Here is a 67,249-nt window from a genome sequence, read left to right on the forward strand (position 1 = left end):
CAGGGCCGGACCCCAAGGGCTCCAGACCCCTCTGACGCTGAGTCCTAGGAGGGAGCCTGTGGGAGGGGCAGGATTAACGGTTCGGCTTCCCTGCCCCAGCCCAGGCCCCTGGGAAATAAATGGGCCCTTTGGATCCCAGAAGTTGCAGCTGGGGGTCCACCCCTCTCACTCCTCTGAGAACACAACCAAGGTGCCCAGAGGGGGCGGGACTTGTCCAAGGTCACGCAGAGCGCTCACACCACGCCCAGACCCCTAGTCCAGTGCACTCCCCCTTGTGCTACGCTGCCCCGTGGCCACCATGCGACCACCATCCAAGTGGCATCTAAGTCCACCCTCGCCGTGCCCTGGGGATAATCTCATCTCGTTGTCCCCCAAGTCTGGGCCTGGGTAACTGGCGTGAGCAGGCAGGACGGTGGGTGGCATGGGATGGATGGCATTGGCTGTGAGCAGGGGGTCAGGCGTGTGCAGCGGGAGGGAAAAAGAAGCTCGGATGGCTACGTGGAGGGCGGCGAGGGGAGGGAGGAAAGGCAGGGAGGCCGAGGTTGGGGCAGGGCAGGGGCTGGGGCAGAGGGCTCACCTTGGTTTTGCGGCTGGACTCGGAGCTCAGTCCGTGCGGGGAGCTATAGAGCTCCTTGGACACCACGCACAGGAACTCTGCCTGGTCCTCGCTGCCGTAGTTGTAGGAGGAGCCGATGCTCACCAGCTGGAGGGGCGGAGCATGGGGAGAAAACGATAGGACGGGGTTGAGGGGACGGGGTGGGCGGACACCGGCACTTGTCAGCTGTGCCCTGACCTTGCTGTCCCACTCAGGCCCATCCCTGGGTTTCCGGAGGACGCCTCTGGCGCAAAGTCAGAGTCCTCTCCCCCTCCGCCCCCGCCTATGGCTCTGGGCTATTCCAGGGCCAGGCCCCCGACGTGGCTTGGCTGGACCTGGTCCTTAGAGGAGGAGGGTTAGCACCGCTGTTCCTCTCCCATATCTAGCAGGCAACGTCCTAAAAGCAGGCAGAGGCCTGTAACGGGCAGGCTGTCTCCCTCTGTCCCAGATGTGGCTGAGGCGGCCCCAGAACCAGGCTGCAGGATGGGGTTGGCATGACCTGGTGGAGCTCCACAGAATATTCTGTTCACTGTTGGAAGCAGAGGTAGAACAGGTCGCCCATTCCTTACGCCAGCGGTCCCTGACATGCCCGCTCAGCCTTTGAGAGCCCATGCAGTTGCCACAGACTCCCTCAGGCTTTCAAGAGTGGCCCCGCCTTTGTTCTGGGGTCCCTAAAATAACCACACCTGCAGGGCCCCTTCCGACTGATAAAGGTCCTGCACACGATGGGTCTCGTTCGGCCCCCAGGAACCCTCATCCTGCAGACAGAGAGGAAAACTCAGCCCCTCCGGCAGACGAGGTTTGGAGAGGTGGTGAAGTCCCACAGCCAGGAAGAATCTGAATGTGAATGGGTTCAAATTCAGGATTTGAATCTGGGACCCCGAGTCCTCTCAGGGGTCCTATAGACTTTGCTTCTATAAATTCACAGGATGCTAGCTGGCTCCAATGTTTAGAGGCCTACTCTGCGCTAGGGACTTTATCCATGGCCTTTCTAATCTACACAACAGTCCTGCAAAGGAAGCACTACTGGTCCATGTCACAGATTAGGAAACTGAGGCCCAGAGACATACGCCTTGCTCAAGTTCACACAGCATGTCAGTGGCCAGGTCTAGATATGAATCCAGGCTTCCGGCTCCTGGACTGGACTAGTTCCTCCATCCTGCCCGGCCATCCTGGGAAGCCTGGCCTTCTTCAACCTCCAGGTGCAAGGGAGCTTGTGAGGATAAAGAGTAACCCAACCCTTCCCCTTCTCTAAGGGCAAATTTGACCTTGGGTTAACTTGTTGGCTCTGATCCTCTGGAAACCTCAGAGAGGTGTGACGTCAGCTGCATTACTAGGGCAACACCGTTTATGATAAAAATCTCTCCTGCTGGTAAACTGCATAGGTACTGGGAGGAAGTACAGGTCACCATAAATACCTCATGGGAAGCCGCTGCTCTGGGCTGCCCTGAATGTGGCAACGCTTGGAACTGGGCATGTCCCTTGCGGGGACCTGGAATCTATGCCTATGGAATTGTTGCACAAGGTGTGGCCCCAAGAGGACCTCCGCTCTCCTATGTGGATCTTGTCTCCTCGCACCAGAGCTGTCGCTTGGGGGCCAGAGACTCACACACTACGGTGTAGACCACTACCTGGTTGCTGGGAGGACTCCCATTAAAGATGATTCCCAGGAGCTGCCCTGCGGCCACCGGGGCTTCCCTCCTCTCTCCTTCCTGGTCAGTCTGCTGCCAAGTGTGGCCTTTCTGAATCTTGTTTAGTCTGTCTTAAGACCCCGGGTGGGGGCTGCAGTGGGCACCCCAAGGCTGGGGCTGCGGGAAGGGAGGGGCCTGCTTTGCCTGGGGGTGTGGCCCAGCCCACCTGCTCGAAGCGCCAGCCGTCGGACATGGTGGAGACCATCTGCGTGAGCTCCTCCTCCTGGCACTGCAGCACGCGGTACACGTGCTTGGGTGGGACCTGCAGGCAGAGGGGGGACGTGGAGGGCACCTGTGGGAGTGCCAGGCACCCCGGGGGCGGGAAGAGCACCTGTCCTCCCCCCACCATCTACCCCCAAGAAGGACAGAAGTGGGGGAGGGGAGATGGGAGCCATGTTCTGAGTACCTACTATGTGCCAGGCACTCGACGTGCATGTTCTCACTTAATCCCTCCAAAAACCCTAGGAGTTATGGGATGTTCATGGAAGTTCAGAGAGGGTCAGTTACTTGCCCAAGGTCACCCAGCTAAAGAGTAGCAGAGCCAGAATTGGAACACAGGTGATACAAGTGGGAAAGGAGAAGGGGCTTAGGGGACATCCTGGGGCACTAATTGAGGCAGGTCCTCCAGGGGACGCGGGGCACCCTCTCTTCAATCTCCTGGGGCTGGGAGACGGTGCCTCACTACCCATTTCCCACCCTCCACGTCTCCCCCAAGGTGGGCAGAGAATCTCTCCAGCTCCTCCTACAGCCTGGCCACTTAGGCCTAGGGTCCAAGCTCAGAAACACCAGCTCCAGAAGCTTGTGCCGTGACCTCCAGGGGACCACCTGAGCCCATGAAGTGGACGATGTAATAATCCCACATTGCCTCCCACAGGGCCCCCTGTACCTCCACAGTGACCCCATTTTGCCTGGGAGGAAGGGAAGGGTGGGCAGTTCTCAGCACCTCTATATTCCACAAGAGGAAATCAAGGTCCAGAGAGGGGTGTGATCGGCTCAAGGTCACACAGCAAACAGAGCCGAGGCAGGGAAACAACCCCGAGTCCGTCTCCCACTCTGGGGCTTTGCTGAACAGTTTGGGAGCTGGACAACCACTCCTCCCCTTATAGGAGAGCTTGGCCTCGCCAAGGAAAACTGGCTCTGCCTCTCCCAACCTTCCTCCTGACACCCCTCCCCCGTCCCCGCCACCCCCTGCCCTGGCCAGGGATGCCGCCCCACCGCCCTGCAGCCCCCCGACCTGTGTGACGGTATAATCCTTCTCCTCCATCCGGTCTTTGATGATCCGGATCAGCGGGCCGATGTTGTAGAACTCCGCTTCCTCCAGGACCCCTGGCACAGACAGAGCAGCACCCCACCCCCGTCACTCCCACTGCCCCCGTGCCCCGTTCTCACCTTGTCCCCTCCCCCTCCACCCCCTGCTCCAGTCACACAAGGGTGATGAGCCTCTGAGTTGGGGTCAGGCAAGAGGGAACACTTCCTTCCTTGGGTCCCACACTCCCTGTAGTAGGGGTGAGAGGCTGCCATTCAGGGGCACTATATCCCTGCTGTGCTGAGCACAGGACCCAGGAGTGGCTGCCAGCCCTCTAGTCTGGGGTTGTCCAGAGGCAGTGGGCCCGTTGGGACTGGACCCTATGCCACAGTGAGAAGGGGCTTGGGTGGCTCCCGATTACATGTTCCCATTTGTGAAGCACACGCTAAGTGCCAGGCACCGTGCCAGGTATGTCACACTCTTCACTGCAGTTAATTCTCAGCACAAGAAGTAGGTACTTTCATCACCCCCACTGAACAAACAGGGAAACTGAGGACCAGGCAAAGCAGCAGCTGTGCAGGGCCACACGCCTGGCACTCGGCAGAGCTGGGATTCACACTCCAGTTCCTCTGCCTCCTAAACGCATAATCTTCGTGCACGTGCACCTCTCCAATCCCTACACGTCACAGTTTGCAAAGCCCCTCCCGTGCTCACCACAAGCCCCAGGGTCATAGAGGAAGCAGGCGTTATTGTCCCCATACTGTTAAGGAGACCGAGAGTCTTAGAGACTGAGCGAGTGCCCTCTCCAGTGAAGGGGACAACCCTCGGCCTTAGGACTCCCCTAAGCTCCTGCAGGGCAGAGACACTTCCTGTCCTTTCCATGACTGGACTCTGGGCTCCCCGGGGACAGGGCCCATGTCTGATGTCCCCGGCGCCCACACCCACCTAATACAGAGGACACAGTGAGCGAGTGCTACTGCCAGGATGCCCCCCGTGGAGCCCTGCAGATGACAGACAACTAACTCTGCATCACGGGTCCTCAGTGCCAGGCACTGTGCTAAGTGACGCACTTGCATTAGCTCCTTTTATCCTCACAGCAGCTCAGCAAGGTGGGTGCTGTTGTCATCCCATTCCGCAGATGCAGGCATGGAGGCACAGAGGGATAAGTGACTTTCCAGGTGTCACACAACTAGTCAGTTTCCCCCTGGATCCCCTGGCCCCTTGGATCGGGGCTCTAGCCCTGTCTAAAGGTGCTGGGAGTGCCAGGGCTTGACAAACCCAGAACCTGTAAACAGGTGTTGGCCGTGACGCTGGAGTGTTTACCTGCCCTCCCCATGGGACCTACTCCTGGGCCCAGGCCACGCCCATGGTACCTGCTGCCCCAGGGGCTGCCGGGAAAGCTGTGGGGCTCCGCAGAGCCGATGCCCACAGCGGGCTCTGATTTTGAAGCTGTGGCCTTCTGGGGAGCCACCTGGCTTCTCGATCACTGTGTCCCACAGGGGTCAGGAGGGAAGACCGTGGGCCCGAGTGAGGAGGGAGGGGCTGTGCTAGACACCTCCAGGGTACAAGCCCCGGGACTCATGACATCTGGTTTTCCCAGAACATGTCCCTAATGTAGATCACCGCCCCTCCTTTATATACACAAGTGGAGACTCAGAAAGGAGAAGTGACATGTCCAAGCTGGCCTGGCTGGGTCAGGTGACCCAGAGCCACACCCTGTGCCCTACGGAAAAGGGCTTGGCACCCCTTGCTCCTGGCAGGGGCTCTGCCAACAAGCCTTTCTCCCAGGCAGGCATCCGGTCTTTCTCCCCACTGTCTGTTGGGCCCAGAAGTGGGCATCTACGGGGCCTCAGCCAGCCAGGCCTGGGAGGGACCAAAGCCCTGCTGGAGAGCAGGCTCCGCCCACCCCTGCCTTCACCCACAACTGTGCTGCAGGGGCTGCCGGATCTGGGCAAGGAGTCACCCACTCGACACACCTGCGGACCCACGTGAGCCCTCACCAGCATCTGAGATACCCCATCACCCAGACAAAGAGAGCCACACCTCTCCCCATGGCCATCTCCACCCACAACTGGCTTCCCAGAAGGCCAGGGGAAAGGGCATCCCTGCCCAGCCTCACTGGCTCCCTCTATCCTCTGCTTCCGTGTTTCTGTCACCTCCCCAGCAGCACCCAGTGGAAGCTTGGGCCAGTCACCTTGGCACAGTCCCTAGGCTCAGCCTGGACACAGGCTTTGGGAGTCAGTCCTGCCAGGAATGAGAAGAAGCAGGAAACATGGAAGAAAGCAGATGTCCCCTGAGGACAGCCGAAATGGCTCTGCGCCTCCACAGGAGGCCCCGGCAGACTGCAGAGGGCAGGGCTAGGGTATGGGCCCCGGCCTCCCCGGGACCAACTCACCCTCCTCAGCCATGTCCTTGTCCAGCACCAGCTTGCCATGCCGGAGGAAGTTGAGGATGGGCCCGAAGTAGGTGGGGTCACGGTCGATGAGGTAGGCCCCGGTCTCATCCTACAAAGGTGAGGGGCACAGGCAGTGAGAGAAGAGTGAGCCCCGCTCCCCTGCCTGACCTCTCACTTCAGTCCCCGTAAAGGATCTGAGGGAGGGCGGGAGGGGGCGGAGTGTCTGCTCTTCCCCGGAACAGAGTGTCCTGATGGAGTAAAAAGGCTTTGGGGTCAGATACACCTAGGTTCAAATCCTGCCCCGGCCTTTTTCTGACTGTGTGACCTTGGGCCAGTGGTTTGGCCTCTCGGAGCCACCCTCTTCTTTCCCATAACTGGAGAGCATGTGAGTATCCAGTGAGGTCTGAATGGCACCTGACCCAGCGTAGGGCTCAGGGATTGTCCCTCTTGGAGGTTATCCCCTGAAGCCAGCCCTACACTGTCTCCACCAGATCCCCTGGCATTCTGGGGATGTTTACAAGTTTCCAAAAGAGCCACTATCTCATTGGATACCCTCAGCCTGCAGGGAGGCAGAGCAGGCATCAATACAACTCTACAGAGAGGAAACGGAGACATCACCAGGTGAGGGGACTTGCCCAAGGTCACAGCATCAGAGGGTCAGGAAACAGGAGAGAGGGGGCTTTAGAGGTCATCGCCAGGCCAGCCCTCTGGGGTTACAGACAGAAGGCTGAGCAGGATAGGGTTTGACCCAAGGTCGTGCAGGAGGTTTGCAGCAGAGCCGAGATGGGAACCCAGAAATGGTGCCCCAGGCCAGCGCTCCTACCTGATGAAGCCCAGCTGAGAAGGCACCCCGGGATTTCTCCACCCAGCTCCCTGTACTCCAAGGCTACCCATACCCCAAAGGGCGGGGAGGCGGGGAAAAGCAGACTCAGTAACTCCTTCCGTGGTGCAGGAGTCCAGTTTGGGCAGAAGAGAATGCCCTAGGTGTCTGTCTCTTCCCACCGCCCCAAAGGAGGGGGAGAGTCCCCATCCATCAGCCTCCTGGGTTGGGAGCCCAGATCAGCGCTCAAAAACTCCAAATGGGCGCAGCCCGGCGTTGTCCTGTTGCCACGGCAATGGGCACATCCCTCACTCTCCGATTCATTTCCTTCTCCCCTCCTCCGGCCAGTTCTTCCCGCCTCCAGCTCTTCGGAAATAAACCCAGCCGGGTTTCCAGCCCCGCGGGCGGGCCAGGCTGGACAACCAGATTCCGGCGACCTAAGGATCCCCGACCGCCGCCCACCCCGCGGGCCTCACCCGGTCAGACTGCAGCTCTTCCCCCTGGCACAGGCGGCTGAGGAAGGACTTCTGCTCGCGGCACAGCGTTTGCCGGGTGGTCAGGAACACCGTGCCCCCCACGTTGAGCCTCACCCACTTGCTCCAGCCGCCCGCCCCCGCCGGCGGCGCTGCCTCGCGGGCCTCCATCCTCATCGCTCTTCCCAGCGTCTGCATCCTGCCTGCAAGGCGGCTGGAGGCGGGCATGTACCGCGCGCCGGGCATGCCGGGAGTTGTAGTCCGCGCCGCCCCGCGGGAGTGTGGCCAGGGGTGAGGGTCAGCCGACGCCCTCTATCCCGCCTTCTCCAGCCCCGCCCTACTTTGCCCTTCCCGGGAGGCCTACGAACGGGAGTTCAGTAAAGTTCTTTGGCCAAGTTACTCTGTGTTTGGGAAGGTCAAGTTCGAGGTCACTGGGAAAATAGTGATACCCCAAATCAGCGATCCTCCCATTTGATCGCCACATTGTTTTCCCTTTGTCCAGTTTGGGTTATCAAACAGCTGACAGGAAAAGGAACTTCTCCCTCCCCAAATCCCTATAGCATTTACCTGTATCTGTTTTCTAATATTCTTTCATTCTGCCTTTGGGGGTGGGGGGGTGAGGAGAGCTGGGTTCCTTCCCCACATAAATTCTTTGCGGACCCCACCGTCGGGCTTAACAGTTGGCCCAGCACCTTCTATATTCCAGATGCTTTATGCATCTATTATATTGGGTTGGCCAAACAGTTCGTTCGGGTTTTTCTGTAGCATCTTACGGTAAACCCAAACGAACTGTTTGGCCAAGCCAATATTACTCATTGGTGCTCTTAGCGGCACTGTGAGGTCGCTGTTACTGTATCCACTTTACAGACGAGGACGCAGAAGTGAAGTGACCTGCTGGACTCACACAGCTGGTGAGTGGCAGGCTGGCATGAACCCAGGTGGGTTCCAACTGCATTTCCACCACCAAGGCCCCTTTCCTGCTCCTTGGGAAAGATTTCTCGGGAGGAAGGGTCAGGAGGGTGCTGGATGAATGTTTGGAGAACTGGGTTTTCATCCTGGCTTTTGTAGGGTGAAGTGCTGGGAGAGGTCTCAGTTTACCCATCTGTAATTCAGGAGGGGGAAGAGGGATTGGTTCTGTGGGTGCCCTTCTGAGCCAGATAACTCAGAGGTGGGACTGCTATCGCGGGCCCTGCAGGATGTGGGAAGGGAGCAGTTCCTCATGTGGTTTGGGACCAGGGAGGGACAAACGCTGAAGGGAAGCTGTCCTCCTTAACCTCCTTTCCTTCTCACTGTTTCGGTCCTGGTCCTGGATTAAGGGGGGAGGGTCTGAGGCTCCCTTCAGTGGTCTCAGTGTCACACACTGGGCAGCCTGGCCCTGCATGGCAGTGGCGGGGTGGGGGGGGGCGGGTTCTGTTACCCCTTGGGCTCTGCTTTCTCCGTAAACCTTTACCCTCGGCAGGGAATGGGTCACAGCTGCTGGACTTCTGCTCCTGGGGACTCGTGTTCTCTTAAACACAAATCCAAGTATGATCTTGAGCAATTTCCTCCCTGGACCTCGGCTTTCTCTTTTGCAAAGTGGGAATTAGAATAGTTGCTACTGGAGAACATTGTTGTTAAGATTAAATTATGTCGGTAAAACACCTGGCATAGCCCATGGCTTTTAGTATACTGAATAAATGAATGAGTGAATGAATGAAATGGGTTATAGGATATGAACTGACCTTGGAAGGTCAGCAGGACTCCTGGCACTTGGTGAGTCCTCAAGCACTGTCGGCTGAAACCAAACCAGAGCAGGGAATATTTCTTTTCCACTTAAGGGGTGTAGGCAGGGAGTGATGTGGTCAGATACGTAACTTGGATCACTCTGGGGGCTGCAGAGGGGATGGTTCGAAGCCCCAAGAGACCAGCCAGGAGGTCGCCTGGGTGAGAAGTGGGGAAGCCCCAACCAAGGTGCTGTCAACTGGGCCAGACAGGAGGGGGCGGCTTCCGTGGATACTTGGGAGGCGGAAGTGAAGGTTGAAGGGACTGGGAAGGAGGGAGGAGGAGGAAGGAGGAGGGGCCACACGGACAGCCCTGGCTTCTGGCTTGAACCAACAGTGTTTCCCTGAAGCAGGAGAGGCAGATATGGGGAGTGATCAGCATTGAGGAGGTTGGTTTGGAGCCTGTATTTGCAGTGCCTGTGGGCCAAGCAAAAATTGTCCTTGCAGGTGTGATACGCAGGAAAGCAGCATGGACTGGAGAGGACAGGTGGGGCTGGCCCCAGCCTAGGGTGGGGAGGAACCTAGGAAGGCCCTCTCGGGGGGTGGCTCCAATGGATGAAGAGGATGGGGCAAAGTCTGGAGAGCAAGGAACAAGAGCCATACCCCAGAGATCAAGAAGGGGCAGTTTGAATGAACAAGTTCATATGAGGAGTGAAAGTTGAGAAGACGGAAGTGTAGCATCATGGAGCCGCGGGAACCCAGGGCTTGCCTGACCCCGCCTGTTGCTGCAGATGTGACAAAGCCGGGGCTGGGAGGCCTAGAAAACTTGCACGGCGTTACTCAGCGGATGTGGAGCAGACCCCAGGTTTCTCGGGCCAGCCCTCGCCCCCCTGGGGCTGCCTCTCCTGGCGAGGAGCATGGACCACGCAGCACACTTGGACAGCATGGAGCTTTTAAGCTAAGGAGGCATGTCATCCGTGTGGCACTTGGGGAAGTTTAATCTGGCGTTGGTGCACAGTCGTGTTGGGGCGAGAACCTGGGTCCGGGAGGGAGAAATGGGGGTGACCTGCCCAGAGCCCCCTCCTCCTCCCTGCTCATATCCTGTTTTCTTGTGTTTCCCCCACTGCACAGTGATCATTCTGAGGACAGACACCATCCCTGGGCTGCTGTATCCCAGGTGTCACTGGTCCTGGCTTAGGAGGGGCGAATGGAACAAAAACTCCCCAATGCTGGGAGTGTTTATAGGACAGGGATCGGTCTTCTTCCTTCACACTGGCTTCCGCTGTATTTTATTTCACTGCTTCAGTGCTTCCTATGTGCCAGATGCTATTCTAAGCGCATCACCCCATGTAACAGGTGTGCTCAGGGAGACAGGTGATAGCAGGAGCTACCATTTACTCATCTAACATGCCAGAGACCGTGTCCCAGGCATTCTGTAACAGCGACAGCAGCTGTCACTGATCAGGGTTTACTCTGGACCGGGCCAAGCCGGTGCATAATTCTCACAACAGCCCCATGCACTTGATCCTGTTCCCACCTCCATCTTACGGAAGATGAGGCTGAGGCTCCAACACCATGGGCCTCCCTAAGTGATGCTGGGAACGGCTACCAAGGGCAGAGCCGGCCTGCGAGCCTGTCTCATTGCCTCTGAAGTCCAAGACAACATGGAGTCTCGATGCACCCTTGCACAGGCGTTCTTAACCTCGCCAGGTACAGATGAGGAAACTGCACTCACATGGGTGGTCCAGTGCAGACCCGCTTAGCCCAGTGCCAGGGCTCATCACCGTCGTGGGCTGGGGTCCTGAAAGTGTCGGGGAGGCTAGGCCAGCACTTTTGGTCCCAGAGTGGAGGGGAAGGCTTTTGATGATCCAGTCTTACCCACTTCCTTCCTCAGAAACCCCCAGCTATCCCTAGACACCAGCATCCCCTCAGTAAGCATCTGAACTATTCCCACCTGAAGAAACACCCTCCCTGCCACCAATCATCTTTCAGTGCCATGACTGTCTGTTGAGCACCGACTAGATGACAGACATCGAAACACAGAGATGAAGGTGCCAGGGGCGGTCCCTGCCCTAGACGGGGCTTCGGTTTGGGGGAGGTGAGTCTGAGAGGTTTTGACAAAACATGGAATCCCAGACTGTTCTGCTTGTAATCACAGACTGGTACTCTTCATAGTTTTATGCATGTATTCTCCATTTAGAGGATAAAACCAAACATCCCTTACACACTTTCTCTGGAGATTGGTTACCCTGGAGGACAGCCGAACTTCAAATGCCGGCTGGTTGCACTGCCCCCTGCTGTCCCATTCTGGGAAGAGCAGCTCTCGGGTGTTTTTTTTTAACATGGCTCTGAAGAGGGCTTCAAAGTGGGATGGGACAGAGAGGAGCACAATACTCCCAGGTAAGGATGCCAGCCCAGGCTTTGCAGTTTGCTAGCTGGGTGATCTTGGGAAAGTTACTTAACGTCTCTGAACCTCAGTTCCCCATATCTCAATTGGGAATAATAGTACCTGGCTCATGCTGTTGTTGTGAGGATTCAATCAGCTAACACGGGAAGCCACGTGAAGACCACTCAGCACACTGTCCGGGCAAAGCCTCAGTGCATCCTGGCTTTCGTGAAGCCAATCCTGCCACTCCGTCTATGGTCGTTTGGGCCAAAGATCAGAGACTGAGCCAAAGGATGTCCCTTAAGATCCATTTCCCATCGGCCAGGGATGAACCAGCCCAACAAACACTTCCCTGCTGGGGTCGGAGGGAGAGGCAGAGAGAAAGGCCACCCCGAATGACCCAGCTTCCAGAGCAGAGCGGCTGCCATTTCCTCACGCTAAACCCCCAAGACCTAAACGGACATGGGAAACTCTCTACTGCCAGATAGAGCTGAAGGAACAGAAAATGCATGCTGAAGTTCTCACCTGAGCACATCACTGTGTCCTATTTTGAACCTTCTCATCTTCTAATCAGCGTCCCCCACATCTGAGGGTTTTGTTCACATCTGCTGTCAGTTCCACGACTAAGATGTCATTCGTCCCTGCTGGGTTTTTTGGATTCGGTACTCCTCTTCCCCACGTTCAGAATGTCAGAACATTCTGATTAGTCTCAACTCTTCCTTTTTAGTGTGTGGTTTTTCTTTTACATCAAATCCACTCCTATCACTGCCTTGGCTGACAGTTCTGCCTCTTATCTGGGAGTGGAGGTGGTTGGTTCTGAGTCGGCACCTTTTCAGGTCACCTGAGCAGAAGAACAAGCATATCCAGTGAAAAAGAGTGTGTCCTGACCAGCCAGAAGTACTCAAACGTGCTTTCAGAGGCCCGTGGTCCAGAGTTTGCATCTCTGCTCCATGGTTCCCTGGCTGTGAGACCTCGCTAATTAGTTACGTAACCTCTTCAACTCTCACTTTACACCATTTGCAATATTTACATCATAACATTATTCATACTTCTTAGTGTTATTACGTGCAGTAAATGTTAGCTATTATGACTGAGCACCTACCATGTGCCACACTTGGGCTAGAAGTATTCCAGCCCAGATGGGTATTATTATACCCATTTTACAGAAGGGGCTCAGAGATAACTGGGCCACAAACTTGAATATCTATAAGATAACAAGTATGCTACAATGCATTTACCTGGAACTTCCTCTAATTTGTCAACAAATATTCACAGAGCCTGCCCCAAGCGCTCGATTTTAGCGTTTCCAAAATGAAGATGCAGACCCTACTCCCCTTGAAGAGCCCCTACTGTGGGCCTGTAATGTCTGCAGACTCCAGGGGGCGCCATTCGCATCGCGGAAGGGCAGCCAAGGGTCTGGAAGGAGGTGTGCCTTTCTCCAGTTTGCACAAAAGTGCAGCTGGGTTTGAACGTGCCGCTTTTCCCAGCCCGGGGCCCGGCTGGATGCCCTCAGCCTGCGCGCTGCTCTCTTCCACCAGCAGGCGGGGCCTCAGTGGGCTCCCGGCCGGTCTTGACCCTGCGGGACTGTGGCCGGCGATTCGGCTTCACCGGCAGGGGGCGCACCAGTCTGCCCGGGTCCTTGGGGGCCCTAGCACTGTTAACTATTATTCTGTATTTTGATGCTGAAAGTCTAAGAGTTGGTCAATAGGAACTCGTCTAAGCTGGCTCCTGTATCCTTTTTTAAAAACACTTTCTTAAATAAAGTGCTTCACCTTTTTAAAAAATTGTGGTAAAATACACTTAACATAAAACTGACCATTGAAGTGGTCCAGATTATGCCACTGTGGCAGAAAAATTATTTTGAGCTGAAGGCATTTGAGAGTAGGCTTTTTTCCTGAACTACTTTATCAGCCTAAAAGCAGAGACTCCCCAAAATCTCAAAAGAACTTGTTGTAAATCCCCTCTCCAGGAGCAACCAGGGAAAATTGACTCTTATCCTTGGAGACTGCAAGTCCAAACCACCCCTAAACAGACATTGTCTCAAAAGTAAGGACCCATTTATCTTTCCTAAAAGTAATTTGTTTTCCCTTCCCTTTCCCTTACTAAAATAGTATTTAAGCCCCAAATTCCCTTCTTGAGTCATACTTCTTTGTGAACTCCCAGATGTACGTCTGTGATTAAAATCTGTCTTCTTTCAGGAATTCCCTGGTGGTCCAGAGGTTAGGATTTGGCACTATCACTGCCAGGGCCTGGGTTTAATCCCTGGTCTGGGAAGTAAGATCCTGCAAACCACAAAGCAAAAAAAAAAAAAACAAAAAACAAAAAGCAAAAAAACAACTAAAACTCTCTTCTCTTCTCTCTGTCTTGGCCCCTAAAACACAAACCTGAGAGGGTAGAGGACGAGTTTTTCCTTGGTACCATCTTCACCATTTTGAAGGGTATAGTTCAGTGGCATTAAGTATATCCACATTATAGCCATATCATCACCACCATCCCTTTTCATCTCGAAAAACTTAAATCTGTATCCATTAAACTAGTGGTTCCCAACCTTTTTGGCACCAGGGACTGGTTTCCTGGAAGACAATTTTGCCACTGACGGGGTGGGGTGGGGTTGGTGGGTTGGTTCAGGCGGTGACTTGAGCGATGGAGAGCGACGGGGAGCAGCAGATGAAGCTTCACTGGCCCGTCCACCGCTCACCTCCTGCTGTGCCGCCCAGTTCCTAACTGCGGCCCAGGGGTTGGCGACCCCTGCACTAAACAATAACTTCCCCTCTCCCTTTTCTGTATCCTTTTGACACCTGCCCTTCACTTTTGCTGTGCCAGAACTTCCTTAGCTTCTGGGCAGCAAAACGATCCAGGCTCACATTGAACTTTCGCCACCCTAGCACCTCCCGTTCCTTTCGATGCTAACCGTATTTAGAGCCAAGGTAAGTTCTAGCTAGGCTCTTTGCTTCCAGGCCCTCTCATGGAATAGTTCCGGTTAGGAAACATGTGCGCATGCGTGCCCGCGTGCGCACATGTCTATTCGTAGCTCTGTCTCAGAAATCCTGAGTTCACACTGATACCTCCAATTCCAATCAGGCACCACGATTTCATTCTAGCCTTCAGCCTTTCCGTATTTGTTTTCCTCTCTCCAATACGGAAAATGTCAGTTCCCCGTATCTGCAATATATTTACTTATTTGCTCAGTTGTAATAGTTTCATAACTGGTAACCCATAACGCTGTGAAAAACAAACTTACTAACAAGAGTTCAATATTTATTTTCAGGTTTTTTTTTCTCCTGTCTTTTGACTGAGAGGATATATATATTCGAAATAGCCAAAATACCACATTCAGGGAATTCCCTGACGCTCCAGTGGTTAGGTTTCAGTGCTTTCACTGCAGTGGTTCGTGTTCAATCCCTGGTTGGGGAACTAAGGTCCCACAAGCCGCGTGGCACGGCCAAAAAAAAAAAGCCATGTTCAAGAGTTACTTGGATGGGTGGGGGGAGTTACTGGGTTAGTTCTCTTCCCCTATTCAGTGTGGTTATATTATCCATGTGAAGTAGAGGTAGGTTTACTTGTTCTATTGGTATTAACATTTTATTCCACCCATCCTTGTTAATCTAATAAATTTTTGAGTACGCAAAACATAACATAGTTCTCAAGGTCAAAACAATGCAAGAGGGCTTCCCTGGTGGCGCAGTGGTTGAGAGTCCGCCTGCCGATGCAGGGGACGCAGGTTCGTGCCCCGGCCTGGGAAGATCCCACATGCCGTGGAGCGGCTGGGCCCGTGAGCCATGGCCGCTGAGCCTGCGCGTCCGGAGCCTGTGCTCCACAACGGGAGAGGCCACAACAGTGAGAGGCCCGCGTACCGCAAAAAAAAAAAAAAAAAAAAAAAAAACAATGCAAGAAATCATATACAGAAAAGTAGAAGGTGTCCCCCCCATCTGTGCCACACTGTTCCCACCCATCCCCATAGGTAGTCAGTCTCATTAAATAGGGTTTCTGGTTTATTCTTCCTGTATTCTTTTTGCAGGAATTACAGATACACGCATATTTTCTTATTGCCCCTTCTTTCTTACACAAAAAGTAGCATCTTTTCCACTGCCGTTTTGCACTTAACAATACAGCCTAGAAATCAGGCCGCATCATTTTGTAGAGATCTTCCTCACTCTTCTCACATCTGTACAGCTCTCCATTGTGTGGATGTACCAGAGTTTATTCAACCATTCTCCTATACACGTATATTTAGGTTGTTTCCAATATTTTACAATGACAAATACTGTACTGCTGTAACAAGTAACCCAATTCTGCATAAGTGTTTTCCTATTGTTGGAGGTGTATCTTCAGGGAAAATTCCTGGAAGTGGGATGGCTGGTTCACAAGGTAAAGGCATATGCAGTTTCATTTAGTACCTATGTGATTTTTCAAGCCTTTCATGGTTCAGAAATGGGGAAAAGCCGCAAGAGGCAGGAGTGAAAGGGAGTGGAGGCTGACAGGGGAAGAAGGTGAGAACAAAGAGTGGACAGGAACCAGCCTCCCTAGGGGGCTGCACCATTGCACTGGCTCCCAGAAGCCTCCCTGGTACCCAGCTCACCTAGGAACTTCTGGAAGCCCCTCCCACCTCATTCTGGGCCACAAAATTCTGCAGTTTATCACATGCTTGCGCCTAATTATTGTGCATGGTTTTTAGCACTCAGTGATTGCCTCCATCCTTGCATTCTTCTCTACCAACTGCTACTATGTTCTTTAAAGAGAGGCAGTACATCTTTAAAAAAATATATTTATTTGGCTGTGCCGGGTCTTAGTTACAGCACACAAGATCCTCTTTGTGGTCTGCGGGATATTTAGTTGCGGCATGAGGGCTCTTAGTTGTGGCATGCAGGATCTAGTCCCCCGACCAGGGATCAAACCTGGCCCCCCTGCATTGGGAGCGCGGAGTCTTAACCACTGGATTTATTTGGCTGTGCCGGGTCTTAGTTACAGCACACAAGATCTTCATTGTGGTCTGTGGGATCTTTAGTTGCGGCATGAGGGCTCTTAGTTGTGGCATGCAGGATCTAGTCCCCTGACCAGGGATCGAACCTGGTCCCCCTGCATTGGGAGCATGGAGTCTTAACCACTGGACCGCCAGGGAAGTACATCTTTTATAGAGTCCTGGAGAAACGTATCAGAGTGACATGTAGCCTGGCAAGCCAGTTAGGCTCTGGTTCCATTATTCCTCGCCTGTGAGCAGAGGTGTGAGCATGTGTGCATGTGTGAGTGTGCTTGTACGGGGCTTCTGAAACTCCCCACCCAGACAGAACCCCCACTCCCGCATCTAGGACCCCCTCCCCAGTTCTGTCTCACAATGATGAAATCATTCCATCCAGAATTCCAATCCCAGCCCTACCCTTCCTGGGACCTCAAGTCACCTGACCTCTCTAAGCCACCATCTTCCTTACCTGTAAAATAGGGGATATAATAACACCCATTTCTCAGGGTTGTTGGATTAAGTGGGTACAGAACACTTAGCATCCTCCCTGGACGTGGAAAGTGCTAGGTAAAGAGGGATTATTAGGGTCTTTCTTAGCCTGGCCGGGATATTTATGTATATGTCAAACAGGGACTTCCCTGGAGGTCCAGTGGTTAAGAATCTGTGCTTCCACTGCAGGGGGCACAGGGAACTAAGATCCCACATGCCATGCAGCGAGGTCAAAATATAAATAAATGAATATGTATACGTCAAACATCTGTGAAGCCCTGACCTGTCACTGTGCTGGGCCAGGAAGAGAACCATGAATAAAATATGTTACTCTCAAGGCGTCTAGGCCAGCACAGGGAGGCAGGAGCGACCTGAGGACAGAATCTTAGCAATGAATAATGCATGTATGTAGGGCTTACTGTTCAGGCTCTGTTCTCAGTGCTTGTATGAATCTGATCCTGTAAGGTGGGTACTGGATTATTCCATTACAGATGAGGAAATCAAAGCACACTCACAGCCAGGGAGCTGGAGGTCCAGATCCCTCCAGAGGCTGTGCTTTGAACCCTATCCCCTGCTGCTTCTCTGCATGGAGTGAGGCGGAATGGTCCAGGGGATTCAGAAAGGGGCTACTGGCCTGTGCAGAGCTGCTTCTCAGACCCAGAACAACCGGCTCCACCCTCTCCTGTTCCATTTCATCTCTGATACCCCTCGCCACACCTGCCATGGTCTGTCTGTCCGCTCCCCTCCACTAGGACAATTCCCCCCTCAGAGTCTGTCCTTATCCTCCATGCCCCAGATCCTGGTACAGGGCCTGTCCCTGTGGGTGTGTGCTGGAATTAACAATTGGACAGGTTGCATCTATGTGTCTTGGGCACGGGGCCGGGGGGCGGGGTGGCGGTGACTCGGATCAAGGCAGTGGGAATAGAGGTGGAAATCACGGGCCTGGGTGTTGACTGGCTGTGGGGAAGGGAGACCAAATCTGGAGAACTGGCTGCCGGGTCTGGGCACAGGTGACCCCTGTGTGGTGGCCATGCACACTGAGACAGGGGACATGGATAGAGGACCAGGGTGAGGGGCCCAGCAGGCTGCTGGAAGCCCTGGTTCAACACAGCGGTTTAAGGCCTAGAATAGGGGGCATTATACCAGGGGAGTGGGCCCACCTAGAAGCAGGTGGAGACTCTGCAGAACACAGATAGTAACTGGGAAGGACAGTTGGCAAGGATGATGTGGAGTTGCAAGGATTCGAGGACTGGAAAGTCACAGCAATGGGGGCCATTTAGCTTAGGGGCAAACTGCGGCCACAATAAAGTGATGAAACAGAGCTACAGAGAGTTCGGGTAACCTCAGTACACTGTGTCCCACCCTCTGTTAAATTTGGGGGTGCTTAAAATTATAAAGCTTCAGTTAACCTGAAAATTTCATCTTCTCCTGAATGACTCATTCTCCATGTGTTAAGGATAATAAGCTCCGTGCTGCTTATATAATGACTAGCTGGGGTTATTTCCAGTAGGAATGACCTACAATAGAAAACGCCTTAGAGCTTTCCCTTATCTGACATCACACCCACCCTGGGTGTGACAGGGCAGTTTGCTCCCATTTTCCAGATGAGATGACTGAGGCCCCGACTGGAAGGAGGCCTTGAGCAGTGCCAGGACCAAATAAGTGCATTGCTCTGTTGTTCAGCCCACTATGTGGGGTGGGGGCTTCTTCGGGCCGTGATCCCTGGAGGCAGCGAGCCAGGGAGTGGACACAATCCAGTGCAGCTGGTGAGACAAGGCCGGCAATCTTCTGTTCCTGACACCGAGGGGGTGCTCAGCAAATATTTGCCAAGTAGACAAAAATTTCATCATCCCCGTTGTCCGATGTTGCAAGTTCCTGCCTGGAACACATGGGGCGGGTGGGACAGGTGCTGGCAGAGGCCTGGACTCTGCAGGGAGTGGTTAAATAATTATTTTGGGAGTTCAGACATGCAGGAGGCAGGGCAGGGCTCAGGGTGGCCCTGGGTCTCTCCTAGCCAACTCCTGCAAAGTTAAGCCAAGCACAGCTCCGAGAAACCTAGAAAGGCACGTCTCCATCTCCCTTCTCCCGCTTCTGAACCTGTCCAGATCCATGGAGAACCTTCCCAGGAGGAAAAAGCCCCAGCTCAAATCAGCTGGGGTTCCTTGCTAGAGGGGTAGGGATGGTGGGTCTGGGGAGCGGGGTGGGAGCCTAACCAAATCTCCTTGCTTCAATCTCATGACTCAGCTCAAGGTGTCTCCTTGTGGAGGCTGGGAGACACCTGGCCACCTTCCATGAGCTTGCCATGTGTGTTTCCAAACCCTGAGTTCCACTCCCTTCTCCCTTTGATACTGAAATTGGGAAAACCAACTCAGGTTTTCCTAACCCACTGGAGAGGCTCCTACCCTGAGAATTCGAACTCCAGTTAGGCTCCTCTCTCAAAATAGCTGTGTGCCCTTAGGCAATCACTCAACATCTCTGAGTCTGTTGTAAAATAGATCGTTTCACGATTTCTCTCTAAAAATATACCACGGGCCAGTTTCTCCTTCCTGGCTGGGAGGCTTTTCCAGGGCAGGGACGCAATTCTCATACTCACGTTCCCTGCCCCGCCCTCCGCCCCCAGCGCCCCCCCCCACAATGGTGGAGGTACAGGAGGCACTGAACATGCTGAATAAGTAAAAGCCCTTTAAAAAAGAACAAGAACACTTGATACTGACTCTGTGCCTGCCACCAAGCTAAACAGTTTCTATGGATTCTCTCACTGAACCCCCATATTGCTCAAGGAAGGTACGATTACTCCCATTTTAAAGATGGAGAAACTGAGGCTCAGAGGCTCAGCCATGTGTCCAAAGTCAGGCAGCCGTGCGTGGGGCAACAGAGCCAGAAGCCAGATCAGAGCCTCACGTGTGTTTGCTGACAGACCAAGCTCCTTGAAGAGGCAGAGACATTTCCAGCAGAGAAGATGAGGTCTGTCTGAAACCAGTGTGAAAGGAAGGAAGTTTCTAAACTGTTAAATTCAGCCCCCAGGGGAAGGGGTTTATGATGGGCAGACAAGAGTCCCCTCCACGTGGGGATCCCTGTCTACAATGGTCCCGACTGCTGTGGTCAAGTGTGGCCACTGCTCCTACAGCATTGGTGCTTAACGGGGGGGGGGGGTGAGTTTTGCTTCTCGGGGGGTATCTGGTCATATCTGGAGACATTTTTAGTTCTCACAACTGGTTGGTGCTGCTGGCATCTAGTGGGTAGAGGCCAGAAACGCTGCTAAACATCCTCCAATGCACAGAACAGTACCTGCAACAACAAAGAATGATCCAGTCCAAAGATCAGTCATCCTGAGTTTGAGAAACCCTGAGCTGGAAAGATGGGACTCAGCACGGGGCTCCTGGCCAAGTCCTTGTCTGAAATCCCTTCTTCTGAAGTACGTATTGTTCCCATTTTATAGATAAGAAAGCTGAGGCTCAGAGAGGTGGGGGACAGGATTCTGTCCTGTTGGTCCCCCACAGATCCTGTGGTCTTGGGAGACACAACTCAGCCTCAGAGGAAATGTGTTGGGGACTGTAGGTGAGAAAGAGTAAATTCTGAGAAATCTGGGTCTGGTTCCAGCTCTGCTGTGAACCCATCAAGTGACCTTGGGTAAGTCACTGCCCCCTCTGGTTTTTTTTCCTTCTAGGGTTCCCCCCAGTACTGGCTGACACCTGGCCCTTTGCTACCAAGAGGTGCCCCGGGAGCTGGAACATGGGGAGGGGTAACCCAGAACCCAGGTTCTGACAGGGGGAGCCTGGGGCCTTCTCAGACACCCATGTCTACCTCTGCACAAAGACAAATGCAGAGGGAGAACAGAGCCCCTACTGGGGAAGCCTTGGGGGAAGGGTTCTCCTTGAGCAGAAAGGATCAAACCCCCAGACGGCCCACCCCCGTGGAGCTCCCAGAGCTTAGCTTCCAAGTGTGACTCTCAGAGTCGAGAGCTAGATTCTCCTCCGATTTGGCTAAACTCTGCCCTTCTCCGGAACATCCTGGCTGGGCTGACAAGTACTCCACAGCGTGGGACAGCTTCCCATTAAGTTCTGGAACCATCTCTGTCTTGAAATGAGATGTATGGCTTACCTGCAGGGGGTGTTTGGGTGTGATTCCAGACAGAGCACAGCAGATGCACCTTAAATCGCCCAGAAGCCAGAAGGGAGACCCCAGCCATAGAAGTAGAAATAGAAGACAGTTCGCTGGGAGACATTCAGTCACAGGACTGGAAGGGCTCTGGGACCCCAGCACCGCTCAGAAGGCAGGGACAGCGTCCTCAAGACCCTCCGGCTCCACGAAGCTCCCTTGCTGGGCATGTTGGAACCACTGGCCAAAGAGCCGAGGAAAGCTGAGGCAGCCTCAGTTAGAAGGATTTAGAACTTGACTGTTTTATTTCCTCAATAGAGGGGAGGTGGGGCTCCAGCTCAGCATCACGTGGGCAGCTCCCCTCCCCCTGTTCCCGCCACCACCTTCTCTGCTGCCTCCACTGAGAGCCCACGAGGCAGCGGAATTGCTGGCCTCTGGGATGTCACCCTATGCACCAGCTGGGTTGGAGGAAGAAACCCTATACTGGTCAAAGCAGAGTCAGAACCACCAGGCTGGGCACTGCTGGTGGCTGGGTGTCACCCGAGCTTCCTGTGTCCCGCCAAGCCTCAGTGGGTCTTCCCCCGGCCCTCGGAGATGACATCCTCGGGCTGGGCGCGCATGTACCACTCCACCCAGGAGCCGTCATAGAGGGGCACATCGGGCTTGCCGCAGAGGTAGGCCCCCAGTGCCACATGACAGGCTGTGACGCCGGAGCCGCACGTGGCCACGAGGGGCTGGGACAGGTCCACCTTCTTGTCCTGGAAGAGGCGGCGGATCTCCTCGGGGCTCTTCTCCAAGCCCTCCTTGGTCATGAATTCCGTGAAGGGGATGTTGATAGTGCCAGGGATGTGGCCGGGTTCGATGCCTGCAGCGGGAGAGCGAGATGCAGGGAACAAATACAAGGGCAGTATGAATGGCCCCTGCAGTACTGAGAGCCTTCCATGCGGCCGCGGCACTAAACCCTCTGTAAGCATCGTCTCATGCAGTCCTCACAGCCAGGAAGCCTGGGCACTGTTTATAGGAATCCCCGTTCTACAGGCGGAGATGCTGACGTTCGCAACTGTCCAAAGTCACGCATCTAGCAGACTGCTGCCTGGAACTTGAACCCAGGCCTCAGCTCCGAACCCAGGGTGGCTACTGTCAGAGGAGGGCTGTCCCCATACCTCGAACCCCACCAAGCAAGGGAACCTCCCTGCCGGACGGATGTGGCAAATTAGAGGCGCGCTTGGCCAGGTCTGAGGCTGTGGAGTGGGGACGATGGGGACGGTGATATTCGCCACTGATTCAGATGGAGCCTGTACACAAGTCAGCTCAGCCACCCTGACAACAGGTCTGCTGGCTGTTTACTGTTAGCTCCCGTTTTACGAATGAGCAAGCCTGCTTGAGGTAAGCGTTAAGCACCCCTGTAAAGAGCCAGAGCCAGGGAAGCACATGTTAATTTTATCACTTCCCGTTTCTTGAGCGCATCCTGTGTGTGCAAACACGGAACTAAGTGCTTTACACACTTGCTCTCATTTGACCCTCACTTCATCCTTTAAGCTCTGTGCTCTGCCCTGACTTTGACATGCAGAAGCTGCAGTTCCGAGATTAGGTGACCTGCCAGACGTCACACAGCCGCTGCGACCTGGGGCCGGGTTCTGAAGCCAGGTCTGGCTCTGGTTCGCTGCCCTACGTTGCTCCACCCCCCCCAGCCCCATCCCCACCCAGGGGGCTGAGCTGAAGTGCCCCACAGGTTCAAGGCGGCATCCCTTAGGCTGAACCGTCGTGAACTGCCACCGATGTAGGTTCTAAAATGGTTGGCTGGCATAGCACGGGGAGATCAGCTCGGTGCTTTGCGACCGCCTGGAGGGGTGGGATAGGGAGGGTGGGAGGGCGGGAGACGCAAGAGGGAAGAGATATGGTGATATAGGTATACGTATAGCTGATTCCCTTTGTTATAAAGCAGAAACTAACACACCATTGTAAAGCAATTATGCTCCAATAAAGACGTTAAAAAAAAAAAAATGGTTGGCTATCAGCCGTTTCCTGCAGTTTGACCTTATGTCAACAGCTCTGCAGGGTTGCGTGTAGCAGGGACCTTGTGAATTCACCAGATCTCTCTGGGCTATCGACTCCGTCCAGCTACCGGGTTAGTCTTCAGGATGCGCTGGGAGCATGGTGGCCCTCAGGTCACCCCAGACGGTGCCAGGACAGGGTGAACCCAAGCTACTCTAGAAACAAAGCAGAAGCTCCATCCGACCCCGACGCAGGGGAGTGGGGGATGCCCTTCAGGGAGAGCTTCCCAGAGGAGACGGCAACATCCTCGCACCCGCCTCGAAGCAGACACGAGACAAACGGCTGGGGGATTACTGGCTGTTCACTGCAGGTAAAGGTACTGGAGTTCAGTGCCTGGCTGCTTCCTGAGATCTGGGGCAAGGCAGCCATTCGAAGGTTCCATTTCCCCTTCGGTATGATAACAGTACCCGTCTAAAAAGCTCACACCAAAGGGGCCACTGACCCACCTGCGTTGTGGGGACCCCTCCCCACCTCTGCTCCTTGCCCGGGGAACCCAGCCCATGGGCAGAAGGCCCTGCCCCAACCCAGGCGGGCAGCCACACTCTATTCAGTTTCCGCTCCAACCTGGGGCAGCTACCTCTCTCTCTACTTAGCGCCCCTCTATCCTGCCCTCTGCAAGGCTCTGGTCCCTCTGAGGGCCTTTCACTCTCCACCCCAGACTCCACTTCCCCGGCTTCATCCTCCTCAGAGATGGTCCTACACCTGGTCAAGCCCCCTCTCTTTGGGGCTCTTCCTCAACTGGACCTGCCCACCCCTCCTATTTGGCAGTGACCCCTATATCCATAGTACTGGGGTGGGGCTGTTTGGGTTCTCACACTTATACTGGGCCCCCTGGGTTCCCAACTAGTTTGGGGTGGAGGTGGGACAAGTATTATTGCCCGTACTTTAGAATAACGCCAGTGAGGCGACTAGAAAGCAATTCTCGGCCCCCACCCCACACTGTGGCCTTTAAAGGCAAGGGCGAGGCGAGGGCAGTGCTCAGGATGCGCCTGACCCCGAACCCCAGGGACCTCCCGGGCCCCTTGCACATCGGGGTTACCTTCTCGGGGCTCGGGCTCGGTGCCCTGGAAGCGGCCAGCGGCGCGGGCGTCCACCACCTGGAAGCGCCGGGATTCGAGGTTCTCCTTGATGTCCTCGTACGTCTTGACGTAGGCGGGGTCCAGCACCGCGTGGAACTCTGAGGGCTCTGGGCGGCTCTTGCCTGCACTCAGCGGGAGGCCCTGGCGCAACCAGTTGCGGAGGCCGCCGTCGAGAAGCGACACGGTGCGGTGGCCGAAGGCGCGGAACATCCACCAGACACGCGGCGCCGAGTAGAGGCCCTGATCGCTGGCGTCGTAGACCACGACGTGGGTAGAGGCGCTCACGCCCAGGCGGCCCGCGTACTCGGCAAAGTGCGCAGCCCTGGGCAGCATGTGGTCGTAGGGCGACGTGCGGTCGCTGCACTGGTCGATGTCAAAGAAGGCGGAGCCCGGGATGTGTCGCTCCTCGAACTCGCGGTGCGCGTCGCGGCCCAGCTTGGGCAGGTACCAGGAGGCGTCGAGCAGCTGCAGGGGCTGCCCGGCCCGCGGGGCCCGGAGCGCTTCGGCCACCCACTGCGCCGACACGAGCGCGCGGAAGAGCTGCTGCGAGGCCATGGCGGCGGCGACACCGGGGCTGCAGGTCTGGCCGACAAGGAGGATGTCAGGAGGGAATCGAGTAAGAGGCCGGCCGGGCCGGGGGTGGGAAACGCCTGTGTCGTTGGGACTGGGGCGGGGCTGTGGCCAGGGCCGGAAGGGGCGGTGGAGCCCAGGGAGGTCAGAGTCCAGGGAATGCGGAAAACCAGCGGTGGTGAACCCGGAAGCAGACGTCGGTCACCGGGACCTCCTCTGTTTTCCTGCCAAGCCTTGTATATATACACAGAGCAGCGACCGAATGAACGTGACCCCTTGGCGGGGGCCCTCACCGGTGCTTGCTGCAGGGTGGGTAGGGAGAGGGCCCAAGCAGGGGAAGGCCCCACTGGCACTTTAAGGCAAGTAGGGGCAAAGTCCCTCCCTAAGACGTAGCTCAGCTTTGCTTGCAATCAACCAAGGTCCCTGGTGGAATTCACTCATTCATCAATCATTTATATAAGCAGCCTCAGAGGAATAGCAGCTGGAATTGCCTGAGTCCTCCCTATGTGCCCTTTAGTTCTCACACCTTACACCACTGCAGGACACAGGGGAGGCTCTCAATTATCTGCTGCATGAGTAGCCTCAAGAAGGTTGCTTTTCTCCTCACTGTTTCACAGAGGGGACACTGGAGTTCACAGAAGTGCACTAACTTGACCAAGGTCAACAGCTAAGAAGTAGTGGTGGTGCCAGGCTTCACACCAGGCAGTCCAGCAAGGTCAGATTTTGCCCCTGGAGTTTCCTCTCTGGAAATAGTGACTTAGGGCCTCACTCCCTCCCCGCCCCTCCTCTCCCTTGCGGGCCAGTAGCGCAGAGTACAGCAGTTCACCAGCGCACCATGACAAGTCAACTCACGGCCTTCCAGGGCAGAGGTGCTCCAGAGATGTCCCAAACGTGCAAAGCGCCTAGGCAAGCACCTCCCCCCACCCCCCACCCCGCCCACCGTCCGCCCTGTCCAGTAGGTGCCTTTGGGCAGGGTAGAGAAAGGTGCCCCTTCAGCCAGGCAGAGGCACAGCCTCACCAGGGCATGGGGCTGGATGAGTGGAGTGTGAGCTGCAGGTCAGCTCCACTCAACCCCCAGTCATGCACCCCCTGTGCAGGGCGCAACCTTGCATTCGTACCGGGCAGCCCTGGCGCCAAGGGGAAGGGGGTGGGTAGAGAACGGAGCGTGTTGCCGAGTGCCCCTGCGGGCCATATACTAATGAGCACCACAGCCTTCAGTAGTGACTGTGGGGTTGCCTGTTTCTGAATAAGACCACTGGTGGCTAGAGATATGCCTTGCCCTCGGTCACAGATCTGGTCAGGGGCAGCCTCAGGATTTGCAACCAGGTTGCAACTTCTCAGGCTAGACTTCTTCCCCAGCCCCAGGTCACTGACGACCAGGGCCTAAGGAGTCCACGGCGGATTACCTGGTGCCCAGCGCCCTCCTGCAGTCTCGCTGCAGCCTGGCTTTTGGGAACCATGTTTTCCACGTGGCCAGGCCCTATGCTGGACACTAAGAAACTCTTGACTTTGTCCGGCCCTGGGAGTTAAGGCAGCCACAGGCCTGCTCAAGAGACAACATAATTGCAGAATTTCTGGAATTCAGTGGGAGCACAGGGGGGCCGCTAGCTCAGCCTGGGGTGGGAAGGCGGGGGAAGGTGGGAGGAGGGGAAGTCCAAACTGATTTGCTGCAGTCAAACTGGAAACCACAGTTTGACCTTCAGGGTGAGGCTGCCGAAGAGGCTTTGGCTAAGGGGCGATCTCAGTGCAGTGCCTGTGGATTCCGCCGCAGCTAGATAATTTTGGGGGATACAGCGGGCCCCTACTTGAAGACCCCATTGTGAACCACAGCGGCCCCTGCCCCCTCCCCATTCTTGGGGCTCCTTGCTGTTTTCCCCGAGGATCCATTTAGAGTGGAAAGAACCCTGATTTTGGAGCCAGAGCCCCTCCAAATCAGTGCAAATCCACTCCCCTGCTTAACTAGGAGTGTGAAAGCGGGCATGTGAGGGTCCTTGCGCCATTTCCATTTCTTATAGTGGAGCTTCCAACCTTCACCTCTTACAGTGAGGGTTAAATAATGAACGTTGAGGCGCCACCATAATGCCCTGCATATGGCTGGTTTTAATCATCATTAAAAACAGCTTCGGGCTTCCCTGGTGGCACAGTGGTTGAGAGTCCGCCTGCCGATGCAGGGGACACGGGTTCGTGCCCCGGTCCGGGAAGATCCCACATGCCGCGGAGCGGCTCGGCCCGTGAGCCATGGCCGCTGAGCCTGCGCGTCCCGAGCCTGTGCTCCGCAATGGGAGAGGCCACAACAGTGAGAGGCCCGTGTACCGCAAAAAAAAAATCCCATTATTTCTTCAAAGTTACTTCATAGGTGGCTCATCCTGCCACACAGACACACAGACACACACACACACTGCCCCCTATGCTGGATTGGCAGTTCTCAGAAAGGACCGTGGGAGGTAGAGGAGGTTCCGGAAGAGCAGGCTGTGTGTGTCACTGAAGGGTGTGGACCAGGTCCCCAGGCCCTGCTCCGGGAGTCGAGGACCCCAAGACAAGCAGGACAGCCCCAGGCCCGTCTCCAGAGTGTACACAACTGTGCTAGGGGAAGGGTGAGTCCCAGGCTGCCATCTGGGGTGGGCCCTGGAATAAGAGGGCTCCAGTCAGACTGGGCATTCTGCAAGGCCTTCCCCAGTCTCGCCCTTCCTGGCACCCTCTCTCCCTTCACTGCAAAGCACAGAGCTCAGAGGACTCCCTGGGTGAATGCTTATCAAAGTATGAATGTTTGCAACTTTCGGTGAGAATATAATTGTTTCAGAATAAAAAGCATTTTTTAAAGGGGGATGAGAAGAGCATTCCAGGCATGTATAACAGCATATGTAAGAGCTGAGTAGGGGCAGTGGTGTCCCCGCCAGCTCGCAAGAACCAGTTGTTAGATTTGCAGGAATTAGGCCAACTGGCTGTTAAACACAGCCACCGTTAAAAATTAAATTATATACATTCACAATGAAATAGGTTAAATTAAGGACAAAGGCAGTGTTTTAAAAGTACGTGGCTTCAGGGATGAGCAAGGTAAACAAAAAAGGTAGCCCCTGCCGGGTGGGTTTCCCATCGGGTTTAACAAGCAGCCTGGCCTCACCGCCACCGCGGGCCGCTAGGCAACTCGCTGGGCCTCTCTCTCTGGTCTTTAAATAAGTTTCTGGCCTACTCCGCAGGCTTGTTGTGGGAAGTAAGCGACACCCGTGGGAGTACCCAGTAAAGTGCTCGCCAAGCAGGCCTTGACAAATGTTAGCTCCGTTTCACTCTAGCAAGTTCTTTGCCAGTTTGTCCTCCTGGAGCCTCTGGGTCAGCTGGCCTCCCTGGCTTCTCCGTCAGGCTTTATTAGTCCTCCTCCGTCCTACCCTCTCCGCTAGCACCAGGTGATCCCGCCCCCCCGTCCCCCTCCCCCTGCCACTCACCCCGACCCCACCCTGCGGGCCGCCCCCAGCTGCCGCGGACAGCCGTCGTTAGAGTGAAGCCAGGGGCGTGCCTTCCCCCCGAGACTGCGGCCCCCTGCTCCGCTCAGGCCCCGCGGGGGAGCCCTGAGCCGCGCACCCGGACGATCGACCTCCCCCTAAAGAAAGGCAAGCGCAGCGCCGCAGCAGTTACCCCAGTCTCGGGCTCCCGGCTTCCGGGTTCGGCCATGGCCCAGCGCAGAGGGCCCCCTCCCCGCGCTCTCAGCTGTCCCCCGCTCCCGCCACCAACCTGCGGCCGGCCAAAGGGAGGAGACTCCGGCACAGCCCACCCCGAGGCCACTCGGAACCCTCAGCTGCCGGCGCCTTCCACTGGCCAGGCCGTGGGGGGGGGGTGCCCGCGCCGCCCAGCCCCGCTCCGCACCGCCCCCGCGCCGCCCGGCGCCCCCGACGCATCCTCGGGGGTCCGAGAGGCGGCACGAGCCCGGGGGGTGGCCGGGGGCGGGCGCGGCGCGGCGTCGGGGGCGCGGGGCAGGGAGGGCGGCGCGCGATCCACCCCCAGGCGGCGGCGCGATGGTGTGGGCCGGCCGGGGAGTTGCGGGCTCAGGGTTTGAACCTGCCAACTTCTCCAGCCCGCAGGGGTGAGCACCGGGGCGGCGGCAAGGGCGAGTGAGTGCGGCGGCGTGGGGCGGAGGCAGGCGCCCGGGCCGCTCGGGATTGGGCCGCCGACCGGACCACCTGCCACCCAGGGGAGGGTCCCGGTGGCGAGAGCGGGGTGGGGTGCCCCGGGAACCCTGGACCCAACTGGGGCAGAGGGCACTGGACCGGGCCGGACTCAGGCATTCAGGAGGCGGGCGAGCCCAGGTTGCTGAGAGGCCGCAGGAAGGTTTGCTAGACGAGAGGCGGGGGCGAGGGCGAGGGCGTGTGCGAACCCTTCCCCATGCGCCCACTCCCCTACCCTACCAGGAAAGGAGGCTCTAAGCCCAAGATGCCTTCTTCCCCCATCTTGGACATCTTTTCGCCGCACTCTCTGGCAGGATCCTGAGGGCGAGTATTGTAGCTTCTGGGGCCAGACACCCTCCCCGCCAACTCGTCCATCTGGAGCCCGCTTGCCCCAGCCCCTTCTGCGCGGGAGGGGTAGCAGAGAGCGGCGGAAGCAGGCTTTCCTTAGGGAATCTGCAAACCTAACCCCACTGCCTGATTGCTGTAAACACGACACCCGTGGGGGAGTGCAGTGGGCAAAAAGCTCCTCCTCCCCGGCCCCACCCCACTGAACCCACAGTCCTCATTGCCGGTCTCTTTCCTGGTTCCCACCCGCGCCAGGTGATACGGAGAGCTGAAACCATGGTTCAGCAGGTGCTGTACCGGGCGCTGGTCTCCACCAAGTGGCTGGCGGAGTCCGTCCGGGCTGGCAGGCTGGGCCCTGGCCTTCGAGTGCTGGACGCCTCCTGGTACTCGCCGGGCACCCGCGAGGCCCGCAAGGAATACCTAGAGCGCCATGTGCCCGGCGCCTCCTTCTTTGACATAGAGGAGTGCCGGGACAGAGCGTCGCCCTACGAGATGATGCTGCCCAGCAAGGCGGGCTTCGCCGACTACGTGGGCAGCCTGGGCATCAGCAACGACACGCACGTGGTGGTGTACGATGGTGACGACTTGGGCAGCTTCTATGCACCGCGGGTCTGGTGGATGTTCCGCGTGTTTGGCCACCGCACCGTATCCGTGCTCAATGGTGGCTTCCGGAACTGGCTGAAGGAGGGCCACCCGGTGACATCTGAGCCCTCACGCCCAGAGCCAGCTGTCTTCAAAGCCACACTGGACCGCTCCCTGCTCAAGACCTACGAGCAGGTGCTGGAGAACCTCGAATCGAAGAGGTTCCAGCTGGTGGATTCACGGGCCCAAGGGCGGTACCTGGGCACGCAGCCGGAGCCAGATGCAGTAGGTAGGTGTCCCCGTGGTGGGGATGGTCCCTGGGGAGCAATGCCCAATGGAGAGATGGGAAGTAGGATGTCTGAGACCCTCTCCAGGTTTTGCCCTCAGTACCCCCATGCGGGCCTCAGTCTTTACATCTGTAAAATGAGAGGGTAGAGCCCAACCTAAAGGCTTTTCAAGCTCTGATGCATGAGGACGTACACATGTGTTCCCATAGCCACATGCTAAGGCGCGACCTAGCATCTGTGTGGAGTGGCATCAGCAGAGGTGACTGATGACACATCCACCCACATCCATGCCCAGGCGCTAGCTCCACCACATGCCCAAAAGTGTCCGTGAGCCACACATGCGTCGCTGAACAGAAGCTTCCTCAGGACCTCTCTAGTTCTTCAGAAATTCTTAGAGACATGAACAATGCTCTTCCCCAGCACCCCATCCCTCCCTCCAGCTCTCCTGGACCCCCTGACCTTCCTTAAGTTACTTGCTCAGTTAAGTGGCAGTGTTAGGATTTGAACCCAGTGCTGCCTAGTTTCAAACCAGTGCTCTAAACCAGGATGCACCATCATTCTGTTCACTCCCCACCTCCCAGGGCCAGCAGGGACCCCTTCCGCTAGGCATCTTTAGGGAGATGGCTCATGAGTTCTCTCCTTTGGACAAAGGGTGTGTGTGTGGGGGGGGAGGGTTCTACACTGCTGGAGGTGGGGGGAGTCTCAGGAGAGGAAATGCTGAGTTCTAGCTAGAAACTCCTAACAGAGAGGACCACAGAAGTCTTGCCATCACCCCTTCTGGGCGCCCTCCAGCCCCTGCCTGGACACCGCTGGTGGCCAGGACCTCACGGCTCTCAGGGCCTCTCGGGGCCCAGGCTGGCTGAGCCCTCAGGATGGCAGGAGGGGGCTGCGGCTCTGTCCTCAGTCAGGGCGCCTCTGTGGAATCCAACTGCTGTGCAACGTTTGGACTAACTTGTTGAAAAATCCCTTCCTTTCTGCGCCTCTGAGGAGAGAGCGCTGTGAAAGCTGCGTCCAACACTCTTAGAGCTGGAGGGCCTGAAAGGTCACCTCATCAGTCAGAAGAGAGGCTGTGGTGCACAGAGGAAGGAGGAGGTCAAGCCCACTTGGGTAGTTAGTGGAAAGCGCGGGGCTCTGCCCTTCCCATCGTGGCTTTCTCCGAGCCCCGTGTTCTTCCTGCCCAGCTTGCTCTCTGAAGTTCTGGAGTTGAAGATTCAAGTTTGTTTAGCACCTTCCAGAGACTCCTGGCACGGAGCCCCTGCAGCCTCCTCCTGGCCTTGGTTCAAGGCACCTTCACTCCTTGGGACTTAAGCTGCCGCTGGAGGGAGGAGAGGTGGAATTGTTTCTCTAGCTGCTCGCCATCTTGCTCTGAAGCAGACAGAATAAGTAAAGGGAGAGTTTAGATATGCCAGATCCCATCTCCTTACTCCCATTTTAGAGATGAGGAAACTGAGGCTCAGAGAGGGGAAAAGCCTGCGGCTGCAGGTAAGACCTCCTGAAAGCCCCAAATCCTAAAGTCCCTCCCCCTCTCCGTGGCCGCTTCCTCCCTCCTCCAGTTCCCATCTGGAGACCAGGGAGCATGGACCCAAGTTTAAGCCCTGCTCCTCCTCTGTGCTGGGACCTCAATCAGCTAATTGCTTGGCCTCTTTGGGTTCCCTTATAAAATGAAAAGAGTAATGCCAGCCCTACCCACCTGGCTGTGTATTTATTAAATGCAGCAGTGGCTGGAAAGGTATTTTGAGAAGGATGAGGACCTGCGCAAAGGCCGGGCTGCTTGGAAAACCTCCCGTACAAGACATTTGGGGAATATTAGGGCCCGTGAGGCTCTGCTGAGTTCACAGTCCCCTGCTTGTGGTGGGATCACAGAGGCACCCCGTGGGCTCAACTGTCCAGATGTAACATCCAGGGAAGTGTGGGTGTCCCTGGAAGGAAAGACCCCCAAGAGGAGCTGGAAACAGGGCCTTAGAAACCCGACAGCCACTTCCTGCCGCTTTCAGGCGAGTAACTTCCCCTCTGGCCTCAGTTTTGTGCCCCCAGTGCCTTCAGTCCTGTTTGTAAGGGGCAAAAGGTGAGAGTCAGACAGACCTGAGTTTACATCCTGGTGTGGCCTCGGGCAGTTCCCTCCACCTCTGAACCCTCCTCCTAATGAAAGGGACACCACTTACCTTGTAGGAGCCTTGGGGAAAGGGAGGGAACAGAGGTGGGAGTCGATCCAGCTCAGTGTCTTTATAAACTTATTCTCTTTTCCTCCCCACCGCCCACCCCAGGTGGGGGGTCCATGAGGGTGAAGAGGGAGGGTATTGACCCCCTAATGCGTACTATTATTTGCAGGACACTTTATATACGTTCTCCCCCGGGTACCTACAGCAGCCCGACAGGGGAGGCAGGCGGGGGTTCAAAGTGGTCCCACTTTGCAGGTGGGGAAAGGGAGCAGAAACTTCTCTGTCCAGACACAGAGGCCAAGACTTGACCCCAGTCGCAAGATCAAAGTGGTGTTATTTCCCAAGGCCACTGCTGTGTAAGCAAACACGGGGATGGGGTTGGAGGGTGGCGGGGAAAGGTCATAGCTTCCAGGTGTTGCTTCATGTTGCATCATGGGGTTGTATGGCTCCTGCCTGTGTCTCCTCCCAGGGATGGGGACTGGGGTGGGGGTCAGGGAGAGTGCTGAGCAGCTTCCCAGCCGCCAGGGTTGGGGGCTGCCCACTGGGGCTGCCTGCACTGGGTTCCTTAGTGTCTTTAGGACGAAAGCAAGAAAGAGCTACACAGGTTTTCCTGACCTTGAAAACCCATACCTGTCAGTGACCCGAGGGATGCTAGTTCACCAACTAGACCAGCATCTCCTTGCCCAAAGCTTGAACATCAAGTCCCAGACCTCTGAGCAGGCATCAGGAGAGGTCATCTCAGCCATTCCCCTGCTTCAGCCACTCTTTCCAGGAAGGCTCAGGCTTTGGGGTTGGGCACACCTGACTGCACATCACACCTGTGCTGTGTGTCATGGGGCAAGTTACCTCACCTCTCTGGGCCTGGGCCCCCCATTCGTGCCAGGAGGCTCATCTCTCTCCCCAGCTCAGTGAGGATTGAGGAAGATAAAGTTCTTGAGCTAGCCCACTGTCTGGTGCCCGAGGTTTTGAGCGTGGTGGCACGCCTGCTGGGGCCAGGGAGAGCCACAAGCCTGCAGCTGAAGGTGGACTTGGAACAGCAGCAGGAGCCCTTGTCCCTGGGCGCCAAGCGCCTTTCCCCTCGTTGGCTGTTGGCTGTTCTCCGAGGTTCTCTGGCCAAGTTCATCTCAGCCCTTCCCCCATGAAGGCGGCCAGTTCCTGCTCATTTAAATTCCTCAGACAGGTCCTGAGCCTTCCCTGGCAGAAAGGGAAGGCTCCCACCTCCCGGTGCTGGCCCAGTGTGGGGGCTGGAGTCTGTAGAACGCCCTGCCCCCAACTTCTTTACTCAGAGTGGTGCCTTTTATTAATTAGAAGAAAACAATAAAACTGTTTCATCAGGGATGGGTGGAAAGAAACAAAACAGCGTTCAGGACTCAGCAAACACTTGTGCTCTTCAATGCACTTAAATCCCGCCCATGGCCTGGGTACTGAAACTTTTTCTTTTTGTGGTGGGATTTCAGTTCCCCGACCAAGGGTTGACCTGGGCCCCAGCAGTGAAAGCATGGAATCCTAATCACTAGGCCACCAGGGAACTCCTTGAAATATTTTAAAGTTGGGTTTCTTGGAAAAGAACACCTTTGAAGCCAACAGACCAGTTGCCCTTCATTGGTAGGGTCAGTACACACACATCTGATCTTAGATCAAAGTTTCCTGACAAAAAGTGAAATCACAACAGGAAGAAATCACTATAATTTTATAAGTCAGGGGACTTCCCTGGTGGCACAGTGGTTAAAAATCTGCCTGCCAATGCAGGGGACATGGGTTCGAGCCCTCGTCCGGGAAGATCCCACATGCTGCGGAGCAACTAAGCCCGTGCGCCACAACTACTGAGCCTGTGCTCTAGAGCCTGCGAGCCACAACTACTGACCCTGTGTGCCACAACCGCTGAAGCCCGCACGCCTAGAGCCCATACTCTGCAACAAAGGGAAGCCACTGCAATGAGAAGCCCGCTCATCGCAACGAAGAGTAGCCCCGCTTGCCGCAACTAGAGAAAGCCCGCGCGCAGCAACAAAGACCCAACGCAGGCAAAAAAAAGGAAAAAGTTAAAAAAAAAAAAAAAAGGGAAATCCTTTTAAAAAAAAATTTATAAGTCAGGACATCTAGTCAATCAAAGGAGCGCTTGATTCGCGCCAGCACATTTTGAATCGTCTTTGGCCTCGGGGTGAGGAGAATGGGACTTTGCTGGCATGATTGCTCACCTCCTGGGTGCCCACGGTCATTAGGGGTTTTCATCTGCAGAAGCTGACTTCCCAACAAGCCTGTGAGGAAGGTGGAGTTATCTCCCCATTTCAAAGGTGGGGAACTGAGGCTCAGACGTGCAGGACATGCCTGGCTGCACGCTGGTGCCCTGATTACCCCCGGTCAGGTCCTTTCCCTCCCACTGCTGCCCAGTCTGGTCCTGCCCTGCCCCACAGTCTGGGTTAAGTGGGGAATTTTGGAGGAAGGGGAGCCCAAAGAGACACCCCAACCTTCCTCGGGCCCCCCTCCCAGTGCCCAGTCTGCCAGGGTGTAGGGCGCTTGGGGACAAGGAGTGACCTAGGCCTTGGGTCTGCACGTAGCACCAGCTCTGGCCATGGCCCAGCCCCATTTGCCCCACATGCTGGCTATTCTGAAGGCAGATTTGGCAGGGGGCCTTCCTGGGTGCAGAGTAGGTTCTGGAATGGACCCTGGAGCTAGCCTAGCCCCCATTCTGCTTCCGTCAAAGCCTCTCAGGGCTGCTAGGAAGGTCCTGAAGGGACCACACTGCCCCCATTCTCACCTGTCCCCCGTCGTAGGTGGGGAAGTGGTAGAGAAGCAGCAGCATCTGAGGGTGGCTCGGCCAGCTGTAGTAAGTCTGTGCTTTACCCTGTACAACAGCCCTTACACACGCAAACACTCATTCCCACTTTACCCACGGGGACACTGAGGCTCAGAGAGGTTATGTGACTTGCTTGAGGTCACCTTGCCAGTAAGTGGCAGAGCTGGGATTTGAACTTACGTCTAAAACCAAGTCACAGGCTCTTTCCACACTGTGTGCTTGACAGGAAAACCACGGGCCTCGGTGTAATCCTGGATCTGCCTTTGCCTCTCTGTGGCCTCAGGCTAGCCTTTCCACTTTGCCAAGCCTCGGTGTACTCATCTGTAAAATGGCGTGACATTATATTTAGTGAATCATGTGGTTATGTGTTTAACCTCTATCTTCCTTGCTAGACTAACCTCCCTGAGAGCCTGGGCTGTGTCTCCCCTTCACCACCGTGTTCTCAGCAATAGCCCATAGCATTTGCAGTCATCATCCCATTTGCTGTTCTCCACAACCCTATGAGATAGGTACGTACCACTGAGCCCATTTTACAGAAGAGAAAACTGAGGTTCAGAGAAGTGAAGCAATTTGCCCAAGGTGAAGGTTAGTAGATGGTAGAGCCAGGACTCCTCCCTGTCCTCTCAAGCAGGTAGAACATTCCTGCTTCAAGGCAGATTTTGGTGTGGGGGGGTGGTGTCATGAGCACTGGATGTAGGTAGCGCTGGAATAAATTGAGCTCTGAGAAGGGCAAAGATGTTATTTTTATTTGCAAAGCTCCCTCTCCTTATAGCCACGGTTGATTGTGACCTCCAGGCCCCACTTACCCCCATCCACTGTGTCGCTCCTAACCCTGTCCTTCCCTTTGTCCTCTACCCCTGCCCAGGACTGGACTCGGGCCACATCCGAGGCTCAGTCAACATGCCCTTCATGGACTTCCTGATGGAGGATGGCTTCGAGAAGAGCCCGGAGGAGCTCCGTGCCATGTTCGAGGCCAAGAAGGTGGACCTCGCAAAGCCCATCATTGCCACATGCCGAAAGGGTGTCACTGCCTGCCACATCGCCCTGGCCGCCTACCTCTGCGGCAAGCCCGATGTGGCCATCTATGACGGCTCCTGGTTCGAGTGGTTCCACCGGGCCCCCCCGGAGACCCGGGTGTCCCAGGGGAAAGGCGGGAAGGCGTGAGCAGTGGCCTCTCCTACCCTCGCCCACAACTCCTGCCAGTGGAGTGACCCCAGCGTGGCCCGCAGCTGGTCCATGCCTCATCGGCTAAGGAGATGAACAAGTTTTTAGAGTTAATGGGTAGAGCGCTCCTTTTCCCAACAACACTGGAATAAAACTGGCCTTTTCCGAGTAGCTGTGTGAGCCCGTTTCTCCCTTGGTTCCGTCCTTACCCCATGTTTCCTTCTCCTTCAGATTCCTTAGAATCCACCGAGGAAGGGAACCTCCACACCCACCCACACGCTGGGGACACTGCTTTATTACTTAGTTTTGGCAAAGGAAGCTGCCTGTTGCCGCCTGTCAGATGGAGCACGCTGGGACCTTTCCTGGAAGGGGTACCAGGAAGCCAGACAGAGTGAAACCTAGGTTAGCCGGTGCACCATCCCTTCCTGCTGTGGGTCCAGCCCTCTAGGAGGAGGGGGTGGGAGGGGAGACAGCTGGTCTTCACCTGAAATGAGTGTTCAAAGAGGTGTCCCACAGGCCCTGGGGCCTTTCAGAAGAGGTGATGCTCAGAGGCAACTCAGTGTTCCTTGCAGCACTATTTACAACAGCCAAGACACGGAAGCAGCCTAAATGCCCATCAGCAGAGGAATGGATAAAGAAGCTGTGGTGCATATACACAATGGAATATTACTCAGCCATGAAAAAGCATGAAATAATGCCATTTGCAGCAACATGGATGACCTGGAGTTTATCATACTAAGTGAAGTAAGTCAGACAAAGACAAATATCATATATCACTTATATATGGAATCTAAAATACGATACAAATGAACTTATTTACAAAATAGATACAAACTCACAGTCTTCGAAAACAAATTTATGGTTACCAGAGGGGGAAGGTGGCAGGGGGATAATTTAGGAGTTTGAGATTAATATATACACACTACTATGTATAAAATAGATAATCAACAAGGACCTACTGTATAGCCCAGGGAACTCTACTCAACATTCTGTAATAACCTATGTGGGAAAAGAATCTGAAAAAGAGTGGATATATGTATATGTATAACGGAATCACTTTGCTGTACACCTGAAACTAACACATTGTAAATCAACTATACCCCAAAATAAAATAAAAATCCAATTTAAAAAAAAGACACAACATTGTAAATCAACTTATGCCAATAAAATTAAAAAAAAAAAAAAAGAAGTAGGCCAAAGGAAGGTGGTCTCTACCTGGGGTGCCCTTCCTGGATCAGAATAAGACCCTTTGGGGAGCGATGGGGGGAGGGGCTGGAGAAGCAGCATCAGCCCCTGGGAGGAGGTCTTTGAGCTCTGGCAGCGGGAATCGGGAAGCTACAGGGAGGCGAGTAACCTGGTAGACTGGGACCTATGTGACTGCATTTGGAGCTTCCCGGAAACAGGCTGTCTAAACCCTCCTTTGGGGCTTCAAGATGATTCCAGGCCCCACCTAATGGGGATTCTCTGATCCCAGCTGTCCAGTCTTCCTGGGTTAAGTTTGGACAAGAGGAGTAGGGCCAGGGACCGAGGTTGTCAGTGATGGACCCCAGCCCCTAACCCAGCGCTGGGGCAATCAGGTGCTCTGTTACTGCTGCGGGTGTTGGGTTAGTGGCAGGGGGCTGAGGGCCCATGGGGTCTGCAGTGGAAGAGGGCTAGGGCAGTCTGGAACCCTCTTGCCTCCATGCCATCCTTCTCCTACCAGCTTTAGGTCCGTTATTGGAGCCTTTAGGGGCCAAAGAGCCAATCTCAGGGGATGAAGACTCTCCCCCCACCCCTTCCTCCTTCTCCAGTCCCAGAGCTCATTCCATCAACATGTTTACTGAGCACCTACTGTGAGGTGGGCACTGGTCCAGGTGCTGGTGACATGGTAGTGAACACAATCTCCCTCCTCATGTGTGCTTCACATCCTACCTGGGGGAAAGAACAAATGTACATATATATATATATATATATATATATATATATATATATACGGTATAAGATGGTGACACAAGTGCTGTGGGAAAAAAGAGTAATAAAGGGAATGGGGAGTGTGGGGTGGGTTACGATTTTTTGTTTTTAAAGGGTGGTCTGGGAAGGTGAGCAGAGTCCCAAAGGAGGTTGGAAAAGTAAGCCACATAGATATCTAGGGAAAGAAAGTTGAAGCAAAGCGAATGGTCAGTGCAAAGACCCTGAGTCAGGACTGGGCTTGGTGTGTTCAAGAAACAGAGGAGAGGGCTTCCCTGGTGGTGCAGTGGTTGAGAGTCTGCCTGCCGATGCAGGGGACACGGGTTCGTGCCCCGGTCCGGGAGGATCCCACATGCCGCGGAGCGGCTGGGCCCGTGAGCTATGGCTGCTGAGCCTGCGCGTCCGGAGCCTGTGCTCTGCAATGGGAGAGGCCACAACAGCGAGAGGCCCACGTACCACAAAAAAAAAAAAGAAAGAAACAGAGGAGACCAGCATGGCTGGGGCCAAGGGAGTGATCAGGAAAGGGGGAGGAGATGAGGTCAGAGAAGGGGGTGGACATCTATGGTAGGGCCTTGCAAATCAATGGAAGGACGACAGGTTTTACTCTGGTTGAGATGGGAAGCTACTGGAAGGTTTTGATTAGAGGGGTGACATGATCCAAATAAGTTCTAACAAGATCACTTGGCTGCTGAGGTGGGAAAGAGACTTGGTGGATAGACTCTAGGGTTGTCTGCATAATCTCTGCCTCCTGATGTCCACCTCCTGTGCAATCCCCTCCCTTGAGTGTGGGTGGAAACCACAACTTGCTTTTAACCAACAAAATATAGCAATGGTGTGGGATGCTGTCTTATCTTGAGCTGCTATAACAGGACTGGCTGGTTTAAACCACAGAGGTTTATTTCTCACAGTTCTGGAGGCTAGAAGTCCAAAATCAAGGTGCCAGTGGATTTGGTTCCTGGTGAAAACTCTCTTCCTGGCTTCTCATTGATTGTGTCCTCACATGTTGGAGAGAGAGAAGAGGGGAAGAGGGGGAGAGCAGTGCTCTGGTCCCTCTTTCACTTCTTCTAAGGACAGCAATTCCATCGTGGGGACCCCTCATGACCTCATCCAAACCTAATTACTTCCCAAAGACCCTACCTCCAAATACCATCACATTGGGAGTTAGGGCTGCAGCATATGAATTTGGGGGGGACACAAACATTTAGTCTATAATAGTTGACACTTCTGTGATTACAGTACGTGAGATTATAATGCCCATCTTGTGCTGGGCATTTTCCTGTGCTGGCTTGGATGAAGTGAGTGACGTGTTGGAGGCCCACATAGCAAGGAACCGAGGATGGCCTCTGGCTGAGCCCCTCAGTCCAACAAACCATGAGTAACTGTGTCCTGCCAACAACCTCATGGTCTTGGAAGCAGATCCTTCCCCAGTCGAGCCTCAGAGGAGAGCACAGCCCCAGCCAACACCTTGACTGCAGCCTTCTGAGGCTCCAAAGCAGAGAAGCCAGTTAAGCCATGCCCAGACCCTGACTCACGAAACTGTGATAAAGTATGTTAGGCTGCTGAGCCTGTGGTAATGCTGTTACGAAACAGTGGATAATCAATGCAGGGCACAGGAGCAAAGGAAGGAGACCAGGGAGGAGGCAAATCTGTTAACCCAGGCAAGGGGTGGTGCTGGCTTCTACCAGGGGCCGGGGGGATGTGGAGGTGGGTAAAGGGGTCTGAGTTTGGTATATTTTGCAGGACTTGCTGATGAATCACTTATGGGGTTGGCTGAGAATTACAGGTGACACCTCATTCTGTGCCAGGGAATGTGCTGGGCGTTTCACAGAAATGACTAATCACTCCCTCTACTTAATGCTTTGTAATCCCAAGAACATCTTTCACACCTGATGGCGTCTGAGCCCTCTCTGCCTGGCACGGAACCCGGCCTGTGGTGAATACTCAGGGGACATTTTTAGGGGATGAGAGAGTAAACAACACCTGAAGCCCCCTGTTGCCCTCTTAGTACTGGCTCTCCCTGGCCTCTGTTCCCCAGGGTGGGCCTATCATTCCGCTGAGGTAACAGAGCCCTGTGTACAGTGATTGCCATGGCAACTCCAGTGCACGTGGGGGGCTGCCCTCCAGCAACCATCCACTGGTCTCCAGCAGCAGTTGTGCTGCACAGATCTGCACTCCTGGGTTTCCGCACACACCAGGGTGGTTCACGGTTTTCTGACATTATGAGAGAGAGTGGAGAGGTGAGGCAGGGACCTTGAGGTGGGCCAGGGGTCTGCCAGGACATGGGGCTTCATCTTCCTTCTCTCTATTCAGAGTTGCTTGTGAGTGGAATGCTCAGACCGTAACAGGATCTACTTTCCCTCCCTCCTTGACCCGACGTCTCTTGGGATTTTCTCTCCAAATCAGAAACTGACGTGAGTCTACACTTCCGTTCAAGCCAGTCCAGGCCGCTCTGGACTGAGGGTGCTATTGGGGCAGATGGGCAGCTCCTGTGGACACATCAGGTGGGTGGCTGGGGATGGGGAATGGGGACAGGAGCAGAAAGAGAACTTGAAGGAGATAGAAGTGGGGCTTGGTTTCAGCACCACCTGGGTGAGGTCCTATTTCTCTTCTGAGCCTCATTTTCTCCAACTGTGAAAGAGGGTGAGTTAATACTTTCTCCAAACACCTCACTGAGTCCTTGTGAAGAGAGACTAATCTACTAGATGTGAGAATACTTAATACATGAGCTGTATTTGTCATCTCCTGCTGTATAACAAGTCACCCCAAACTTAGTGACTTAAGAAAACATTCATTATCTCATAGTTTCTGTGGGTCAGGAATACAGATCTAGCTTCAACGGGCCATCTGTCTCAGGGTCTCTCACAGCCTGGGATCAAAATATTGGCCAGGGCTTCTGTCTCATCTCAAAGCTCAACTAGAGAAGGGCCCTTTCCATGGCCAGGATTAATTCCTCAGATTGTTGAACTGAGGGTCTCAGTTCCTCTCGAGTTGGTGGCAAGCGGCCCTCAATTCCTTGCCACGTGGACCTCTCCAGAAGGCGGCTCACAACAAAGAAACTGCTTCCATCAGTGCAAGAAGAGCCGAGAAGAGCCAGAGAGAGTGTGAACAAGACAGAAGTCACAATCTTATAACCTCATCTTGGAAGTGGCATCCCATCATTTTCACCATATTCTACTGGTTAGAAGCAAGTCAGTAGGTTCAGCCCATACTCAAAGTGATGGAATTACACAAGTGTGTAAATACTGAGGAATTAAGGGTCACTGGGAGCCATGTTACTGCCCACCTCAGTCCACCCTCTAGCCTCCGATGATAAATATCCCTTCCACATGCAAAATACATTCATCCCCTCCCAAGAGCTCCAAAAGTCTCATCCGATTACAGCATCAGCTTCAATTTTAGAATCTGGCCCTAGAAATCGGGTCCAGGTGTGGATGAGGCTCCTTGCGTGTCATTCTTCTCTATCAGTAGATCCGTGAAACTAAGCTATCTGCCTGAACGCACCCAACGTACAATGGTGTGGCAGATATAGGATAAGAGCTATAGATATTCCTGTTCAAAAATGAGGAAAATTCAGACATGAGGTATTCACTGGTCCATAGCAATTCTGAAATCCAGTCAGGCAAATGTTGGACTTCCCTTGATTTTTCAAGGTTTGGAGATAATTGTCCATGCTCTCTGCTCTGCCATATGTATGGACTCTTGCTTTTACTTGATACAATATCTTTTTTTTTTTCTTTTTTTTTTTTTTAAGGGAGCACATGTTTGCAGCTGAGTAGTTTTCTCTGACTGTTTTCTTCCAGTAGAATTTGGGAGTTCACTGATCTCTTTTCCTTTTGTACTCTCTCTGTCCCTTTCACTCCATGTTGTCAGTATTTTCACCAATATACTTTTCTCAAAAGCTGTGAAACTTACAGGGATTCTCTCCATTAGCCAAAAGTCACATTCTTTTCCACTGGGGTTTCTGTTGACGGAGAGCATCCTTAAACTGGTGAGAGGCCCTATTCCATTAAGAGGATTTGTGAGGCACGTCCTTATCTCTTTAAAGGGCCTTTTGTGGGACTGAATAATACTCTGATCTTTCATCTTTCTAAGGCTATAACAAACAGTCACAGCCTTGGCTACATTTTACCAACAGTCCTCTGAAGCTATTTCTTAATTTTAGCATCTTTTGACATCTGGAGAGGATGAGAATTTCCAGAATGACTAAGTCCTGCCTCATTTTTATTTAACAGTCCTTCCTTCAAATTTCTCTCTCTCTTCTTACATTTCACTACAAGCATCAAGAAGAAACCAGGAGGCACCTTCAATACTTTGCTTGGAAATCTTCACTGGATCACCCAGTTCATTAGTCACTTATTCTGCTTTCCACATAACTGCTGATGACAGAGTCACCATGTTTCTGCCACTACGTAACAGGGACCAGTCCTCCTCCAGGATCTAAGAACATCTTCCTCACTTCCTTTTGTGCCTGCACTGGCAGCATCCTCTAAGACCAGACTTCTACTAATAGTCTGTTTAAGGCAATTTGGGCTTTTTCTATCATGTTGCTCAAAATCCTTCCAGGCTCCACTGACTGCTTGGTTCCAAAGCCACTCCCACTATTTTAGGTGTTTGTTACAGCAGCATCCCACTCTTGGCACCAAAATACATATTATCTATTGCTGCATTTAAAAAATCACCACAAAGCTTAGTGGCTTAAAATGGTGGCTTAAATGCTTAAAAAAATACAAATTTATTATCTCACAGTTTCTATGGATCAAGATCCTGGGTGTGGCTTGACTAGGTCTTCTGGCTCAGGGTCTACCATAGGCTGCAATTAATGTGTCAGGTGGGCTGTATTCTCATATCAAGGTTCAACTGGGGAGGAACCATTCAGGTGGTAGGATTCATTCATTCTTTTTTTTTTAATTTTTATTTATTTATTTATTGGCTGCATTGGATCTTCATTGCTGTGTGCAGGCTTTCTCTAGTTGCAGAGAGCAGGGGTTACTCTTTGTTACAGTGTGTGGGCTTCTCATTGTGGTGGCTTCTCTTGTTGCAGAGCACAGGCTCTAGGTGCGTGGGCTTCAGTAGCTGTGGCTCACGGGCTGTAGAGTTCAGACTCAGTCATTGTGGCACAGGGGCTTAGTTGCTCCACGGGATGTGGGATCTTCCTGGACCAGGGCTCGAACCCGTGTCCCCTGCATTGGCAGGTAGATTCTTAACCACTGCGCCACCAGGGAAGTCCCTCATTCAGTTCTTTGAGGATATTGGAATAAGGGTCTCTGTTCCTTACTAGCTTTGGCCAAAGGCCACCCTCAGTTCTTTCCACATGAGTCTCTTTGTAGGGTACCTCAGAACATGGTACTGCTTCCATCAGAGCGAACAGGGCAAGGAGACCAGAGGAAGAGTGTGAACAAGACAGAAGTCACTAACCTAATCCTGGATGTGACATCCTCTCACTTCTGTCATATTCTTTTGATCAGAAGCAAGTCACTAGGTCCAGCCCACACTCAAGTGTTAGGAGGGGAACATAGTGTATGAATACCAGGAGGATAAGACTCATGAAAAGTCATATCAGAAGCTGCACAATCACCAAACAAGTCAGAATTAATAGGGTGTTTTGCCTGGTGACTTTTCAAAATTCATCTGATTCTTAACCTGCTCTGAGTTTACCAGCAGACCAACTTGCTGGGTGACCTCAGACAAGTCACTCCTTCTACCTGGGACCTCAGTTTCTTTACCTGTAAAATGAAGGGACTGGGGCTTCCCTCGTGGTGCAGTGGTTAAGAATCCGCCTGCCAATGCAGGGGACACGGGTTCGAGCCCTTGTCCAGGAAGATCACACATGCTGCGGAGCAACTAAGCCCCTGCGCCACAACTACTGAGACCCCCCACCACAACTACTGAGACCCCACACCACAACTACTGAAGCCCGTGTGCCTAGAGCCCTTGCTCTGCAACAAGAGAAGCCACTGCAATGAGAAGCCCACACACTGCAACGAAGAGTAGCCCCCGCTTGCCGCAACTAGAGAAAGCCCTTGTGCAGCAACAAAGACCCAACGCAGCCAAAAATAAAATAGATAAATAAATTTATAAAAATAAATAAATAAATAAATAAATAAAACGAAGGGACTGGATTAGCTAATCTCAAAGATCCCTTCCAGCTCTGACTTGCTGCTTCTATGCTTTCCTTATCCAATTATACAATAAACTGTCTTATCCTAGTTGAATTACAAAATTCACAGAAGCCTTTAAAAAAACACATGCAATAAAATAAGAGAATATGAATAAGAAAAAGATGACCTAGGAAAAAGGAACCCAAACTTGAGAGCTGCAGGGGCTTCTGAAGATGCCAGAGCTGGCACTCTAGTTTGACCCAAAGGCCTGTTCTTTGGAGGAAAGGCTGAGATCATCCCAGAGTCCGTTCCTGCTCTTGGCTCTCCTCCACCTTGGCCAAGCTGGTTCCTTTCCTTGAATGACCAGCTGGTAAAAGAACGGGCAAAATCCTATTTGCAGAGAGGCAAACAGTCACCAGGACGGTGGGCTTGGGGCAATGCCCCTCCCAGCAAGGGGTCTGCTGGGGGCTCCTAGGGGAGTGTTGGGTGGTACAGATGGGGAAGAAAATATTATAGAAGAAAAGGATTGCAAAGGAAGAAGGGGAGTCCCAGGCCCTCAGTCTGTTTGAGAAGGGCCTTTGAGGCACAGGTGATGGGGGTGACCAGGGCTTTCCACAGACAGCACAGCCTGCAAGGGTCGAGGAAGCAGGCCCAGTGCCAGGGGTGGTGGGTGGATGGGGCGGGGGCTCCTGGGTACCTGAGAGCACTGGAGGCAGCACGGAGGGACCTCTGGTCAGGGGCTGGGCAGACGGTCACAGGCCGTCCTGTTCAGCCCTCTCTGTCATCTGAGATGACCGTGTGTATTTCTTTGTCTGCAGAGCTAAACTTGGAATTACCTGTCGCAGAGCAAGAGCTGATGGAGCTGGACCACAAAGCAGGTAGGACGGGGGACCAGGGACATGCTGAATGCACATGCAGGACTTCCGGAGGGACCCCCTGGGGGCAGCAGAGACCAGCCCCCTCCCCCTCTCCCTCAGTCTTGCTTTGGCCTCCAGACCCACCATGTGGCCCTAACTTCCTCAGGGCTTCCGTTCGAAGGCAGAAGGAAAAGAGAGGGCACGAGTATTGCTGAGCCTCTCCCATCTGCCAGGCCTGGGGGTTATGACCCCACTGCAGTGTCCCCTCTTGTAACCGAACACAAGTTCATGTGCCTGAGGCACAGGGAGGCCATACAAACCGCAACATCGGAGTTTGGAGCAGAGAAAGTTTTATTGCAGGGCCAAGCGAGGAGAATGGGTGGCTCGTGTTCAAAACCCCCAAATTCATTGATGGTTTTCAGGGAGAAGTTTTTATAGGCAAAATTTAGGGTGAGGGCTGCAGGGTGTGTGGCTTCCTTCTGATTGGCTGGTGGTGAGGTAGCAGGGTGGTGCTCCAGGAGTCTGTGCTTGGCCTGAACTTACCATCCTCCACCTGCGTTGGCACCTTAGTTCCTGAGAAGAACTGGAAGATATTGTTATGTACATCGCTCGAGGAGGAACTAGGACCCTGCTTTAATCACTGCACTATTGCTCTTTTCTTTTTTTTTGCTGCACCACGTGGCTTGTGAGATCTTATTTCCCGGACCAGGGATTGAACCCGTGCAAGGGTGCAGAGTCCTAACCACTGGACCTCCAGGGAATTCCCTGCACTATTGTTTCTTGATGGTTCCTCCTTTGTTTCCGCATTCCTTCCTCTCCCTGAGTAGCAGCTGTTTGAATCTGCCCTTAGGAACTCAGGGAAGGTCTAGGGAAGCTGAAGCCTTTAACTTGCAAATAAGAAAGGGGGAACCCAGAAAGGCTTTTGTGCCCAGGAGGGCCCTACAGGGTCCTGCTGGCTTCACTCTCAAGGCTCAGGGGCAAAGCAGCAACCCTTTGTGCACCAGAAAGGCAGGATATGGGAGAACACAGCAGGGGCCTGGTCTCTGTGAGTGGAAGGTCCATGTAGGTCCTGAGTGAGCCAAAAGCAGGGAGTGGTGTGGCCCAAGGAGGGGAGAAAAGCGTGTCCCAGGCCTGGGGAATAGTGCGGGCAAAGGTCTGGAAGTTAGAGTGGGCTGGTGATTTGGTGAAGCTGAATGAAATTCAATATGGCTTGAAGGCTGGAGAAGGGAGGTGGGCAAGGAGGCTGGGCTGGGGTCCTGGGACCGATCCCAAGGGCAGGGCCTCTGCCCTGAGGATGAGGGGAAGGGTTTCCATGTAGGAATGACTGGGTCAGGTCAGCTCTGAGAAAGGTCCCCACGGGTGAGGGGCTGGCGGGTGGGATGTGGAGAGAGGCGCATTCAGGAACGCTGGGGCAAGGCTCCTGCTGGAAGCTCTCTCCAAAGCCCCGAATGACCTGGAGGCCTAGTTAAACACTCAGACCCCAGCCTCTCCCAAGAAGATTCTGCTGCAGCAGCTCTAGGAGGGGCCCAGGAATCTGTATTTCTAATGAGTGCCTGCCGGGGATTCTGATAAATGACGCAGCTTGGAGAACTCTGATGACTGATCGCTTGATCCTCACAACAGCAAGTAAAGTAGGATGAACTCTGCCCATTGTACAGGGGAAGGGAGTGGAGGAAGCGTGGGACTGCACTGAGATTCTTGGATGCCAGCTACAGACAGACATTCATTCATTCATTCCACAAACATTTAAGCCCAAGAGGACGGGGGCTGACCCAGTTAGCTCACTGTTGGGGCCCCAGTGCCTAGCACAGCACTGACACACAGTAGGTGCTCACCTGATGGCTGAATTGGTGAAGGTATTGGCTCTCTGAGCCAGGGGACACGAGACACGGTCCTGGCCATTAGAGCGCTCCTAAGCCCAAAGGGCAGGTGGAGGGTGAGCAGACAATTTACATTCGCTGTGTTTAGAGGCGGGCAGGAGCACAGCCTGGGAGAAATGGGAGCACGGATCCTGGAGTCCTGAGCCCTGAGACCTACGGGCTCAGGAGCCCAGGCTTGCGCTGGGCTTCAGTCTCCCCACGAGCACAGGGAGGGGCCGTGGTTGACCAGGCTGGTGGTGAGTGCTCTTAATGCTCTCTGCCTCCATTCTTTTGAGAAGGGTCACTGTCCCCATCCTGGAAGCCTTAGTTGTCCCCAGAAGCGCCCCCTTTGCTCGGCTATCTGCTTGTGGGGGCAGAACCCAGGATGGGAGGGAGGGTAGGCAGTCTGGTCTCTGGGGAACAGGTTTTTCCTCTTTTGTGTCGATGACAAAAGGTCAAGAAGAGGATCCTCCGACTTCAGCTCCGTGGGGTGAGGATGGTGGGGAGGAGAAGGGCAAGGAGGAAGCGGGCAGGCCTGGACCTCAGCTTTCTCTGTCTCTACTGCCCTGGGGAAGGGTCTGCAGCCCCCACGGGTGGGCAAGGGGGGCTTGAAATAAAAACCTCTGTGGCTGGCAAAACCTGCCATTTCCAGCGACTTTCTCTGAAAAAGAAACCTGGACATCCACCGGCAGGGCAGTCGCTAAAGCCTGCACGGTTTGAAAGGAAAGTTAGGTGTGTGTTTGTGGCCAAGAAGAGATCCCCAAGGCACAGTGTTAAATTTTTAAACAGCAAGTTACAAAGCAATACATGGAATCTGATCGCATTTGGAAACCAAAGTGAAGCCAAACTATGCATCTTTCAAAAGCGCTGGGACCCACCTAGAACGTCTGGGAGGGAAGCTCTTCAAAGAAGCTTACAGCTATAACCTGGGATTGAGGATTGTGGGCATGGCTGGAAGTGGGGAGAGGGTGGGGACTGACTCGTTTTCTATATTTTGCCCAGTAAGAAAGAGTTTACATATTACTTGGGTATTATAATGTGTAAAACATTATTCAAAATGTGTATTTTAAGTCTCCATCCAGTGGGTTGTAAGATGCACTGTTACGTACCTGTCACTAAGAAAGAAAACATCGCTGGTTAGACCAGGGCCCATTGGTTGTCAGACACAGCCTGATGTCAGCGATGCTAACATGAGAAGGAAGGACATTTTAGAACTGATGGGGTGCAGGGTGACCCTGGGTCTGACACCCCTGCAGCCATCTATTCATTCACTCGCTCACTGATGGGTGTCACCAGCATCTCTGGTACACAGGGCTCTGGGGGGTGCTGAGGGAGGCCCAGGACTGACTCACCTGTGGACCTGCCTCAGTGACTCCCCTTCCGCATGGAGGAGAGAAATGAGAGGGTTTGTAGCTCACAAGGATGGAGAAGGGGAAAATCCAGACAGACTTGTAGAGCGTGCTGGGGACAGAGTTGTGGAGCTGAGAGGAGGCGATGGCCCTGGCAACTTGGGGTGGGTGTCAGGGAGGACTTCCTGGTGGGGCTGCATTGGAAGGAAGCAGTAGGATTTTTTTTTTTTTTTTTTTTTTGCGGTACGCGGGCCTCTCACTGCTGTGGCCTCTCGCGCTGCGGAGCACAGGCTCCGGACACGCAGGCTCAGCGGCCATGGCTCACAGGCCCAGCCGCTCCGCGGCATGTGGGATCTTCCCGGACCGGGGCATGGACCCGTGTTCCCTGCATCGGCAGGCGGACTCTCAACCACTGCGCCACCAGGGAAGCCCAAGCAGTAGGATTTTGACTTAGGGAAAAAGAGGGGCTGGCCTTCCGGGCAGCGAACTAGCCTGAGCAGACGCTGGGAGGTTGGACATCGCAGGGTGTGGTGGGGCAGAAGTGGCGGTCTGTTTGGCTGGAGCCAGGGATGGGGGAAGAGAATGAGGAGAAGACCTGTAAGCTGGGAACGGGAGATCCTCGGAACTGGGAGTCAGGGCAGGAGTGGGGTGGGGGGAGGGGAGGGGAGCGGTTGAGGTGGGAGAGCCCGGAAGCACACCCTCCATTAGCTGGAGAACAGAGGAGGGAAGTGGGGCTGGGGAGCAGCTCTAAACGGGGAGCAAAGGCTGGCTCAATCCAGCTCTAGTACTTTTCCAGCCGTGTGACTTGGCCACGCTGAGGGATGCCCTCTGCCAGCTTCCACAGCTGCTGGTTTTCCTAACTGGATTGCTGGGGGGGTTCAAGGTGGGGAAGGGGACTACCCAAATGGAGCCAGGTTCACTAAAGCACAGAGAGGCCACAGCCCTTGCTGAAGGTCACACAGCTAGCCTCAAGGCTGGTCAGGCTTGGGCTGCAGTCCCTATTGTCAGAAACAATGAGGGCTGCCCTGTCCAGCGGGAGGCTTGGCGGGCTGAACTACCCTCCCCCTTGGTCTCTCTCCTGATTTCTCACCCATGCTTCTGGCTCCCATGACTTCTTTCCGTACCTGTCTTTTTTCCTGCTCTGGATCTCTGCGGCTCCGTGTCTGTCTGTTCCCCCCACCCCCACCCCCATCACCGACTTCCTTCCTGCCCTCCACTCTTTACATCTGTCTGTCTCCTCTCCTTCCTTCCTTCTCTCTTCCCTTTTTAGGTACAACCACTTTGACCAGGGCCCATCTGAACAACAGCAAGGAAGGCCAGCAGGACACGGACCCCCGGAGAACTGCCCGTAGCCCACTGGATACCTCCAAGTTCAAGTACCAGCTCCCAGTCTCCCCACAGCCATCCATGTACCAAGGACACAGCCCCCGGGGCAGCTCCCTCGGGCAGGCCTCCCTGGAGGAGATCCGGCCTCCATCCCTGAAGGCTGTCAGCCAGGACTCTCCCCAGAGGGACTCACAGCCGGGGTCCCTGAAGAAGGAGAGCTACAGACCCTCCTCGAGGGAGAGGAGGGCCTCCTTCCGAGAGGGGGCTCAGCCGTGCCAGGGGCTGGAGGAAGTCCCCAACTTGGGGGCACAGGGCCAGAGTAGCAGCAGTATTCCCAACAACATTCGTCACAAGTTTGGGAGCAACGTGGTGGACCAGCTGATCTCCGAAGAGCAGGTGTCAGAATGGGCACAGGAGGCTAAGGGCGGCAGGAGGGTCATGCATGGAGACTGACAATGAGGACCCCTAAGGAAGCTGCTCTTGAGTACAGAGTCCCTGTAATAACATCATCAGAAAGTAGTGTTTACTGAGCACTTGCTCTGTGCCAGATCCCGTGCACTGTTTAGTCGTCACATCTCACCGTTCAATCTTCCCAGTGAGGGAGGTACTAAAATTATCCTCATTTTATGGATTAGAAGCCCAAGGCTTAACAGGCGTAAGTAAATTAACCAAACTTAAGGAGGATCCAAACTGGCTAGCAGATTCTGGAGCCTTGGCCCATAATGACTCTGCAGTTAGAAGTCTTGTGTTTGAAATAGATGCTTTTAGCTCAAGTCTCCTAAAGGGGACAGGATTGATTGGAAAGCAGAAGACTTGGGTTTGAATCCTGGCTCTGCCCCAGAATACTGAAAGACTTTGGATAAGTTACTTCTCCTCTCTGAGCTCTAGTCTCTACATCTGTAAAGTGAGGCAGTTAGACTAGATCAGGCTGGCAAATACACAGCATGCATTCCATAACTCTCCTAGCCCGCATTCATGGCAGACATCACTAATCGATTCTGGCACTTTTTCCTACTTGGTACATCATTCTAGGAACTCAATGCTGATCCACTGAAAGTTGAGATGAAACTTATCTGCCATTTCTGGTCAATTGGTCACCTGCTCTGGCATTTTGAGTCGTATTTTAAAAGCCACTGTCTCAACCCTCATGGTGACTACATTGAGCAGCAGGCCAGGCAGGAGTCATTGCTTCCTTTTTTAACAGATGGTAAATCTGAGACTCAGAGAGGTGATACGATCTGCCCAGGGTCACACAGAGCAAGCAGGAGAGCCAGGGTCACAAAGGCTATGGGCGGGGCCCCTTTTCATTTTGTCATCTTAAGGTGGGGGTACACCCCCGCCTCACAACCTGCTAGTCTGGGAGGTCACAATCCTAAACTCCCTGCCCCACTTGGAGGATCTTGTCCCAACTTGAGGTTGGCTGTATGGTCACTATCTCTCACTGCACCTCCTGGCTTTGGGAAGGTGCCCTTTCTCTCTTTGGCCATCGTGGTCCTGGGCTTAAATCAAGAGATCTGTTTTGTTTTTTTTTTAATCCAGCTGTGACCCACATCACAAGTGTCATCAGGCCGGCAAATATCAGAACTGGAAGCTACTGCAAAGGCCACCCAGTTCTGCCCCCACCCTCATTTTATGAGTAGGGGAACTGAGGCCCAGAGGGGAGCAAAGACTTGCCCAAACCAGCAGCTGGTAGACAGCAGAGTTGGGACCCAAACCCAGGTTTAATGGCTCTTAGGCCTGAGCTCAACCACTCCGGGCCTTAGTTTCCCTATTGGTACAAGGAAGGAGCTGCCCCTGGTGAAATATTAGGAGCCACCTAGAGTTGACTTGTGTGACGCTTCCATTGTAGTAGGCAAGCCAGGGCTTCGGTCACCGGCTATGTGATGGGCAAGTCCCCGCCCTGAGGCACAGTTTCCTTATTTATAAAATGTAGGAATAATATCATCTTATAAAGATGTCCCCTGGTGATGTTCTACAGTACGTACCCAATGTAGGGAGAAGCGTTCATGATCGTTCTCATGCTTGATGCCCGAGGCCCATGTGGGAGGTGGGGTGGTGTGGGAGTGTGGAGGGACTTCAGCTATGAAGGGTGCAGGTAGGGAGTAGGTTGAAGGCTGCAGGCTAAGGGTGGGGTGAGGGTGGTGGAGGCAGGGTCAGAGGCAGGAGAAGTTAGAGGGGAGATAGGGGACTTGACGCTGCTTCTCTACCCCTTGTCTCTCCTCCCTCCCTCCCTCCCTACTCAGGCTCAAAGGGCCATTGGTGAAGCCTTGAAGGGCCAGAAAAGGGCAAGCTCACGGCCCAGCAGGATCCAGAGTCCCACTGAAATCACCTCCGTCTTTTCAGGCTACTATGATCTGGGCTACAACATGCGGTCAAACTTGTTTCAAGGTCAGGCTGAAGGGCAAGGGTGGGGGCTGTGAACGCCCATAGTCCCCAAGGCACTGGGCAAGGGAGGACTTGGACCCCCAAAGGAATCTAAGACCCCAGGATACATCTCCAGGGACACTCATTTCACGGCCACCAAGGGCCTCCTCTGTGCCAGGCTCTACGCCGAGTGCTGGGAATGTCCAGTCCCCTGGCGAGTCTGTCCTCACTATACAGTTGGCAGTCAGCCCTTACTCTCCCTGTACCTCTGGTGTCTTAGTCTGCCAAGAGGAGGCCGGGGCACCCCTGGTCTGGCCACCTTTGGTTACAGTGACAGTACCAGGCTTCCTGTGTTCAAAGGTCAGCTCAGCCGATGGGTGTGGCCTCGGGCAGGATCCTTAACCTCAGCCAATCTTCCTGGTACAACGGGGCTAATAACATGGCAGGATTCTGTGCAGGCGCTTGGCCTGCAGCCCCCAGTGAGCCCTCTTTTTTTAATTTTGTGTCTGAGCCTTGAGGCCTGGAATCAAACCTGTGCGCCCTGCAATGGAATTCCGCTGGATCGCCAGGGAATTCCCACAGTGAGTGATTAGTAGCTGACAGGCCAGCACTTTTCTTTCTCAGATCCCACTCGTGGCACCTCTGGGCCAAAGTGTGGGTCGGAGGCCCGGACATCTGCAGTGTGTCCTCTGGGTCCCCCTCGGTCCTGTTTGTCAGGGGATTGCTCCTAGCTCCATATCACAGGCAGATGGGAAACAATTTGCCCAGAGTAGTAGGAGGTGGATGTGAAACTCAAATCCAGGTTTTTCTTCTGCCTCCAAAGTCCCAGAGTCTTTTCCCGGCACTGGGTCACCTCCGGAGCTAGGACCCCGTTCCCAAGCGTTTAACCGATTGCTCGGATGCCGGTCCTTGGTCAGCAAGTGGTGGCTTCTCTCCAGCCCCACGTTCTAGTTTGACCTCATTGCAAAAGGTCAAGTCTTCCTGGCCCCCTTCTTTCCTCCATCCTTACTCCATGCCTTCTCCAGTGTCCCCAGGGCCTGGTAAACCTCCTACCTGGCTCAGAGCCCCATCACCCGAGGAACCAGACAGCCACTGGAAGCCTTTCTGGGTTTTCCTTTGAGCTTGAAGAAGGGGTGGTGCTTGGGGAGAGGAGAGAGAATACAGCTCACATTGTCCTGTTCTGGGCCTCAGGAATCGGCCTTTCCACTTGTCTTTAACAATGATCACTCAGTAGTTCTTACGTAGGCCTTTATATGGTGATGTTTACATACATTTAAAAGAATGATATAAAAAGCGTCTGTGTACCCCTCACCCAGCCTGAGAAACACAATTGTGTCAAGGGGGCAAACCCTGGGAACCAGTGCAAACCAGCTTGCTCCAGCTTCTAAGAGTCGATTGTTAAATTTTACTGAACTGTTGGCATCATGAGCGATCTTAAAATTGGCCGTGGTCGTGCAATTGACCTTTGAACAACGGGGGAGTCAGGGGTGCCTACACCACCCCACAGTCAGAAATCCAAGTACTGCTATCTCTGACTCAAAAACAAAAGAACTGATAAATGATTCACCCAAGGCCAGGAAGCTGAGATAGTTTGGATAGAATCAGGACTCAAACCCTAGTTCTTTTGATCCCATGTACTGTGACTTCCTACCAAACACAAACTTTCCCCATGCCTAGTTAATTTTTAAAGATCTATAAAAGGAACATACAGGTACTATATTTATTGAAAAAAAAATACACACATAGGTGGACCCGAGCAGTTCAAACCCATGTTGTTCAAGGGTCAACTGCATTGACACTCCACAAATTGGCAAGCGCTACAAATTAGGGCGTTGCTCTCTGCACCCAACTGTCAGTGTGCCTCACCCATGTGTCCCCCTCCGTTTCCACCCGCCCAGATCTTGGCATTTGCTGCTCCAGGTTGGGGAGGTACAGCAGTGGCTAGACAAGGGAGAAGAAATCAGAGAGGAAACGGGCTAGGTGGGGAAGGCCACGGGAAGGTCTTAAGCAGAGAAGGGCATTGTTTGACTTAGATTAAAGGATCACTACTGTTGCTATGCTGAGAAGAAAAGTAAGGGAGCTGGGCAGAAACAGGGAAACCAGTGAGGAGGTGACTGCAAAAATCCAGGTGGGGTTAATGATGGAGGCTTGGTCTCGAGAGCAGGGCTGGTGCATTGCACGACTCTAGTGGATACTATTGTGCAGTATGGCGGCACAGGGAGATAATGGTGAAGGTGACCTGATGCAGGAGGACCTGGATGCAGGAGTGACCTGGCTATGTGTGGAAGGCAGAGCAAACAGAATGTGCTAATCAATGGATTTGGGGTGTGTGAGAGAGGAATTAAGGTTGATGTCAAGGTTTTTCTTTTGTTTTTCATAAATTAAATTATTTAATTTTTTGGCTGCGTTGGGTCTTTGTTGCTGCGCACGGGCTTTCTCTAGTTGCGGCGAGCGGGGGCTACTCTTTGTTGTGGTGCGTGGGCTTCTCGTTGTGGAGCATAAGCTCTAGGCACGCGGGCTTCAGTAGTTGCCGCACGTGGGCTCAGTAGTTGTGGCTCGTGGGCTCTAGAGCACAGGCTCAGTAGTTTTGGTGCACAGCTTAGTTGCTCCGCGGCATGTGGGATCTTCCCAAACCAGGGCTCGAACCCGTGTCCCCTGCATTGGTGGGCGAATTCTTAACCACTGTGCCACCAGGGAAGCCCAGATGTCAAGCTTTTTGACCTGAACAACTGAAAAGATGGAATTATTATTTACTGAGATAGAGAAGATTCCAGGAGGAGTGGGTTGAAGAAATCCTATGCCATGCTGAGTCATAAAGATAATCTTTTACATCGTCTTCTAAAATATTTAGCTTTGCTTTTCACATTTAAGTCTTTAATCCATCTGGAGTTGATTTCTCTTTTCAGTGTGAAGCAGAGATTCATTGTTAATCCCTCCTTTATGTGGATTAGCAATTGTCTCAGTACCTTCTATTGAATAATCTCATCTTTCCCCCCACCCCAGTGACCTGCAGTGGTACCGCTGGTATCCATCAAGTTTCCCTGTGTGCATGGATCAGTTTCCAGGCTCTCTATTCTGCCCACTGGTTTAATATTACACTTTTAATTATCAAGGTATTATAAGTAGTCTGATATCTGGTTGGGCTGTCCCCACTCCCCACCACTCCATCACCAGCAGCAGGAGCAGCTAATGTCTTAGCTATTCTAGGTTCTTTGCTCTTCCATATAAATTCTAGAATCAGCTTGTCAATTTCCATGAAAAACCCTGTTGGTATTTTGATTGGAAGAACATTGAACCTGCAGCTCAATTTAGGGACAGTTGTCAGCTTTTTGATAATGAATTTTCCAATCCATGAGTATGGTCTACAACTCCGTTAATTTCAATCTTCCTTTAATATCCGTCAATAACATTTTGTCATTTTTTTAATAAAGATTACGCAGCTTTTTGTTAGACTTGTTTTGAAGAATCTCTTATTTATCTATTTTTTTGCTGCTTATTGCAAATAGTATCTTTTTTTTTAACATCTTTATTGGGGTATAATTGCTTTACAATGGTGTGTTAGTTTCTGCTTTATAACAAAGTGAATCAGTTATACATATACATATGTTCCCATATCTCTTCCCTCTTGCGTCTCCCTCCCTCCCACCCTCCCTATCCCACCCCTCCAGGTGGTCACAAAGCACCGAGCTGATCTCCCTGTGCTATGCGGCTGCTTCCCACTAGCTATCGATTTTATGTTTGGTAGTGGATATATGTCCATGCCACTCTCTCACTTTGTCGCAGCTTACCCTTCCCCCTAGTAACTTTTTAAAAATCACATTTTCTAACTTTGCTGCTTGTATACATGGAGGCAATTTTAAGTTTTGTTCTTTAATCTTAACTCCAGAAGCCTGACTCAGCTCACCTATTAATTCCGATAATTTGTTTGTAGATTCTTTGGAACTATTTTTAAATAATAATAATGGCTACATTTATGGGTCGCATGTAACATTCACCAAGCCCTGCTCTAAGTACTTCATGTACATTTTAATTCTCACAAGAATCTTATACAGAGAATGCTATAGTGCTGTAATTCCCCCCCCGCCTTTTTTTTAAAGAAAGAAAAAATGAGGCATGGAAATGTTAAGTAACTTGCTTAAGGGCACACAGCTAGGGATAGTCAGGGTTGGGATTGGGATTTGAACTCTGGCAGTCTGGGGCCAGAGTTCACATTATTACCAGGAGGCATTTTTTTAAAAAAATAAGTTTATTTATTTTGGTGTGCGTTGGGTCTTTGTTGCTGAGCACAGGCTTTCTCTAGTTGCGGCGAGCAGGGGCTACTCTTCGTTGCGGTGCGCGGGCTTCTCATTGTGGTGGCTTCTCTTGTTGCAGAGCACGGGCTGTAGGCGGGTGGCTTCAGTAGTTGTGGCTCGTGGGCTCTAGAGCCCAAGCTCAGTAGTTGTGGCGCACGGGCTTAGTTACTCCGTGGCATGTGGGATCTTTCCGGACCAGGGATCGAACCCGTGTCCCCTGCATTGGCAGGCGGATTCTTAACCACTGCCCCACCAGGGAAGCCCACCAGGAGGCTTTTCCCCACCTTTTTTTTTTTTCTCTGTGGTACGCGGGCCTCTCACTGTTGTGGCCTCTCCCGTTGCGGAGCACAGGCTCCGGACGCGCAGGCTCACCGGCCATGGCTTACGGGCCCAGCCGCTCCGCGGCATGTGGGATCTTCCCGGACCGGGGCACGAACCCGTGTCCCCTGCATCGGCAGGCGGACTCTCAACCACTGTGCCACCAGGGAAGCCCTGCTTTTATTTCTTATAGTGCTTTTGCTTTACAGTCTATTTTGTCCCATATTAGTATAGTATGACCAGATTCTTTGATTTGTATTATTCTGGTATTAATCTTTTTCTGTATTTCCATGTTTATCCTCTTTGTGTCCTTTTGCTTTAAATATGCTTTAACGAATATATATCTGGAAAATATTTTCTGTGGCCTGAGCCTCTGTTTTTTAATCAGTTGGCCTACTCCATTTATATTTATTTTAATTACCGATATATTCGGATTTATTTTTATGATCTTATTTTGTATCTTCCATTTGTCCTAATTTTTCTAGGCTGCTTTCTTTCTCCTTCCCTTGTTTTGGATCTGAGTGAGCTTCCCTTTTTCCCCAATCCAATTTTTGTCCTTACTTTTCCTATTCTCTCAGTGGTTATCTTTGCCTTTTTTTTTATGGCCACGCCATGTGGTTTGCAGGATCTTAGTTCCCCGACCATGGAAGCGTGGAGTCCTAACCACCGGACTGCCAGGAAATTCCCTATCTTTGACATTGTTACATGCATAGTTAGCAAATTCTAAAGTTAATCAAGGTATTCCAGCTTTTCTGAACAATATAAGGATGCTGGACAGCTTCACATTTATTCTCTCCACCCCCCCAACAGCTAACATGTTATTATTTTACAGGGTTTTTTTTACTATACATAAGCAGAGTAGTTTAAACTGTGGACTCTGGAGCCGCAGGTCCGGGGTTGCGTCCTCCATCTTTCACTTACCAGCTGTGTCACTTTAGACAAGTGATTTAGCCTTTCTGTGCTTCAGTGACTTCAACAGCAAGATGGGGGTAATAATCACCCCCATCTTCATAGGGTTGATTCAGTGAGTAAGTTCTGTAAAGTTTTGAATGAAAACTGTGCTTAGCATATGTTAAATCTTCACTTATCTCTCACAGTCATTATTTTGCCCATATATTCAACATTGGTACTGTTATCGTAATGGATATGTATTTAGATTTATTCAAGGTTTCCACTTTCTTTGCCTACTACTCCTTCTTTTATCTCAGATTTTCCTTCTGGGATTATTTTTTTCTTTCTGACGTATGTTGTTTAGAAGATATTTGGGGTGAGATTCTGTTGTTGGTAAATTTTAAGCTCAGAAAAGTTTTATTTCATCCTATTCTTGGAAGACAGTTATTGTAAACAGTTCTAGATTGTTGATTTCTCTTTGTAAAGCGCTTTGATGATGTCAATTAATTTCCTTCTGGCTTTGATGGTTAATCAAACTCGTTATCCTTTGTAACTAATCTGTCTTTTCTCTATGGCTACTTCTAAGATTTCTTTGCTCTGGTGTTCTAAATTTTACTTGGTTGTACCTAGGTAAGGAATTATTTTCACCTACACTCACTGGGGAATTGTTATTCTTGAATCTAAGGATTCATATATTTCATCAATTCTGGAAAAATTCCAGCCACTAGCTTTCCACATATTGTCCCTCCCCGTTTTCTCCACTCTCTCCTTCAGAACTACAATTAGACATATGTTAGGCCTTCTCATTTAATCTTCATTTAACAGCTTTTTCATATTTTCCACATCATTATTTCCCCCACTCTGTGCTGCATTCTAGCTAATTTCTTTAGATATATCTACCAGTTTACCATTTTTTCTCAGCTGTATATAATCAGCTCTTTTACCTGTTTGTTGAATTTGTTTTTAAACATTATGATGTCAATTTTCAAACTTAGAGAGAATAGTTTAATAAGTACATGGTGCACTTATCATACAGCTTCAGCAATTATCAATACAAGACTAACCTTGTTTCATCTTTTTTCCCACCCACTCACCCATTCATTCCCACCCCAGTTTATTTATATATTATTTATTTATTTATTTGTATTTTATTTTATTTATTTATTTTTGTCTGCGTTGGGTCTTCTTTGCTGCGTGCGGGCTTTCTCTAGTTGCGGCGAGCAGGGGCTACTCTTGGTTACCATGCACAGGCTTCTCATTGCGGTGGCTTCTCTCGTTGCGGAGCACGGGCTCTAGGCACACGGGCTTCAGTAGTTGTGGCACGTGAGCTCAGTAGTTGTGGCACATGGGCTTAGTTGCTCTGCAGCATGTGGGATCCTCCCGGACCAGAGCTCAAATCCGTGTCCCCTGCATTGACAGGTGGATTCTTAACCACTGCACCACCAGGGAAGCCCCACCCCAGTTTATTTTGAAGCAAATCTCAGGCCTCTTACCATCCGTTGCCTTTCAACTATTATGTTTAATTTCTGAAATTCCATTTGCTTCTTTTACTAATCTGTCTGTTCTTTCTGGATAGTTTCTTATTCTTTTCTCATATATATATTTATTTATTTAAAATTAATTTTTATTGGAGTATAGTTGCTTTACAATGTTGTGTTAACTTTTTTTAAATTGGAGTATAGTTGCTTTACAATGTTGTGTTAGTTTATTTTATATTTTTTATTGGAGTATAGTTGCTTTACAATGTTGTGTTAATTTTTTTTAATTGGAGTATAGTTGCTTTACAATGTTGTGTTAGTTTATTTTATATTTTTTATTGGAGTATAGTTGCTTTACAATGTTGTGTTAATTTTTTTTAATTGGAGTATAGTTGCTTTACAATGTTGTGTTAGTTTATTTTATATTTTTTATTGGAGTATAGTTGCTTTACAATGTTGTGTTAGTTTCTTATTCTTTGCTTATACTTTTATTCTCTTTTTCACAACTTCACACATTAAATGGTACTTATTTTATATTCTGTAATGGATCATTCAAATCCTTGTTATTTTTTGGAATTTGGTCCTCTGATGATTTTTCTGACTTTTGATCATGGTAACTTCTTTTCTTGCGTGTGTGTGTTTTAACTTTACACACAGACATAAACATTTTCTGAAAATACAAGTATCAGTTGCCACGTGCCAGCTGCTCCAATGAACGTAATCTTCCCAGTCTTGCGAGAACATTTTATTCCTTTGAATAGATTAAGAGACCAAGCTCTGAGACGTTAAAATCTTGTCTGAGGCCACACTGTTCATAAATGATGGAGCTGGTATTTGAGCCTAGGCCGGCCTCCCTCTGCCTAACTCTCCCCACACCCCGCCCTTCCACAATCCACCATCCACAGGGGAAACTGACATAGGAACCCTGGAGTACCTGAACTCTGTTGACTTGGGGCTTCTGGGGATTTCTTCATGGGGTTCCACAGGGGCCCCACAGGAGATGAAGAGCCTCATGAAGGCCTCCTACACCCCTGAGGTGATTGAGAAATCAGTGAGGGACTTACAGCACTGGCATGGCAGGAAGACGGATGATCTGGGTAGGTGGGGAGCTGGGGGCGTGGGAGGTGGGCACTCCCTGGGCAGGATGTGTTGGCCCCAAGGTCCAGAGAGAGACCACAGCAGCAGCTAGAACTCTGGGGTGGGTTCAGAAGACATATGGGTTACCACTGGGGCCTGGACACTTCAGAGGTCCTCTGGGTGATTTGTGCTGGTTCCTTCCCTGCTCTCTGCAGGACGGTGGCACCGGAAAAATGCGGTGAACATGAACTTGCAGAAAGCACTGGATGAGAAAGAAAAGAGCAAAAGCAAGAACTTGAAGTTGTAGTACAACCCAGAAGAGGCGCCCTCCACTCAAAGAAAGTGCTAATAAAGAGAGACACACATCTGAACCTTCGCCGTTGCTTGGCGCCGCTCTTCAGGTTGGGGGAAGGGGCGATGTGCAGTGCTGGACAGACCTACTGAGGAAGGACAGACGCTCTAAGGACCCAAACTACCCCCAGCCCTTCCTCCTGGGGACACACACACACACACCTTTCCCCCATAATTCCAGGAAAGGATGTGAGAGCTGAGTAGAACTTTGCTCAAGCCCAGGGTGCCTTGCCCTGTGTGGAGGGCTCCTATAGTGGACACTGCTGGATCTTAACCCTGCATGACCTCCCTAGCAGAACCCCAATTATTTCCAGACATCTATTTCTTCCCCAAGACCCAATGGACTTCAGAAGAACTAGCCACGCCCTCTCCAATCCAGGAGTAGTTTTGATTGGTCTCAGGGAATTCTAACCCTTCCCCCTACACACAAAGTGATTGGTTCAGAAAGGGACATATGACGCAGCTTGGACCAGTAAGATGCAAGGAAAGGTGTGCGCATAGGAAGCGTTCTGGGAAACTCTTTTCTGTACTGGGAAAGCTTGGGAGCCTTCCCTGTTCCTGTTGTAGTGAGTGAAGAACCATGCAGTGCAGACTGCTCCTGGCAGATACCCTGTGACTGGAGGAACTGCAGACACTGCAGCACAATCTGGGTCCCCCATGACCTCACTGAACTGCTCCACCCTCCTGGCCAGAAGTGCCCACCCCCCCCCCCCACTCTGGACTTCTTATAATGTGCACCTGGACATCTTCCTACTGTTTAAGACAAACTCACCTTGAACCGATAAGGGCCCTTGGTAACAACAGGGGAGGGACCTGGGAATTGGGGCCCCAAGGAAGAATCCCCCAGAGAAGGGGTTCCGGGTTAGGCAGTCACGCCTACCATCTCATCCTGAAGCTTATCACCTGGTGGGTCTCCAAGCCACAGCACGCTCCATCCCCAGGTCCCTGACTTGCACTCTCAGAACATGCTCTGCTTGTGGGTTACTTACCATTTGCTGTGTTCCAAACCAGCCGAAAACGTAGTAGCTCAAAATGACCATAATCATTTACCTACTTATGACTGTGCAGTTTGAGCAGGGCTCCGTGGGTATGGCTCAGTTCTGCTCCACGTGGCATCTGCTGTGAAGGTGGCTGCTCTTCTCACATGCCTGGTGCCTCAGCTTGGGGCTGGTTGGACATCACTTTCTCTTCGTCGGGTGTCGCCTCTCCTCTGTGGCCAGCTTGGACTTCTTCCTGGCATGCTGACTGCGTTCTGAGAAGGAGCTTCTCAAGGAGACAAGACTCAATGTGTAAGACCTTATCATGTCTTAACACTGGTTTGTTAAGTTCCCTGTGGTCAAAGAGACATATGGTCAAACCAGGCTCATGGTGGGAGGCGGCTGCAAAGAGTATTCCTATCAGCAGGAGTGGTTCACTGGGGACTCACCACACTAACAGTCTACCACAGGGACCATCATTCTCTGGAAAAATCAAAAGCACATCTCTGCTAGAAAAAAGGGGGACTGCCCCTCCTCCCACAAAAGTGAATGACTTCTTTAAGGTAGGATTGGAGCAGAATGCAGTACAGGGAGATGAATTTGGCTTCATTTAATATTTATTGAGTACCTGACTGTAAAGCATTGAGTTCAGCTCCACTTCTTTTAAAAAAAAATTTATTTATATTTATTTATTTTTGGCTGCGTTGGGTTTTTGTAGCTGCGCGTGGGCTTTCTCTAGTTGCTGCTAGTGGGGGAGCTGCTCTGCTGCGGTGCGTGGGCTTCTCATTGTGGTGGCTTCTCTTCTTGCGGAGCACGGGCTCTAGGCACGTGGGCTTCAGTAGTTGTGGCACATGGGCTCAGTAGTTGTGGCTCGCAAGCTCTAGAGCGCAGGTTCGGTAGCTGTGACGCACGGGCTTAGTTGCTCCGTGGCATGTGAGATCTTCCCGGATCAGGGATTGAACCTGTGTCCCCTGTGTTGGTAGGTGGATTCCTAATCACTGTGCCACCAGGGGAGTCCCTCAGCTCCACTTCTTAATATTGAGTACCTGATTTCTGCAAGACACTGTTCTTGTGCTAGAAAAACCAGACTTAGGGCTTCCCTGGTGGCTCAGTGGTTGAGAATCTGCCTGCTAATGCAGGGAACATGGGTTCCAGCCCTGGTCTGGGAAGATCCCACATGCCACAGAGCAACTAGGCCCGTGAGCCACAACTACTGAGACTGTGCATCTGGAGCTTGTGCTCTGCAACAAGAGAGGCCGCGATAGTGAGAGGCCCGCGCACCGCGATGCAGAGTGGCCCCCGCTTGCCACAACTAGAGAAAGCCCTCGCACAGAAACGAAGACCCAACACAGCCAAAAATAAATAATAAATAAATAAGTTAAAAAAAAACAGACTTCATCTTTATTTATTTTAAAAATATTTATTTATTTATTTGGTTCCATTGGGTGTTAGTTGCGGCAGGCGGGCTCCTTAGTTGTGGCACACAGGCTCCCTAGTTGTGATATGCAAACTCTTAGTTGCAGCATGCATGTGGGATCTAGTTCCCTGACCAGGGATCAATGCCAGATGCATATGATTATGTGCCAAACGCTTTATATGCACAGCCTTATTTCATCCTTATACCAGTCCTCACAGCTATTATCATCCTCTTCATGAAGATGAGGAAACTGGGGCTTGGAGAGGCCAAGGAAATTGCCCTGGGTTTTACCAACAGGAAGCTGGGATGGAAAGTCCAGGAATTTCTGACCAAAGTCATTTTCTGATCTACCAGGAAATCATACTGTCATGTCAACAACAGGTACTGAGTGCCACAAACACTTGGCCCTATTAACCACCGTGGGGGACGGTGGTATGAATTCAATACAGTCCTTGTCCTTAAGGACTTCACGGTCTGCAGAGAACTGATGTGGAAGGAGCTGACCTCGAAGCTCATCCACCCATCCGACGAACATGTACTGTGCATCTGCCCTCTGTCCAGCCCTGACCAATGAACCAGGAGTTCAGAGATGGTTAAGACATGGCACCTGTCCTCAAGGAGTCCAGTGGGGAGACAGATGAGTCATTAGATGCTCAGAAGTTTTACACATGCAGTGAGAAGTTCGTACGTGGCCAGTGGAAGCACAGAGGTGATCCTGAGATGGGAGGGAGGGCTGGGAGTCATAGAAGACCTCATAGAGGAGGAAGCTCTGGAGATGAATCTTGGGACATGAGTAGGTACATTCAAGTGGCCTGGAAGAGGTACAGCATTCCAGACAGGAGGCGCTGTGTGAGCACAAACCCAGCATGGCAGAGCTGCAAGAGGCTTATTAAGCCTGGAGGGTAGGGCTCCAAGGTGGGGCACAGAGGTCAGGTGGGAAAGGTTCACAGAAAGAGAAACTATACCTGGATGGGGCTGTGTTTTGGATGTTTTGGATGTGGGACCCAGCCCTCCCTCCAGGAACTGAGAACTGGATGGAACACAGAGTTAATAATGACAGAAGAAACCACGCAGCCGAGTTGAAAAGATGCTCAATATCCCCAATAATCAGAGAGATCATTATGCAAATTAAAACAATAAATTCATCGGGTTGACAAACATTAAAATGCAAGTGTAGGTGAGGAGAGAAATGAGAACTCTCATACACTCCATGAATCATGGAGTACAGAACAGCAAGGAAGGAAGAATTTAGCGACGCTGAAATTAAAGTTTACAAGCTAGCGATTCCACTGCTGCGTAGCCTAGAGAAACTCTGAAACACGCACACGAGGAACCTCACACAAAGATAGTCATTACAGCGTTCTTTGCAATAGCAAAACAATGCACACATCTGTTAGGAGAAGAATGGACAAGGGGGGTAATTTATGAGTGGAAAGGGCCAAACCACATCTACATACACCAGCATGGAAGGATCTCCCAATATATCATAGTGGGTGGAAATGGCAGTCTGCAGAATGAGCCCTACGGTATGAAACATGCCATTTAGGTAACCTTCAAAAAGCATACACCCAACCTCTCCATCACTCATCAGAGTATGGAAGGTGGGTTGGGAGGACACTGCAGAAATTCAAGTTCACATTATATTTAGTTTAGCTCTTTTCAGACACAGCTTTGCTTCCTATAACTGCACGAGAGAGCTGGCAAAATGCCCTCCAAGAGAACTCAGATGCTAGAAAGAGGGACCGAGTAACACAATGCGGGGGAGCTGATTTTAAGTTAAACGAGCAATTTCAATTTGGACAAAATGAACAAATGTGGCACGTTTTATGACTTTGCCTCAGTTAAAGATTTTCCCTCTGGACATTAAGAGAAGCACTTTTTAATTAAACGTTGAATATTTTGGAGAGAGAGAAGCTGTAATCTTGACAAAATAAATAAAACATGCACAGATTTTAAAACTGAAATAAGACCTTTATTTCACTGGTGCTGTTTCCAGCAGCATTCCTTTTTCTTTGTGTTCTTGAGGTCACTGGATGGTAGAATTCACGGTAATTCTTACGTTTCAAGGAGGTAAAGGGACCAGGTTTTAAGTAGCATTAACACATATAGTGGAAAAGTTATTCATCCTTCAGTTCATGCAGGGCCTCATTTACTCATAGTGATTCAGATCTGTCTTCATATTTTCTTTTCTTTCTCTTTTTTTTTTTTTTGCTGCGTTGGGTCTTCGTTGCTGCACACGGGCTTTCTCTAGTTGCCGTGAGCGGGGGTTACTCTTTGTTGCAGTGCGCGGGTTTTCTCATTGTGGTGGCTTCTCTTGTTGCGGAGCACAGGCTCTAGATACGTGGGCTTCAGTAGTTGTGGCACATGAGCTCAGTAGTTGTGGCACACGGGCTTAGTTGCTCCACGGCATGTGAGATCTTCCCGGACCAGGGCTCGAACCCATGTCCCCTGCATTGGCAGGCGGATTCTTAACCATGGCACCACTAGGGAAGTCCCGGAAGTTACTTTTATAGGTTCCTCCCTCAGGTGGTACTTGGATATCATAGAAAATGTGAAGACGGATCTGGAACTTCCCTGGTGGTGCAGTGGTTAAGAATTTGCCTGCCAATGCAGGGGACATGGGTTCGAGCCCTGGTCCGGGAAGATCCCACATGCTGTGGAGCAACAAAGCCTGTGCGCCACAACTACTGAGCCTGTGCTCTAGAGCCCGCGAGCCACAACTACTGGGCCCACGCACCAAAACTACTGAAGCTTGCGTGCCTTAGAGCCTGTGCGCCGCAACTATTGAGCCCACATACTGCAACTACTGAAGCCCACACGCTCTAGGTCCTGTGTGCTGCAACTACTGAGCCCACACACTGCAATTACCGCAGCCCTTGTGCTCCAGGGCCTACACACTGCAACTACTTAAGCCTGCGTGCCTAGAGCCTGTGCTCCACAACAAGCCACCACAATGAGAAGCCCATGCACCACAACAAAGATTAGCCCCCGCTCGCCACAACTAGAGAAAAGTCTGTGCTCAACAAAGACCCAACGCAGCCAAAAAAGAAAGGAAAAGAAAAAAAAGCAACTTCTACTGTTCTCAGGTGACCTGCTTTACCTGGCAGTTTCCTGGTCCAGCTTGCCCCCTGGTGGCAGTGTCTCTAAATTGCAGGCAAAGTAGTTAGGCTTTAGAGATCCAGGACGTACATGCTAAAGAGGGGGCCCAGAGACCATTTAGTTACATCTTTCCAACCATACCTTTGCTGCTCCCCACTCATATCTCCATTTTACAGATGAGGAAACTAAAGCCCAATTGAGTGAATTTATGTTTAATTTGGAAGTGAACAGTCCATGTGGTCAGCTTTGCAAATCCAATCTGTCAATGATGGTCCAGTGTGGCTGGCAGAGACTCTCCCCCTTCTCCCTCCAGGAATCATGGTCTCTGTGGTAAATGGGAGCTAGCAGGAGCTGAAGCAAGTCCAGAGGAACTCCAAGAAGCAGCCAGAGACTCTGCAGCCCGAAGTTACTCTCTACCTGGACTCGAGTCCCTGGGAAGACCAACTTGCCTGTCAGAGCCTCGTTCTCATTTACAGCAGGGGTAATAACATCAGTCTCAGGTTTGCCTGAGAAAATGCACATCCAGGACAAGGCACAGCGTGTAGCCCTCTTCCAGGCATGTAATAAGTGCCTATTCTTTTCTTTCAGGACTAGGTTTCCCAACTGTGTTTCAAGAAACACTGGGACATGTTAATGGGTATGATGTAAAAAATTGTTCCATTGTCAAATGGAAGATGGTGATTTAAATAACACTGAACCGTTTTCTTTGGTACAAGACTTCTTAGGACCTGGAATATGCTAAGATTCATTGTGTCACCCCAAATTATTGCCTAGTGTTCACTGTCCCCCACTATGCTGGTACAGACAAAGCAAGCCACCAAGAGCTGTGACAATAAAAATGATTTTGTTAAAATTGCACGTTCAGAAACCTGGAAAATCATCTGGGGGAGGGAAGCCTTGTTTTTTGGGGCATGGTGTATAGACTGATGTGTCAACCAAGATGCTCATTATCAAAGCGTAAGGGCCTGGCCCCCTCCCTCTGGCCAAGCCTGCAGACATTCCACCTAGGGAGCAGGTAAGTAATAAGAGACGGCGTGTGAGCCTGTCCTCAGGACAAGGTGGTGAGTTGGATGGTGGTCCCATGTGAATCAGGCTGAGTGAGGGCTAGCCTGCTCCCAGTCCTGTATCTCTGGCTTCCCTGGTTAGGGTGACGTGACCCAGGCAGTGGCCAGGAGGCAGGCCTGTGTCTCTCCTATTTCTAATCTCTCTCCAGTGGGCTTGTATTTACTGAGCACCTAGCATGTGCTGGTGTTTGGCACCGTGGGTGGAGACAGGGATGAGTAGTCCTTGTGCTCAGAGGGTTCCCAGGCTGAGGGTGATAATAACAGAGGATGTAGGTGAGTGGAATGCTAGGGAGTGTAGAGGGTAAGCCCTGAAGGTTGTTTTTTTATTCTTTGTAATGCAAGGGCTTGATTTAAGCTTTGATTGAAGAGGCATCAGCTTCAAAGACGATAACAAATAAACACATTGCCAGCCATACAACTAAATAAAGAGCTAGGTCACCTCC

At 52.4% G+C, this 67,249-nt stretch overlaps 4 protein-coding genes across 21 annotated transcripts in view; 2 read left to right on the top strand and 2 right to left on the bottom strand.

Moving 5' to 3' along the window:
- KCTD17 (potassium channel tetramerization domain containing 17) overlaps nucleotides 1-7,439 on the bottom strand; it is a 10,756-nt gene extending 3,317 nt beyond the window's left edge. For all 10 annotated transcript variants that reach the window (XR_009565470.1, XM_060306229.1, XM_060306228.1 and 7 more), the window contains exons 1-5: nucleotides 7,224-7,439; nucleotides 5,928-6,036; nucleotides 3,521-3,612; nucleotides 2,453-2,548; nucleotides 578-703 (exon numbers count right to left, since the gene is read on the bottom strand). Coding sequence is in view for 9 of the 10 variants with exons in the window: in XM_060306229.1 (XP_060162212.1) it covers nucleotides 578-703; nucleotides 2,453-2,548; nucleotides 3,521-3,612; nucleotides 5,928-6,036; nucleotides 7,224-7,418 (618 nt within the window). In the remaining variant the exon portion in view is untranslated. The remainder of the gene's footprint in view (nucleotides 1-577; nucleotides 704-2,452; nucleotides 2,549-3,520; nucleotides 3,613-5,927; nucleotides 6,037-7,223) is intronic.
- A 4,161-nt stretch (nucleotides 7,440-11,600) lies between these two features.
- MPST (mercaptopyruvate sulfurtransferase) lies at nucleotides 11,601-28,417 on the bottom strand. 6 transcript variants are annotated; one of them, XR_009565440.2, is made up of 4 exons: nucleotides 28,185-28,351; nucleotides 23,945-24,566; nucleotides 20,854-21,715; nucleotides 11,601-12,147 (listed from the first exon to the last, which is right to left on the bottom strand). XR_009565440.2 is itself a non-coding variant. In XM_030856080.3 (3 exons), the coding sequence occupies exons 2-3, from the start codon at nucleotides 24,537-24,539 to the stop codon at nucleotides 21,417-21,419; spliced, it is 894 nt and encodes a 297-aa protein (XP_030711940.2). In that variant the 5' UTR covers nucleotides 24,540-24,566; nucleotides 28,281-28,417; the 3' UTR covers nucleotides 20,612-21,416. The 6 variants fall into 6 exon arrangements, 4 of the variants coding, with proteins under 4 accessions (XP_030711940.2, XP_030711939.2, XP_060161945.1 ...); XR_009565438.2 differs by lacking the exon at nucleotides 11,601-12,147 and adding an exon at nucleotides 19,398-20,040; XM_030856080.3 differs by lacking the exon at nucleotides 11,601-12,147 and having other exon boundaries at nucleotides 20,612-21,715; nucleotides 28,281-28,417.
- Nucleotides 28,418-28,622: 205 nt separating this feature from the next.
- On the top strand, nucleotides 28,623-37,177 carry TST (thiosulfate sulfurtransferase). 2 transcript variants are annotated; one of them, XM_060306156.2, is made up of 3 exons: nucleotides 28,623-28,657; nucleotides 29,312-29,927; nucleotides 35,744-37,177. In XM_060306156.2, the coding sequence occupies exons 2-3, from the start codon at nucleotides 29,333-29,335 to the stop codon at nucleotides 36,040-36,042; spliced, it is 894 nt and encodes a 297-aa protein (XP_060162139.1). In that variant the 5' UTR covers nucleotides 28,623-28,657; nucleotides 29,312-29,332; the 3' UTR covers nucleotides 36,043-37,177. The 2 variants fall into 2 exon arrangements, with proteins under 2 accessions (XP_060162139.1, XP_030711941.1); XM_030856081.3 differs by having other exon boundaries at nucleotides 28,636-28,874.
- A 7,259-nt stretch (nucleotides 37,178-44,436) lies between these two features.
- CIMIP4 (ciliary microtubule inner protein 4) lies at nucleotides 44,437-60,269 on the top strand. Of its 3 annotated transcripts, none has more exons than XM_060306759.1 (6): nucleotides 44,437-44,510; nucleotides 44,906-44,965; nucleotides 49,423-49,874; nucleotides 51,722-51,866; nucleotides 59,808-59,918; nucleotides 60,114-60,269. In XM_060306759.1, the coding sequence occupies exons 2-6, from the start codon at nucleotides 44,944-44,946 to the stop codon at nucleotides 60,203-60,205; spliced, it is 822 nt and encodes a 273-aa protein (XP_060162742.1). In that variant the 5' UTR covers nucleotides 44,437-44,510; nucleotides 44,906-44,943; the 3' UTR covers nucleotides 60,206-60,269. The 3 variants fall into 3 exon arrangements, with proteins under 3 accessions (XP_060162742.1, XP_030711943.2, XP_060162743.1); XM_030856083.2 differs by lacking the exon at nucleotides 44,437-44,510 and adding an exon at nucleotides 44,582-44,676; XM_060306760.1 differs by lacking the exons at nucleotides 44,437-44,510; nucleotides 59,808-59,918 and adding an exon at nucleotides 44,582-44,676.
- Nucleotides 60,270-67,249: the final 6,980 nt, after the last annotated feature.

Source organism: Globicephala melas, chromosome 10 (assembly GCF_963455315.2).
Source record: "Globicephala melas chromosome 10, mGloMel1.2, whole genome shotgun sequence".
NCBI lineage: Eukaryota > Metazoa > Chordata > Mammalia > Artiodactyla > Delphinidae > Globicephala > Globicephala melas.

Excerpts from the sequence above, each read along its gene's own strand:
- MPST (XM_030856079.3), bottom strand. The coding sequence starts at position 28,220 with ATGGCCGAACCCGGAAGCCGGGAGCCCGAGACTGGG. Across the intron at positions 24,567-28,184 it reads GCCGGGAGCCCGAGACTGGG|ACCTGCAGCCCCGGTGTCGC; the intron begins GTAACTGCTGCG and ends CTTGTCGGCCAG. Across the intron at positions 21,716-23,944 it reads CGAGCCCGAGCCCCGAGAAG|GCATCGAACCCGGCCACATC; the intron begins GTAACCCCGATG and ends CTCCCGCTGCAG.
- TST (XM_060306156.2), top strand. The coding sequence starts at position 29,333 with ATGGTTCAGCAGGTGCTGTACCGGGCGCTGGTCTCCACCAAGTGGCTG. Across the intron at positions 29,928-35,743 it reads GCCGGAGCCAGATGCAGTAG|GACTGGACTCGGGCCACATC; the intron begins GTAGGTGTCCCC and ends ACCCCTGCCCAG.
- CIMIP4 (XM_060306759.1), top strand. The coding sequence starts at position 44,944 with ATGGAGCTGGACCACAAAGCAG. Across the intron at positions 51,867-59,807 it reads GCGGTCAAACTTGTTTCAAG|GGGCCCCACAGGAGATGAAG; the intron begins GTCAGGCTGAAG and ends GGGGTTCCACAG. Across the intron at positions 59,919-60,113 it reads CAGGAAGACGGATGATCTGG|GACGGTGGCACCGGAAAAAT; the intron begins GTAGGTGGGGAG and ends TGCTCTCTGCAG.